At 49.5% G+C, this 63,466-nt stretch overlaps 8 non-coding genes across 8 annotated transcripts; 4 read left to right on the top strand and 4 right to left on the bottom strand.

The window, feature by feature from the left end:
- Positions 1-18,803: 18,803 nt before the first annotated feature.
- Trnaw-cca lies at positions 18,804-18,875 on the bottom strand. The gene has a single exon. It is a non-coding gene; the product is annotated as a tRNA-Trp (tRNA).
- A 118-nt stretch (positions 18,876-18,993) lies between these two features.
- On the top strand, positions 18,994-19,065 carry Trnaa-cgc. The gene has a single exon. It is a non-coding gene; the product is annotated as a tRNA-Ala (tRNA).
- Positions 19,066-25,271: 6,206 nt separating this feature from the next.
- Trnaw-cca lies at positions 25,272-25,343 on the bottom strand. Its single transcript has one exon. It is a non-coding gene; the product is annotated as a tRNA-Trp (tRNA).
- A 118-nt stretch (positions 25,344-25,461) lies between these two features.
- Positions 25,462-25,533, top strand: Trnaa-cgc. Its single transcript has one exon. It is a non-coding gene; the product is annotated as a tRNA-Ala (tRNA).
- A 12,145-nt stretch (positions 25,534-37,678) lies between these two features.
- On the bottom strand, positions 37,679-37,750 carry Trnaw-cca. The gene has a single exon. It is a non-coding gene; the product is annotated as a tRNA-Trp (tRNA).
- Positions 37,751-45,240: 7,490 nt separating this feature from the next.
- On the bottom strand, positions 45,241-45,312 carry Trnaw-cca. The gene has a single exon. It is a non-coding gene; the product is annotated as a tRNA-Trp (tRNA).
- Positions 45,313-45,430: 118 nt separating this feature from the next.
- Positions 45,431-45,502, top strand: Trnaa-cgc. The gene has a single exon. It is a non-coding gene; the product is annotated as a tRNA-Ala (tRNA).
- Positions 45,503-55,262: 9,760 nt separating this feature from the next.
- Positions 55,263-55,334, top strand: Trnaa-cgc. Its single transcript has one exon. It is a non-coding gene; the product is annotated as a tRNA-Ala (tRNA).
- The last annotated feature ends 8,132 nt before the right edge of the window (positions 55,335-63,466 follow it).

The raw sequence follows: 63,466 nt of genomic DNA, 5'->3' as shown, positions 1-63,466 counted from the left end.
CCCGGCCCCAATGCGCTGTTTCAAATGCCAGCGTTTTGGGCATACCACCTTAGGCTGTAAAGGCGAAGCGACTTGTGGAAACTGTGGTCAGGCTGCTCATGAAGGAGTTGGTTGCTCGTCTCCGGCTAAATGTATTAATTGCTCTGGGAACCACCCTGTTTGGGAAGGGACTGCCGCATATTTTTAGAGGAACGCAAGGTCCAGGAAATAAAAACAACCAAGCGTATCCCCTATGGTGAGGCCAAGAAGATTTATAAGTCGATGCAACCTCCCACATTTGCTACATCTTTTGCATCCCTGGTACAGAAGCCTACTCCAAAAGTCGATGCCTCAACGCAGACTGAGGTGGTGAGTGTTGGCACTAACACCTGTAGCTGTCCGTGCACTTGCAACGCAGCCAGTGTTCCAGAGCCAGTAGCCCCTACTCGAACGGCAGACAAAAGTACAGTGGCGGACTTGGTCCAGCCCCTCGCGCCTCCAACAGCTGAGGTTGTCCCCAAGCCCAGTGCGCCAATTACCACTCCAACATCCGCTCCCCCAAAGTCCACCAAGCTACAGAAAGCTACTGTGCAGCAGCAACAGCGGGTCAAATCCCGTGGTAAACCATCTGACCATGCGGATGTTGTTTTATGTGAGGCTTCATCTGACTCTTCCCCAGAGTTGATGGAGTACGATGTATGTGTGGGGCAATCATCTCGTCCCACGCCTGCCCCTCCACCTGCTGCGGTCTCCCCACCCCGTCGGAGAGACAGGATGAAGGTGCTCCCCCAACATAGATGGCTCCCATACTCCAGTGGAACTTGCAAGGGTTCAGGACGCATGTGGAAGAACTTCGTCTACTTTCTCAGGGTCGACCATTGTGTCTCTGTCTCCAGGAGACGTATTTCCATCCATCATACTCCCCTGAGATACGAGGCTATACACTCCACAAAAAGGACGACCTGCGTGGAGAGAGAGCTAGAGGAGGCGTAGGTATTTTCGTCAGGACGGACTACCATTCCTCGCCTCTCTCACTTACGACGACTCTACAGGCCGTCGCTGTGTCCGTGCACGTGCGTCATCCATTGACTGTATGTTCACTTTACTTGCCCCCACATGATGCTCTTGATGAAGCGGCCCTCACCGACCTTCTTACACAGCTCCCCCAGCCATTCATTATTTGTGGTGATTTTAATGCCCACAATGTGCTTTGGGGCTCTGCAATTACCTGTCCCAGGGGTAGAGCAATTGAGAGGCTTCTCCTGTCATCCTGTGCCTACTTGCTCAATGGAGGACAGAGTACTCATTTCTGCACGGCGACTGGGTCGTTCTCTGCCATTGATCTCTCGCTTTGCTCTCCAGCTCTTGCCGCTAGTGCTCACTGGGAAGTGGTCGCTGACTTGCACGGCAGTGATCATTTCCCAATCTGGATTCACCTGCCAGATGGCGTGGGCCCCGAAAGGAGACCACCACGATGGGTACTCAGTGGAGCTGACTGGACACTTTATAGCCAGTTGGCCCAATTCGAACACTGTGCGAATGTTGAGGTGTGGGTGGATCATATTACCAAAACGGTCCACCATGCCGCTGCGGCATCCATTCCACAGTCCACAGGCCACCGGAAAAGGCCACCTGTGCCTTGGTGGAGTGACGAATGCCGCTCTGCAATCAGGACCAGGCGTGCGGCTCTGCGGCGGTTCCAGTGTCGGCCGACTGCTGAGAATCTTGCAGCCTTTCGGGTGGCGAGGGCGAGATGTCGCCGCATTATTCGTGAGAGCAAGAAGAGGTCGTGGCAAAAGTTCCTGAACACCATTAATCGTTCCACCAAAAGTTCCATTGTGTGGGAGACCATTAGGAGAATTTCTGGCAGAGGAGGGAGGTGCCCCATAGCTGCTGTAATGAATAACGGCACTCTCCACACAGATCCGCGAGACATTGCCCAGACTATGGCAGCATATTTTGCGACAGTTACTGCCACAACCAGTCAGGATCCAGGTTTCCAGCGCCATAGAGCGGTTGCTGAGAGGTGTAGTCTGAACTTCCAGCCCACCTCTCATGAAGTTTACAACTGCCCATTTTCTATGTGGGAGCTGGATTCTGCATTGTCTGGAGCTCGTGATACTTCCCCTGGTCACGACAGGATCCATTACAGTATGCTATGGCACCTCACAATGCGCAACAAAGAAATCCTCCTCGCACTTTTTAATGCCATTTGGGCGTCGGGTCATTTTCCTGACGCGTGGCGTGAGGCAGTTTTAATCCCTTTTTTAAAACCTGGGAAAGACCGCTCGAGCCCAAGTAGCTACCGTAGTATTGCCCTCACTAGTTGCATAGGGAAGACCTTGGAGCGGATGGTCAACCGCCGCCTTGTCTGGATGTTAGAATCCCGGCAGCTACTTAGTCGCTATCAGTGTGGGTTCAGGAGGTTTCGTTCCACCTTCGATAACCTTGCCCTCCTGGAGGCGGCTATCCAACAAGCTTTCCTACGCCGTCATCACCTTATAGGTGTATTTTTCGACATCGAGAAGGCCTACGATACCACTTGGCGGCGTCTCATCGTGGAGCAGCTTCACGAATGGGGTTTTCGAGGTTGTCTTCCTCTTTTTATTCAGTCTTTCCTCTCGCCACGATATTTTAGATACCGAATTGGTGACGTCCTGTCTGATCGCTTTGAGCAGGAGAATGGTGTCCCTCAGGGTAGCGTTTTAAGTGTGACTCTGTTTGCCATCGCTATTAATCGCATTACGTCCATGGTGAAAAGTCCTGTCCAGTGTTCTTTGTTTGTGGATGATTTCTCTTTGTTCTGCTCTTCTTCAAGCCTTGCAACGACAACTCGTCAGTTGCAACTTACGATTAGGCGTTTGGATGACTGGGCGCTGAAGAGTGGATTTAAGTTTTCCACCGAGAAGTCTGTATGTGTTCTTTTTAACCGTTCTCGTTCGATTTTCACCTTTCCTGAGTTGCGCTTGAGGGACACTATTCTTTGTTTTAAAGACACGGTGAGATTTCTGGGGCTCATTTTTGACTCGAGGCTCACGTGGTTACCTCATCTTAAAGACCTGAAACGGCGGTCGCTTCAGGCTTTAAGCATTTTAAAATGTCTTAGCCACAGTACATGGGGAGCTGACAGGACTTGTCTGCTCCAGTTTTACAGGGCGTTTGTGCGATCTCGGCTCGATTATGGGTGCACGGTGTATGGGTCTGCGAGGCCTTCGTACTTAAAGATTTTGGACGTTGTCCACCATGAAGGGCTGCGGTTGGCCACTGGGGCATTCCGAACTAGCCCCATACCAAGCCTCTGTGCAGAGGCTGGTGAACCGCCACTTCATATGCGGCGACGGCTACTTACGGCACGCCAGGCGTATAAAACTTTGTCCACACCATACACACCTGCATACCATACCGTTGCTCAGCCTCCTTTGGCACGGTTATTTCATAACCGGCAACGTGCGATGCAGCCCTATGGGATTCGCGCACAGGATTGCCTCGCTGCAATGTCTATGGCTGGTCTTCGTGTTTTACGTCGCGGTTGGAGCAGATCTCCACCTTGGCTCCTCCGGAGACCCAAACTTATTTTAGATTTGACTCGTTTTAAGAAGGATGGCACTCCAGATTTTACATTCCAGTCACTTTTTTTTAACATTTTAGATGTGCATCACGGTTTCACTGTGGTTTACACTGATGGCTCCAAACAGGAGAATTTCCTTGGCTGTTCTGTGGTGTTCCCTGACCATGTTACCCGGATTCGCCTCCCTGCTGAATATACCGTTTTCGCAGCAGAGCTCCACGCGATCCTGACGGCACTGGAGCAGATGCATCGTGTTCGGGGCGATCGATTTCTTCTCTGCTCCGATTCTCTTAGTGCCTTACAATCGCTGCAGGACCTATACCCGACTGAAGAGATGGTCCAGCTGATACATAGCCAACTGTACTTGCTCCAACAGCGGGGTAAAGAGGTATCCTTCTGCTGGGTGCCTGGTCATGTCGGCATATGGGGCAATGAACAGGCTGATCGGGCTGCCAAGGAGTCCTGCAGAGAGCATGATGTGGTCCAGTGTCCTATCCCCTTGCAGTCAGTCATCGCTGCACTCCACAGGAAGTGCATGGAGTTGTGGGAGGACGAATGGCTGGCGGTGTCGGCCAATAAACTGCGGTCGGTAAAGTCAACCACTCGGCCGTGGCGTTCCTCCTGCCGGTTGCTCAGGCGAGAAGAGGTGGCCCTCACACGTCTGCGGATTGGGCACTGTCCTGTGACGCATAGCTATTTATTACGGCGGGAGGATCCTCCGTTTTGTGACGCTTGTGGTGTGCACATCTCTGTCCGGCACATTTTAACAGACTGCATTTTATACCGTGCTGCAAGGGCAGAAGCACAAGTTGATGGGGATCTGCCTTGTGTTTTAGCTGACGATGAGACGTGTGTGTCTAGGGTTTTTAAGTTCTGTGATGTGTCTGGACTCTGGCCTAAACTTTTAGGCTGGAGGTTTTAGTGTGTTGCAGAGTGGCTGACTCCTCCCCTTTTTTCCTTGCGGTCAGCCAGCCACTTCCATCTGCTACATTGTTTTAGCTCCCTCTAACATTTTCTTCCTGTGTTGTCCATGTTTTACTGCTGACGCCCTGCTTCATCCCACGCTTCGGTGTGGGTGAGCACATTTTTTCAATGATTCTTCCCCGTGTTTTATGTTCCATTTTATGTCAATGTTCTGAGGGTTTTTTTTTCTTGACACCCGTCTCACTATGATACTGCACGGGCGCTGAAGACCTTGCTGTCGTGCGCCCCCAAAACCCCTCTACTCCTACTACTACTACGACTACGGGAGTCGCCGAACGCAGGCTGCAAGTCGCCGTTCGCAAGGCAGCATCATGGGCACTGACTCATGGCTTTCAGTTCTCTGCTGCCAAGACTCGAGTAATGCACTTCTGCAGGCGTCGGACGGTCCACCCTCATCCTGCACTTTACCTCGACGGCCACCTGCTTGAAGTGGTGGACACTTGCCGCTTCCTGGGACTCGTGTTTGATGCCCGGCTCACATGGGTTCCTCATGTTACTCAGCTGAAGCAAAAATGCTGGCGGCACCTCAACGCCCTCCGCTGCCTTAGCCACACGTCTTGGGGTGCAGATCGCTGCACGCTGCTGCGGTTGTACAGAGCCCTTGTGCAGTCCCGGCTTGATTATGGGAGCCTGGCCTATGGGTCTGCGTCCCCCTCAGTGTTAAAGTTGTTAGACCCCATACACCACTGTGGGGTTAGGCTTGCCACTGGCGCTTTTCGCACCAGCCCCGTGGATAGTCTACTGGTGGAGGCCGGGGTTCCCCCACTGCGGATTCGCCGCCATCGTCTGCTTGTCGACTATGCTGTCCACGTTCATTGCTCGCCAGATCATCCCAATCGTCGCCTGCTTTTCCCTGCTATGGTCCTCCATCTGCCCGAACGGCGCCCTCGGTCTGGGCTTTCCATAGCTGTCCGTGTCCAGTCCCTGCTGTCAGAACTGGGGTCATTCCCTCTTCTGCCTCCCTTCCGGGTCCGTACACCTACGCCTCCCTGGTGTTTGTCCCGGCCGTCCGTCCGTCTGGACTTGGCACAGGGACCCAAGGACTCGGTTCCGCCTGTGGCCCTCCGTCGCCGTTTTCTTGCTCTCCTCGCCTCATTTTCGGACTGTGAGACTGTCTACACTGATGGTTCCCTGGTTGATGGTCGCACTGCCTACTCTTTTGCTCATGCTGCTCATGTTGAGCAGCGCTCCTTGCCGGCTGGCTGCAGTATTTTTACTGCAGAGCTGGTGGCCATATTGCGCGCTCTTGACCATATGCGTTTCTGCTCAGGTAGGTCCGTCGTGATCTGCAGTGACTCCCTGAGCAGCCTTCAGGCCATCGACCGCTGCTATCCCTCCTCTCCTCTGGTGTCCTCCATTCAGGAGACTGTTTCCTCCATTGCCCGTTCTGGTCGTTCGGTGGTCCTGGTTTGGACGCCCGGTCATGTTGGCATCCCAGGGAACGAACGTGTAGACAGGCTGGCCAAAGGGGCGATCGACGCCCCGGCTTTGGAGATCGGCCTTACGGCTCGCGACCAGCAGATGGTGTTGCGCCGTAAGCTGATTGGGATGTGGGCTGCTGAGTGGCGTGGCATGACAGCCCCAAATAAACTGCGGGCTGTCAAGGAGACGACCGCCCTGTGGCGTTCCTCCCTGCGGGCTTCTCGCAGGGACTCGGTAGTCCTGTGTCGGCTGCGCATCGGCCATACCTACCTGACGCACGGCCATCTCTTGCGTCAGGAGGATCCCCCCCTGTGTCAGTGTGGGTCCCGGCTGACGGTCGACCACATTTTGCTGGAGTGTCCTCGACTGCGCACACTCCGGCAATCTTTTAATCTCCCGGGCACTTTGGCTTTGGTTTTATCTGACGATGCCTCCAGGGCTAATGACGTTTTAAATTTTATCCGTGGTAGTCCGTTTTATGGTTCGATTTAGGGAGGTCCTGCACCTTTCCCTTTCTGTGTCTTTTGTCCTTGTGTCTGTTGCTGTTCTGGTGTGCCGTGAGATGGTTGACTCTTTCCCATTTTTGTTCTCGTGGTCAGTCAACCAGTCTCCGGCCATCGTCCTTTCTTCTGTTTCTTTCTGTCTGGTGTGCCTCTGTCCTGTTCTTGTTTGTAGTGTTTGTTGCTGCATTTGTGTTCTTTTAGCGCCTGGGGGGACGTCTCCTCCCCCTTTGGTTTTTACCTGGTCCGTTGTTTTTCGGCTCGCCTGATTTTGGACTGGGGGACTGATGACCTTCGCTGTTTAGTCCCCCTTAAACATCCCAACAACCACCACCACCACCATGCTTTTTCGGGGTTCTGTTGAGGCCTTCACGGCTACCGTATCGGTCCCAGGGCACACGAAGTCCCCACCGTACTTCACCCTCAACAGCAATCCCCTACTTTCGCAGTCTGTCTTGTTCGGTCGATTTCATATTATTTAGGTATTAACCGATGCCTTGTTTCTGAAACAAAATTTGCATCATATTTCCGAACTTCTTTTTATAGTCTTTGTTCCGGTATATTTTGAAGTATTCGTATTTCATATATTCTCGATATTCTCGTAGATTATCATTGCCTTTGTTGTTAACAACATAATTGACAAAATTTCCGAATAGCCACAAGATGACATTGTTTTTTTGTGGTGGAAAGGAAATTTCTTCTGGGAAGAGTATATCGTTTAATGTGATTTCTCTTCCATCGGTCCGTTTGAGAAAAGCGACTTGCAATACAATGTCATTCCAAATATTCTTGTATCCATTACAGATGAAGCGATGCTTTAAGGAGTCCAAATTGTGACATTTTGGGCACACATTGGTTGCTTGTAGTCCTATTGAATACAGTTTTTCATTGGTACTAATAATGTCGTTGACAACTTTGTACCATGACGCTTGCACATCCGTAGTCAGTGTTTTGTTATTTATATTTGCCCATATTTTTTCCCAGTTTTTGTTTGGATACTTCAGCTCCATTTTATTTTGGTTTTCGTGTGATCGTAACTTCTCTACTATATATTTACTTGTCCTCTTATTTTTGTCTGTTAAAATGCATGTCAAGTAGGTTAATTCTACATAAAAATCCTTAATATGCTTCAGGTTGTAATTTATGTTGTGAACATCTACTGGCGGCTGCATGCTTCCGGGTTTGAGAAGGTCAAATAGAGCGGCAGTTATGCTGTTCGGCTGTGTTTCTATAAGTTTCAGCGTTCTTTTAATGAAGAGGGCAGTGTTTTTCCTCCGAAGGTCTGTCAGCCCTAGGCCTCCGTTTTCGGGTCTCGATGTAGTCGTTCCCACTGCTACTCTAAAAATATGGCCCTTCCATACGTATCGACAGATTGTGCTCATTATAGATTTCACTATGTCTGGAGGTGTGGGTAAGATCTGAGCGACATATGCAGCTTTCGAAAGAACTGCACAGTTGATTAGTTTAATTCTTTGCTTGATATTTAAGTCTCTCGTTTCATGCAGTATTAAGCTGCCTCTGATTTTTCCTAACACCTGTTTCCAATTAGCTGCCGTCGTTCTTAATGGGCAACTGTAAAAAGTTATGCCCAAAGCAGTGTGACGGTCCACCCTGCTTGCCCACGGTAGCTGCACATTGTCAAGACCATGTAAATTTAAAAAGGAACTTTTCGTTTCATTTATCCTCGCACCAGTTGCCGTGCAATAAAGCAATAACTTGTCTGTTAGCTGGGCACAGTCATCATCGCTCCTTACTAGAACCCCCACATCGTCAGCGTATGCATTTGTAACCGTCTTCAGCCCAGCTATTGTTATGCCTTCTAAGGTTGTGTTCAAAAGCCGTAAAAGGGGTTCCAGAGAAACCACATAAAACAACATGGACAAAGGACTTCCCTGAGGAACTCCACTAGATATCAATACTTCATTAGTATATTGTCCATTGATCGAGATTTTGGTTCGTATGCCTCTGACGATGTTCATTAAAACCGCTAAGTTGCCATCATTGAAACCTATGTGTTTCAAGATGCTGAACAGATATCCGTAGTTGACTCTGTCAAACGCTTTAGCAAAATCAATGAAGGCAATGCCTCCATCCGCTGACGATGATGAGAAAATAGAAATAATGTCTCGATATTCACATACAGACTTAAAAATGGTACGTCGAGGGAGACACGTCTGGTGGCATCCAATGACTTTTCCTAAAATAGGTACCATTCGTTCTTTAATTACACGCGCAACTACCTTGTAATCTGAGTTCATCAGACTGATCGGCCTCATTTTAGTAATATCTTTCGTGTCCGTACTCCTTCCCTTTGGAAGTAGTACAGTTACACTTTCCTTGAAAGCAGCAGGAATTGCCTCTCCCCTCAAGACGTCATTAACTACTTCCGTGAATTGGGAACCTATTAGGTGCCAAAAGGTCCTATAAAACTCCACAGGCAGGCCGTCTGGGCCTGGAGACTTACGTGAAGGTGAAGATTTGAGTATATCAAAAACCTCGTCATTCGTAATGTCTATCGTTAAACCTCTGTTCTCCTCCTCTGTAATGACTGCCTCTATTCCGGAGTTCTGTAAAAACTCTTGTACTGAGTTGTCGTCAGTAGCATTTCCAGAATATAATTGCTGAAAATATCTATGTGCTTCAGTTAAGATATCCCTTTGTTCTGTCAGGACTCTGTTATCTTCCGTTCTGAGGCTGGCAATAAAATTTCTTCTTCTGTTTTTTGTGTGTTGTATCAAGTGGTAGATGGAGGTATTTTCTGCCTCCACCGTCGTCCTAGTGTGTAATTTGACTTGTAATCCCTCCAAATGTACCCTCTTGATACTTATCATTTTGGCTTTAACGTTTTTAATATTGATAAAGACGTCTTGAGACATTGGTTGGTCGTAAAGGTCTCTTAAGCAAGAGTAGTAAAACTCCATTGTGTGTCTTGACCACATTGCCCTTTCCTTGGCGTAAGATATCAGCGCTGCCCTTACCTTTTTCTTAGCGGCCATAGTCCACCATTCAATAGTTGTTCTATATTTAGTACGCATCCTTAGCACAGACTGCCAAGTTTCTTGCACCTTGAAAGCTAGAGCGTTTTCAGAGAGGGTATTGATATTTAATTTCCATAGTGGGCGACCCCAATATGTCTTTTGCCTGGTTAATTTGATGCTGCACCTCACTCCGAGGTGGTCAGAGAAGGCAGCTGGTATCACCTCGATACTACTAACTTTAGTGCCTAAAGTGGGGGTGACATATATTCTGTCGATTCTGCTCTGTGTAGCACCAGTGATATATGTGAAGCGAACCAGCGTCGGATATTTTATTTCCCATGCGTCAAACCACTTCATGTTGGTGACCAAAGCCTGCAGTTCTTGCGAGAAGTTAAAAGTTGGTCGCTGATCCTTTTTATTTAAAACGCAATTAAAATCTCCACCAATGACAATTTCTGCAGGGTTTTCTTGGAGTAGAAATAAAATGTCACTTTTAAAAAAGGCTGCCCTCTCACGTCTCGCATTGTTGCCTGAAGGTGCGTATAGGTTTATAAAAGTGGTGTTAAAAATTTTGCAGCTAATTCCCCTCCCCGACTCTAAAAGGCACACGTTTGTCATCTCGATCCCTTCTTTAGCAAGGATGGCTGTTCCACACGCGTTTTCTGGTGCCACATTCAACACCTCTTTGTACCCTGAAACATACAATTATTTGACATTAACTTCCTGCAGGAAGGCGACATCTGTATCTGACTGATACAGAAAGTCCTTCAGTGCAGCTACCTTTGCTTGACTCTGAATTTTATTTATGTTTAAGGTGGTCACGTTATATGTATGTTCCACTGTGAGACGCTACGAGACAGTAGACAGAGGACACGGTATTGGAACCGCGCACAATAACTTCAGGTTAGATATATATAGTGTTATTTTATTTTACTTTTATTCCATTGACGGTTTTCCTTCTTTTTTGTTTCTTTCTTCTTAGAGTTCGGTGTGACAATTTTTAATAAAAAAATTCTTCCTCAAAATCCCCTTCCGCCCCCATTTCATCGGTCTGATCCTCCTTTTCGTCCGCCCAGTTAAATCGTGGCTCGGTGATGTCGTGTCCATGTCCTTGTCCAAGTCTGGTTTCATTGTCCATATCTGATGCCGTATTGTCATGCAAGGGTTCATATGTTCCGGGTGGCGTGTCAGCCCGTTCTGGTCCCTTGTTCCGATCCGAAGACTCGCCGACCACTTCCTTTTGTGTATCTTCGTCCTTCCTTTCGGTCTCCTGTATCTTCCTCAGCCGCTCTCTTAAAGGAGGGGCCAAATTCTCTGCAGCTTGATGTGCTCTGCGTCTCTTTTTATTTTTTGATGATTTCGGTGAAATCGTCGGTGAAACCGTCGGTGAAACCTTTGGTGAACTTCCCGGCGACTCCATGGAAGGTCGAGGAGAAGTCACCTGTCCCGCCTTCGTGGTGGAAGATTTTTGAGCTCCGTTAATTTCGGAGTCGGCAGTTGCTGCTGTTTCTACGACGCGTGAGACGGGTGGTGTCATTGGTTCGTCTTCTTGCGCCCCTCCTTTTCTTTTGACGTTTCCTGAACCTGTCCGTGGTGTCCTATCATCTGTGGGGTTGTCAGTTTTCTGTTGTATCACTGCCTCTTTATGTCCATCTACTGTAGTTACCTCTGGGATGTTGGCCTTTTCGTGTGTAACTACCGCTTCGCACTCTGCCATGTCTAAATCAGGTATGATCGATGAAGTTGGTCGCTCGTTGGAAGAGTTGTCAGACTCAGAGGGCAAGCGCGGTGCGTCCTCAGTGACGTCATTACTGGCCAGATTCTGATTGTCATCGGTAGTCAACTCCGCGGTGCTTCCCGTTGCCGTGCGCGCGTCGGAGGTTCCCGACTGCTCGGTCATATTCTGTTGATAGGGGGCCCGGCTAGCTGCCGCGGCAGCGTACGTCACTTGCATGCTAACAACTTGTCCTGGGACAGCCGCCTCGTTAGTCGGTAACTAAGGAACACGCCTTCTACTGCACTCACTTCTGACGTGCCCTGGGGCGTTACATAACGCACAAGTCCGTGGCTGCCCATCATAAATTATGAGAGCGCGATGGCCACAAATATTCAAGTAAGATGGGATATGTCGTAAGAGCTCAATCTTAATCTGTCTAACTCCATTCAAAACCGGAAACATGTATTGCTCCGACCATTTTTCTGCAATATTAGATATAACCCTACCATAGGTCCCCCTGCGGGTTCGGGGGTAAGAATAGGCCCGCGGTATTCCTGCCTGTCGTAAGAGGCGACTAAAAGGAGTCTCAAACGTTTTGGCCTTAATGTGATGGTCCCCATTAGGGTTTGACCTCCATTTTTCCAAATTCCACAGAAGTACGAGCCTTTTGGGGAAGGACACCTTACGTGGTGCACCATCAGTCCTCTGTGCCCTACGACCTTGGCACTCTTGATCGTCTTTGCGTCGTACCTGCACCCTCCATCCCTCATTTTGGGCATAGACACCTGATGTATTGTGTAAGTACCGCCCTTAGTGCGTCACCACCAGCACCTACGATCACTATGGACTACCCATGGCACCCAAAATCCAGCACGGTAGCCAGCCCGTTGTGGTGGGGTCGTCATGTACCCTCTAGGTTGTAGCCCCCTGACAACACAGGGATCGTACTGCCGATGCCTGAGCTGACACCTCCCCACGTAAGCCAAGGAGTAGATGCTCGTCTCTCTGGGGCATCGGGACTCCCGGCAACGGCCATCCTGCCAGGTGGCCTTTGCTGTGGCTGGGTGGCGCCCGTGGGGAGAGCCCCTGGTCGGAGTGGGTGGCATCGGGGCGGATGCCCCGCAATGAAGCGGGTGAAATCTCAATCTGGTGGTCGTCCGACCGCCAATGTCTCTAAGCGTGGTAAGGTGGAATTTAACGCTGTGACATATAACCCGAAGTCGTTCCCTTCCCTAGCCACACCATGGGAGGAACGTAGGGCTGCAGACAGACAGGAGCCGTATTCGCCACGATACCTTGTATGCAGCAGAACTGATGGGGATTCGTTTTTGGGGACTAAGCCTCTTTTCTTCGTGCACAATCTCGAAGATAAGTTTGGGGAAGTGGCATCTCTTTCCAAAATGAGGAGCGGGGCCATTTTGATACAAGCAGCTTCATCTGCGCAGTCCCAGGCATTACTCGCCTGTGAGAAGCTCGGTGACATCCCCGTCACTGTCACTCCCCATAAGTCCTTAAATTTGGTCCAGGGGATTATTTTTCATAAAGATCTTCTGCTACAGTCTGATGACGAGCTACGTGAGAACCTGGCACGACGAGGTGTACACTTTGTCCGTCGTGTCTTTCGGGGGCCGAAGGATAATAGGGTCGCTACCGGTGCTTTCATCCTGGCCTTTGAGGGCGACTGCTTGCCTGAGAAAGTCAAGGTCATGATATACCGGTGCGATGTCAAGCCCTATGTCCCGCCCCCTATGCGATGCTTCCAGTGCTGGAAATTCGGACACATGTCCTCCAGGTGCACTTCCAGCCCCACGTGTCGTGATTGTGGACGACCTCCACATCCTAATGCTCCATGTGCTCCGCCTCCCACCTGCGTTAACTGTGGGGAGCATCATTCTCCCTGCTCACCAGACTGTGCAGTCTATCAACGAGAGCGGAAGATACAAGAAATTAAGACCTTGGACCGTTTAAGTTACCAAGAGGCAAAGAAGAAATTAGAACGGCTCAACCCCACACCTATGTTGAGGAGTTATGCTACTGTCACACTGCCGCCACCAGCTCCTGCACAGACTCCCTTCTCTGTTGGCCCACAGAGAAATCAGGTAACGTCTGCCCCACCGCTGGGACAGGCCGCTCTCTCTTCCACTGCTCCCAAAACACCGAGTTTGGGAGCGGTGCGCCCCAAGCAACCGGGGACGTTGGTCCCCACCTCTCAGCCGGAGCGGCGACAGCCCTCTCCGGCTCCTCAGCCGGGGAAGCGACAGCTCCCTCCGGCTGCTCAGCCGGGGACGCAACAGCCTCCTCCGGCCTCACTTGTTCGGAAGGGATCCCTTGGGGGCGTCCCTTCCAAGGACTTCCCCAGTGTCTCACAAGACACTAGCCAGTGGCTGAAGAAGCCACCAGCTGCTGGTCGAAGGGCTTCACGCTCTTCCTCTGTTCCTGATGATGCGTCAGGAAAGCCCTCCCAGCATGACAACCCTCCTCCCAAAGACAAGAGAGAGAAAAGGAAGCTCTCCAAGAAGAATAAGGACCCAGTGGTTCCCGCACCAACGCTCCCTGTCAGCTCAGCCTCTGAGGACGAGGTCGAGCTCTTTGCGTCCCCTGATGACCTGGATCTCGCCGTCTCCTCAGAAACGATGGCCGTAGTGACGTCCGTCGCTCAGTCGGTGGCAGCATGTGACCCTGCCAAGTAATTTGCCTTTTCAGTGCCTGCATGCCCCTACCGGACATGCTTTGTACAATCCTCCAGTGGAATTGTGGCGGTTATTTTAGCCATCTCCCTGAGCTACGACAGCTCCTAAGCCTGACACCTGCTTTCTGCATTGCCCTCCAAGAAACCTGGTTCCCGGCAATGCGGACCCCTGTTCTTCGTGGATACAGGGGCTATTACTGCAACCGTAGCACTTACAATTGTGTGTCAGGTGGAGCCTGCGTGTATGTCCTTACCTCTGTATATAGTGCTCCTGTGCCCCTTCAAACATCATTGGAAGCTGTGGCTGTCCGTGTAAGGACTACCCAGGACATAACCGTCTGCAGTGTTTATCTCCCTCCAGGTGGTACAGTCTCCCTGACCGAAATGGCTGCGCTTGTCGCCCAACTCCCCACGCCTTTCCTTCTCCTGGGGGATTTTAACGCCCACAATCCCCTGTGGGGTGGAACGAAGGTTACTGGCCGAGGCAGGGAGGTCGAGAATCTCATCTCCCAACTCGACCTCTGCCTCTTAAACTCTGGCGCCGCCACACATTTCAGTGTGGCGCATGACACGTTCTCGGCCATCGATCTGTCGTTGTGCAGCCCAGGGCTTGTACCATCGGTCCACTGGAGAGTCCATGAGGACTTGTGTGGTAGTGACCATTTTCCGATCTTCCTTTCACTACCACAGCGTCACTCCTTTGCGCGCTCGCCTAGATGGGCATTTAGCAAGGCGAACTGGGACACGTTCTGCTCTGCTGCCACTGTTGACTCTCTCCCCCATGGTACCATCGATGTGGCGGTTGAGACACTGACTGCAGCGATTGTTTCCGCTGCGGAACGTACCATTCCTCGTTCGTTCGGGTGCCCCCGGCGTAAGTCGGTGCCTTGGTGGTCTCCAGAGGTCGCTGCCGCCATTAAAGAACGTCGGCGGGCTCTTCAGCGACATAAGCGGCACCCGTCTTTGGAGAACCTCATTTTATTCAAACGTCTCCGTGCTCAGGTACGGAGGCTTATCAAACGGCGGAAACAGGAGTGTTGGGAGAGGTACGTTTCCAAGATTGGTTCCCGTACTTCCCCCTCCCAGGTGTGGCTGAAGATTCGGCGCATCTTTGGATTGCAGTACTCTACAGGTGTCCCAGGGCTTACCATCAACGGGGCAGTATCCACCGATGCCGATGCAATCGCAGAGCATTTCGCTCAGCACTATGTCCGGGCCTCTGCGTCGGGGAATTACCCGCCTGCGTTTCGCGCGCTCAAACGCCGGGAGGAAGGCAAACGGCTTTCTTTCGCTTCTCGCCACCCTGAGGCGTATAACGCCCCATTTAGTTTGTGGGAACTCCAGAGCGCTCTGGCACAGTGCCCCGATACAGCCTCTGGGCCAGATGGCGTCCACAATCAGATGCTAAAACACCTGTCCCCGGACTGTCAGCGATGTGTTCTTGCCATCTTCAACCGCCTATGGGGTGATGGTGTCTTTCCGTCGCAGTGGCGAGAAAGTACCATCATTCCAGTGCTGAAGCCTGGTAAGGACCCGCTTACTGTGGATAGTTATCGGCCCATTAGCTTAACCAATACTCTGTGCAAGCTGCTGGAACGCATGGTGAGTCGACGGCTGTGTTGGCTGCTCGAGTCTCGGGGTCTCCTGGCTCCATGCCAGAGCGGCTTCCGTCAGGGCCGTTCCACCGCCGATACTTTGGTCCTCCTTGAGTCTGCAATCCGCACTGCTTTTTCCAGGCGCCAACACCTCGTCTCCGTCTTTTTTGACCTCTCCAGAGCATATGACACGACGTGGCGCCACCATATTCTCGCCACGTTGCACGGGTGGGGTCTCCGGGGCTCTCTCCCCATTTTTATTCAGAATTTTTTATCTGTTCGGACATTCCGCGTTTTAATTGGCACATCCCATAGTTCCCTTCATATCCAGGAGAACGGCGTTCCACAGGGCTCTGTATTGAGCGTGCCCCTTTTCCTTGTGGCCATTAATGGCCTTGCAGCAGCAGTAGGGTCCTCTGTCTCGCCCACGTTATATGCTGACGATTTCTGCATCTTTTTCAGCTCCTCCACCATTGGCGTTGCAGAACGTCGGTTGCAGGGAGCCATACGCAAGGCACAGGCGTGGGCCCTAGCCCATGGGTTTCAGTTTTCTCCTGCGAAGACTTGTGTTATGCACTTTTGTCGGCGTCGCACTGTCCATCCCCACCCTGAGCTTTATCTTCAGGATGCTAAGCTCAGGGTTGTTGACACTTACCGTTTTCTGGGATTGCTGTTCGATGCCCGGCTTACTTGGCTTCCACATATTCGTGAGCTCAAGCGTCAGTGCTGGCAGCATCTGAATGCCCTCCGCTGCCTCAGCAACACAACTTGGGGTGCCGACCGTAACACGCTGCTGCAGCTCTACAAAGCCCTTGTGCTGTCCCGACTGGATTATGGGAGTGTGGCGTATGGCTCAGCGTCGCACTCAGCGTTGCAACTGCTGGACCCCATTCACCACTGTGGGGTTCGACAGGCGACAGGAGCATTCCGCACCAGTCCTGTTAATAGCCTACTTGCTGAGGCAGGGGTTCCTCCGCTCTACATTCGGCGTCAACAACTCTTAGCCAACTATGCTGCCCACGTCCGTTGTTCTCCCCGTCACCCTAACTACCGTCTCCTTTTCACCGATGCGGCAGTCCATCTTCCACGCCGGCGGCCGCGATCAGGCCATGCAATTGGGATCCGTGTTCAGTCCCTGCTTAGTGAACTCGAGTCTTTGCCTCTTCCATCTGCTTTTCAGGTCCGCCCACATACACCACCTTGGTGTATCCGTCGGCCGCAGCTTCAGCTGGACCTCTCCCAATGGCAAAAGGATTCAGTTCCTCCTGCAGTCTTGCGCCGCCAATTTCTTGCTCTCCTCGACGAATCCCGTGACTCGGAGGTTATCTATACCGATGGCTCGATGGTTGATGGCCGTGTGGGGTACGCTTATGTTCATGCGGACTATGTCGACCAACGCTCCTTGCCGGACGGCTGCAGTGTTTACACTGCAGAGCTAACAGCTATTTTTCGTGCCCTTGAGCGTGTTCGTACCAGCACTGGCGAGTCTTTTGTCATTTGCAGTGACTCTCTCAGTAGTCTCCAGGCTCTTGACCAGTGCTGCCCACGCCATCCCATTGTTGTTGCCATCCAGGAGTCCGTTCATGCTCTTGCACAACGTGGCCGTTCAGTGGTGTTCATATGGACCCCGGGACACGTTGGGATAGCGGGCAACGAACACGCCGACAAGTTAGCTAAAGAAGCCACCCGCAAACTGCCGTTGGAGATCGGCCTCCCGGCCACTGATCTCCGATCGGTGTTACGCCGTCGGGTCTTTGGGATGTGGGCCGACGAATGGCGCACCCTGTCTGTGCCCAACAAGCTGCGGCGTGTAAAGGAGACAACGACTGTGTGGGGTTCCTCCATGCGGGCCTCTCGGAGGGACTCTGTGGTTCTCTGTAGGCTCCGCATTGGTCACTCTTGGCTGACGCATGGTCATCTGCTGCGTCGAGAGGACCCCCCTCATTGTCGCTGTGGTGTGCTTATGACGGTGGCCCATATATTGTTGGACTGTCCTCTTTTAACCGCCCTCAGGCGAACTTTTAATCTCCAGGGTGCTTTATCATCTCTCTTAGGTGACAATGTCTCTATGGCAGATCAGGTTTTAAGTTTTATTCGCGCAAGCGGCTTTTATAGGTCCATTTAAATTTTTTTTTAACATCACCCTCTTTTGAGCTCTCTCTTTTACTTAGTTTTGTGTTGTGATTCGACTCCGCCCTAAACTTTTAGGCCGGAGGTTTTAACGTGTTGCAGAGTGGCTGGCTCATCCTATTATTTTCGTGATCAGCCAGCCACAGTTCTCTGCTGTGCAGTTTTACTTCCAATCTGCCTTTGTTCTCTATGTTGTTTTTGTTGCTGTGCTCTGTTTTCCATGTTGTCTTACAATGGCCCATGGGGCTTATCTTCCCCTGGAGTTTTTCTTTTAGTGCTTCGCTTGACTGGTGGATAGTTCCCCTGTGCTCTGTGTTTTTATGAAACAAGGGACCGATGACCTTTGTAGTTTGGTCCCTTTAATCTTTAACCCAACCAACCAACCAACCTACCATAGGGCTGAAGAGCAGCATTGATTGCTCCGGCAGGGACCTCGAACGGCAGTTCGAAACCTCTCACTGTTCGAATACCTAGCCCAGCACGGGAAACAAGAACGTCACTAACGGTTCCGTCTGCATGATTAAATTTCATTTTGCCGCCACACTTGTCAACTATCGAGGAGCACAAGTCAGAGGAAATCAATTTCAAAAAGACAGAATTGGAAACAAAAGAAAGATGAACGCCAATAATTTCGTCTCCCGTGATCTTAACTGTTTCTGAAAGCCACCTTTTGATCTCAAAGGCCTTTGGTCTTTTACAGGTCCAATCAAAAGCGAATCTAACCGTATCTCTTCTTTCACAGTTAATTTCGTTCATTTTGTCATTTTATATCACTGAAAGATGCAAAGTAAACAAGGAGCTCTACTGACCTTCGTAACAGCCACACAGCCGCTGTTTACGCCAGCCCTCCTAGCGCTGCCGCCACACGTCCGTCCGGCTCGGCGGCCGAGCAGCGAATGCCCCACGACTCAGCTATACCCCCTTTCACGATCTTTCCGTTCCCATAACTTAAGGAAAAATATTATACTCTGCCTGGCTAAAGACGTCTAATCGAGCAAAATATTGCGTAATCATTATCTCTCAGTTATATATTAGCGTTAAACGATATAAATATCAAAAATACTAGACACTTCGCGCCTGGAGAAAGTGCGAGTCGGCGCCTTCACCTTAATGTCAGAACGCGAAAATTGCACTAGTAGCTTTTTTTTTAGCAAGTTCTGTTCGTCCGTTCTCCGTAATCGTTTGGTATCTGATTAAACTGACATACTCGCCTATGGCTTTCGTAAACGAAAATTTCATTGTGACTCCGACGTGATTTGAACACGCAACCTTCTGATCTGGAGTCAGACGCGCTACCGTTGCGCCACGGAGTCGACGCTGCTTAGGTCTTGTCATGAATAGGTTCCTCGAACACTTACTGTACCGTTCAAACCTAAGAAATAATGACAGTAGGATCCACGAGACACTCGTCCCAGATGTACTTGCTCTGGCGGGGGTGTAACTCAGTGGTAGAGTGTCTGCTTCGCATGCAGAAAGTCCTGGGTGCAAATCCCAGCTCCTCCAATTTTTGTTTCTCCGTGCAGCAGTACATGAAAACTTTTGCCTATCACCATATTCTACAAAATTCAGTGTACAAGATTCTTCCCCCAAGCAAGTGGATTTCGTACAGTTCGACCTCATGGCGGGAGGACGATGACCTGCAAGACCTTGGGCTGCGATCCCCCCCCCCCCCCCCCATTGAAATGTTGCTCCAAAGCCTTCGGTATGGCGTGCAGGGTGCATCTCAAACATGTATTTGCAACTCACCGAGACAATCGTCATTTGTTTTTTCGAGATACTGAAAAATGAAGGGGGCACCTGGGATTGAACCGGGGACCTCTCGATCTGCAGTCGAATGCTCTACGACCTTTTTTTTCTGTTTTTTTTTTTTTTTTACTTTTTCGGGCCTCCATCCACCCCTTATAGCCCGTCCTTCTCCTCGCCATTAATTCGCCTTCGTCGACGCGGCATCAAAGGCCTTTGATTTAAGGAAAATGAAAACGTTGTGGATTAGATGTGTCGTTCAGATACAAACATCCATAGGAAGGAAATAGTAACTGAAATTTATCGTGGCTCCATTGCCTCGTGGTAACAGAAAACGTCAAAGAAGTTAAAAGAAAAGTGAAAATCCATTTCTTCGAAAATAAAAAGGCTTTGTTTTGAATTCTGCGAAATTGAAAGAGAACTAAAATATTTCTCGAAACAGAAAACTGAATTTTCTTCTTCTTACAAAATGAAGCTTGATGTCTTGCCAAATCGATTACTTTAGTGGTGTTTGTAACTTGTGGTTCGATCAACATGACGTATTATTCGCCGTATAGACGGTCCGTCTTATCTTGAGTGAATAGCTGCTGAATTTTCGTTAACATGAAATTCAATCAATTGATCTGGTAGTCACTTTGTTTTTACATTATAGTTTTGAGCAGGTAGTTGGCGAAGTTATCCTTATAGTTTTTCGTTTTCATTAGTATATGATGGTGAGTTGTAAGATAGACCCAGAAGTCTTCTTTACTCTTATCTTCTTTTGTAAATAAGTAATGTACAGTAGCGGCTTTTAACCAGTTTAGAGCGTTCCTTCTCGTCCGTGGGTACGGGGTATCGTCCGGCGTCAGAAAGGCAGCAGGTGTTATATATCTGGGCGATGTTCGACTGATGAGTGCTAACTTGTTCGTGATATATTCCCATATATCTTTTACTTTGTCGCACACAAACCTGTGTTCATCATTGTCTATTAAATTACACGTTGTGCACAAAGGTGAGTCTGCGAGGTGTATGTTATGTAGTTTGGAGTTAGTAGGCAATTTTCTGTTAACTGCGAAATACCAAGTGGCTTTCATTGTTGACGGCAAGTACGGACAATGGATGTTCTCCCAGATTACCTTCCAGTCGAAAAAGTGGTATTTTTCTTCGATGTTATTTTTCTTCTTATCTTTCAGGAGTTCCTCGTACACGTGTTTCACATCCTTCATTTCTTGTTCGGGGATCCTTGTTTGTACATAACTGTACTCCAGTAAAAACCATTTTAAGTGGTAAAGTCCGTTTGGGATATGTTGCATCGTGATAGGTGGACTAAGGTCGGCCGGAGCTATCTCAGTAAGCAGGTGAGCAGCGAGACTATCTGTTGGGTGCTTCCATTGGTGGAAAGTTTTTGATATGTATAAAGCTTGCGCCTTCTTTCCAACATCGACAAGATTTAAGCCACCATTTTTTGTGGCAAGCGTTAAGGTGTCAAACTGAACTTTAGAAATTTGGTGATGGCTGACAAACTGTCCTAATGCTGACATAATTCTTTTTGCAGTGAGTGCAGACATTGGTAAAACTTGAGCGATATAATTGAGTTTAGAGGTGAGGTATACATTTGCGACCGTTACTTTCTGAATTTCATTTAGTTTTCGTACACTGTGTTCCCGTATGCTGGCACGAATAGTCCGTAGAAGCATTCTATAGTTGGTTGCAATGGTGTGCCGAATGTTACTCTGAAAATCAATTCCAAGACACTTGAAGATCTGCAGCTGACGTAGTTGTCTGTGAGGGTGCGATCCTAGGCCGCGGCCAATATTGAATATTCCAGACTTCGTCCAGTTTAGTTGTGCACCTGACGCTTGCTCATATTGCCTGACTAGCTGTAGTGCGGTCTCCACTTCAGTTCTATTTAGTACAAGGAAACCGACATCGTCTGCATACGCCTTGCACACTACTCGGGAGCCATGTATGACGATGCCCTGTAAACTTTGCGTCAGGGAAGCTAACAAAGGCTCAATGGCAATCGCAAAAAGCGCCATGGACATTGGGCAGCCCTGCCTGACGGAACTGGCTATCCCTATTGCTCGGGTAGGTTGGCCATTGATGATGACTCTGGATAAATTAGTCTCTACCATCTGTTGTATAATTGCGACGAACCCAGGTGGAAAACCCATCGCATACATAGTACGAAAGAGATACTGGTGGTTGACCCTGTCAAAGGCTTTGTCGAAGTCCAAAGACATGATGGCACACTTCAGCTTACAGACGTCCGCAATGGAGATTAAATCACGGTAATCGCACAAAGTCTGTTGAATTTTCCGATCCTTGCCCACGCTGGTCAGGTAAGGGCCAATGATACTGGTCATTGTAGATTTGAGCCTGTGGGCCAAAAGTCTCGCAAAGATTTTATAGTCGCTGTTGAGCAGCGTTATCGGTCTTAGATTTTTTACGTTTGCTCTGCCTGAGTTTTTTTTAATTAGAACGATAATGCCTTCACAGAAGCTGGTGCGGATCACGTTGTTGTGGTCTAGAAGTTCGTTACAGATGCAAGTGATCTTCGCCTTTATGGTGTTCCAGAATTTTTGATAGAATTCGGCGGGAATTCCGTCAGGTCCGGCGGATTTATTCTTGGCACTTTCCCAGAGTACATATTCCACGTCTTCTTCGGTTGCCACGTCTAATAGCTTTTCCGCGCCCACGAGACTGACTCTGTTGCGCAAATTATTCAAAAGAGCATCCTGCGCGTGCACGTTAACTTCTTTATTGGACGTCAAGGTGGTGAAGTAGTTTAGCACCGCCGCTTTAATCTCGTTGTGCGTAGTCAGCGTTGCGCCATCCTCAGCAATTAACTCCGTCAGTATTTTACGGGACCCTTTCCTACTTTCTTGGATCATATGGTAGACGGAGGTGAGTTCTTGGTGTACAGTAGTCTGGACCCGTGACCTGACTTTGTAGCCTTCTAGCTGCGTCCTCCTTAGGGTCAGGATTTTGGCCTGGATTTTCTTAATTCGTTGACAATTCTTGACAGCCGAAGAGCCGAGCATATACAGTTCCCGCAGACAATGAAAATAGAAATTGATCGTCCTTTGAAGCCAAAAGCCCTTTTCCCGTGCGTAGTTCATGAAACACCACCTAATTTTAGGTTTGGCGCACCTGAGCCACCAATCAATGGCCGAATTATAAGAGGCAAATCGGTGCTCACATTCTCGCCAAGTATTGAGGAAGGCTTCTTGACACGCCGAGTCTTGTAGATGTGAAACATTTAATTTCCACGGGCCCCTGTATCGACACGTCCGTTGTCGGTCGAGAGTGATAGTACAGATGTATGCAGCATGATCTGAGAACGCCACCGGCCATACTTCTGACTGCAGAATGTTATTCCTCAAAGTGGGTGTGACATAAATGCGATCGAGACGGCTTGCCGAATGGGTCGTGATATGGGTAAACCCAGGTGCTGCACCATGCTTGAGCTCCCAAGAGTCAACTAAGCGCAAGGCCCGTACAATTCGTTCCAGTTCAAGTGATTTGTTAAAATTGGGAGTCTGGTCCTTTGCACTGATGACACAGTTAAAGTCGCCTCCGAAGATGACATTGTCGTGGCGGACGCCAAAGAGAGGAACTATTTCTTCTTTAAAGAATTCTGCTCTTTGACGTCTATTACTGGAACCGGATGGGGCATATACATTAATTAGTCTGTTGTTATAAAAAGTGCCAGCAATGCCCCTACTGTTCGGCAGTTTCGTGACGTCATTAATAATGATACCTTCCTTCACAATAAAAGCTGTACCTAATTCGCAACCGGCCCCAGGATTAGTGATGACATTATAACCTGGTATGCAATCAAGTCCGATCTCTGCTACTTCTTGTACAAATAAAATGTCTACATCAGCTGCATATAAAAAGTCTTTTAAATGTTGTAGTTTAAGAGCGCTGCGTATCTTATTAATATTGAGAGTAGCAAGTCGATAGGCCTGTGGCGGAATTGTGGTGGACTAAACAGGAACAATACCTAAAACCAGTCCGATATCAAACAGAAATAACGCTGGAAATACAAGTCACGTCGTAAAAGCACTTTGGAAGCAATTCCAGATAACAAAAACATGTATAGACAGTCACTTTAAAGGCAGAGTTAAAAATATTCTCCGTTTGAGAAGGGATCAGTCGTGCGTTCTTTTTGCGCGGTAGATTCTGTCGAGGCGTTAGCTTTCTCATTAACATCGTCGTCTTTGGAGACTAAAGTTACGGCTGTCACCGCTTCGGAAGTATCCATGCTGTCGACGTCGGCAGTGGATTCTGTATCGTCTGCCCAACTAGTTGGCGGTGGCTGTGTCGAGGGCGTTACCGACTCGTGAGCAGGATAGAGTTTGACCATGCGGACATCCCAGTCGGCTCGGAGTTGAGCTGACTGTTCGGGGTTCAGAGGTAGAGCATCTGAGACATTGTCAATGACTGATGGTAAACTGGCTGAGGGATGATCATGGTTTGCGCTATCAGATGCTTTGTCACTGAGTTGTTCACCTATCTGTTTAGCATTTTCGCGCAGAACCGGTGCCATCTGTTCTGCACCCTGGCGGGCAACTCTCCGTTTTTTAGTTTTTCTGGGAGACGTACGATTTTGTGGGCCTTGATCGGAACCTGCTGAAGATTCCCCCCGTGGAGTAGCAGCGGCCGATGGGGACGCAGACGTTTGCATGTCGGATGCCTGTTCTTCTGTGACTACGACGGACGGCGATATTTCTATGGGTTGAGGTGGGGTCTCTTCCGGCGTTGCAACAGTCTCCATTCGCGTCACTGTCGCAGGCACTACAGTATTTTCACTGACTTCGGTGACCGTGGATATAGCCGGAAGCCCACGCGCTGCGGCGACGTACGTCACAGGCAGTGATGTCATCGCGGGGGGCCTGGCAGCCTCGCCGGCAGGCAGCTGCGCCACTCGCCTCTGCATGCATTCGGCACGCACGTGACCCGTCGAGTTGCATGCGGCACACGTTCGAGGCTGATCATCGTACATGACTATCGCACGATACCCGCATACGTTAACATAAGACGGGATGTGCTTCTGCAGCTCGATTTTCAATTGCCGCACCCCATTAAGAACCGGGAACTTACGTGCACTAGACCAACGTTCCGCAATATTGGTTATGATTTTACCGTATGGACAGAGCACTGCGTTGATCTGTTCACTGGTTATTTCAAATGGAAGTTCAAAAATCCTAACAGTCCGTATTCCTAGGCCGGCATGCGAAACAGCAACTTCTCCCACATGTCCATCACTATGTTTAAACTTTAGGATACCACCACAAAATTCAACGATTTTCTCACACATCTCTGATCTAGCTAATTTAACGAAAACGGTGCTACTGACAATCGAAAGATGTATCCCGATTATGTCCTCAAGTCCTATCTTTACTTCATCTTCTAACCATTGCTCAACTTCAAAAGATTTAGGTCGGACAAAGTTTCTGTCAAAAGTAAACTTCAGTGTGTCTTTCCTACTCGGTTAAGACATCACGAAATCGAGTTCATTTTCAGATCACACCAAAACACTGGTAGACACTGAAGCAAGCGCAGCGACTCACCACACGTAAACAGCGACGGCGCGGCGCGCAGCACAGCACGTCCGACCTCGACCGCGTCCGCCGGCTGACTGCGACTGAGCTATACCCCCCTTCACGATCTTTCCGTTCCCATAACTTAAGGAAGAATATTATACTCTGCCTGGCTAAAGACGTCTAATCGAGCAAAATATTGCGTAATCATTATCTCTCAGTTATATATTAGCGTTAAACGATATAAATATCGAAAATACTAGACACTTCGCGCCTGGAGAAAGTGCGAGTCGGCGCCTTCACCTTAATGTCAGAATGCGAAAATTGCACTAGTAGCTTTTTTTCAAGCAAGTTCTGTTCGTCCGTTCTCCGTAATCGTTTGGTATCTGATTAAACTGACATACTCGCCTATGGCTTTCGTAAACGAAAATTTCATTGTGACCCCGACGTGATTTGAACACGCAACCTTCTGATCTGGAGTCAGACGCGCTACCGTTGCGCCACGGAGTCGACGCTGCTTAGGTCTTGTCATGAATAGGTTCCTCGAACACTTACTGTACCGTTCAAACCTAAGAAATAATGACAGTAGGATCCACGAGACACTCGTCCCAGATGTACTTGCTCTGGCGGGGGTGTAACTCAGTGGTAGAGTGTCTGCTTCGCATGCAGAAAGTCCTGGGTTCAAATCCCAGCTCCTCCAATTTTTGTTTCTCCGTGCAGCAGTACATGAAAACTTTTGCCTATCACCATATTCTACAAAATTCAGTGTACAAGATTCTTCCCCCAAGCAAGTGGATTTCGTACAGTTCGACCTCATGGCGGGAGGACGATGACCTGCAAGACCCTGGGCTGCGATCCCCTCCCATTGAAATGTTGCTCCAAAGCCTTCGGTATGGCGTGCAGGGTGCATCTCAAACATGTATTTGCAACTCTCCGCGACAATCGTCATTTGTTTTTTCGAGATACTGAAAAATGAAGGGGGCACCCGGGATTGAACCGGGGACCTCTCGATCTGCAGTCGAATGCTCTACGACCTTTTTTTTTTTCGCCTTAACCACTTTTTTTTTTACTTTGTTTGACAATTTTTTAACTTTCTTTTTGTTCCTTATCATTTTTTTTGTCTGGTTGGGCTAATGTTCCAAATGGTATTTTTTTTTTCCTTAATGTCGAATCTCTTTGTTCGTTGTATTGTGGTTATTCGTTTGTCTTCTGCCCTTCTTTGTTCGTTTTCTTTCTTCTGGTTTGCATTTTTGTTTATTCAAACACACTAAATTATGTATGTCGTCGAAAGAACTGCTACTGGGAAGGAAATATTCGTGAAATTCAGACGTTATCATATGCATCATCCCCAGGAGACAAATGAATGTCTTCGCAGAGAGTATATCCTTCGACTGTAGTACAGGGATGACGAATTGTTGTAACAGATGTCCCACTTATCCATGTTCTATGGCATCTCAAGGACGACGTGAAGAAAATGTTGAAATGTTGACTGATACCGGTGACCATATTGGCTGGTTGTGCGCCAGTGTTGGGTTGAGAGATAGACTTGAAAATCTAAGACATTAGGGGCACTGCCGGACAGAATATAGTTGATAAAATGTCCCACGAGCCATAGGTAACTGTTATGTTTGGCAGCTGGAAAAAGTCGGAAATCTGGGCGCAGAATGTCGTGGATCTGAATCGCATGAGGCGCAGTCCGGTTAAGCACAGCGAGTTTTTTGCGCGTCCAGTTCCGGATGTGCACTTGGTCCTTGCAGACAAACAGATGTGGAATAGTCGCCACCACGTGGCACAAGCCGCAGTAGGGACTCGGTTCAAGATTAATCCTGTGTCGCTTTTCTTGCGTCGGAACAGTTTCAGTGACCACGTCATAACATTTGGAGCGAACATCTGTCGGAAGCGTCGGATTGTGAATGTTAGTCCAAACGAGGGACCAATTGCAAGCCGGATACTTCTTTTCCAAGGGCCCAGGCAGTGACGGCCGAAGTAATTGGCGGTACAGTTGAACTGTCGGCTTCTTGAAAAGCTCATCGTCGAGATAGCTACTTTCAAGATAATGCAGTGCTATATGCTGAAAGTGCGAGCTGACGCGGCCAATGTCCACAGGCGGAGATAAGTTGCGAGGGCGGGACAGCTGATAGAGCCGCTTCGTGACGGTGTCCTCGCTGGCGGTGAGTATCCGCCATGAGCGTCTCAGATACAGAGCAAGGGCGTGAATGCCGGGGTTTTTCAAGCCAAGGCCTCCCATATCGCATGGCAAAGCAGTCGTGGTGAAGGAAACCTTAAAAATATTGAGCTTCCAGACGTACCAGGCGGCCGCTGCTAGAAGTGATCTTGCTACTGTGGTTGGCATGGGTAGGACGGCGGCAACAAACTGTAATTTGGAGAGGGCATAAGAATTGACGAAAAACGCTCGCTGCAAACGATCGAGGTGTCGCATGTTCTGGTCGCGCAGGAGTGCTTTTATCGCCTGAATTTTGGGTATCCAATTTTTGTGAGACATGTCCTGTGGCCGGGCCGTGACGTAGAGACCAAGGTGTTTTCTAGTCTGCACACAGGGCCGCCAAGCGTCGCCTGTGAGCGGTCGTTCCTAACCAAGCGTTAAGACGGCGGATTTATTGACGTTTAACATTGCACCACTATCGCTTTGGAATTCCTCAAGAATGCGCTTCGCTGCGGTGACATCGCGAACATCATTAAGGAGCACGCTGACATCGTCGGCGTATGCTTGGACCACAGACTTGACACCATAAAACTGGAATCCAGGTAGGCTATGATGTAGGCGGCGCAACAAGGGTTCCATGAGGATCGCATAAAGCGTCGTTGAGAGAGGGCGGCCTTGCTTGATACCCCGTGAGAGCTGGATGTACTCCGTCAATGTATTATTGATCAGGAACCGTGTACGTGTACCACTGATACAGTTGTTGATGAGGTGGATAAAATTAAGACTGAAGCCCATTGTTTCCATCCCGCTACTGAGATAACGATAGCCCGATCGTAAGCCTTGTCAAAATCGAGAAATGCTATGGCCATTGGAGTGCGGGTGTCCCAGGTGAGGGAGACTAGATCCCGATACAGCGCCAAAATGGTGGACAGTGAGCGACCACGTATCGCACTCATTTGGTATGGTCCCAGAAGATCGGGTAACAGCTGCCGTAATCGGGCATTGAGGGCTCGCGTCAGAAGTTTAAAGTCCGCATTGAGCAAAGTAATGGGCCGCAGATCGTTGGTGGTGGTCGGCGTCGGCGTCTTAGGTAGTAAAAAGTTAACCCCTCTGTGAAGGCTTGGGGCAGAGCAATCCCACGTAGTATTTCATTGTACACCTCCGTGAGTCCGTCCCCTAATATAGGCCAATATTTGACGCAAAACTCGACAGAGAGCCCGTCCGTGCCCGGAGATTTATTTCGTGGTGCGGCAAGCAGGGCATCCTTTAGTTCTTCGTTGGTAAAGGGAGCGAGCGAGTCCCGATTGTGGTCGTCGGTAATGCGGTACGGTGGGTGTCCAGAGTGATACCATTCTCGCACTTTCTCATGTGGTACACCCGCACGGGTGTAAAGTGCGGCAAAGTGGTTGGCAACATGGTTTTTGATGTCGCGGTGTTGGGTATAAAATGCACCGTCGGCATCTTGCAACTTATGAATAAGTTTCCTGCGCGCCGCATGTAACTGTTGGACGATATGGTGAACAGACGTCTGCTGTTGCGGCAAGTTGGTGAAGTCACGTGCACGAATCTGGTGGCCGATAGCGTTGCGTCCCATCAAGGATGTAATTTTCGCTTGGAGTCTGCGTACGTGCGTGATGTTATTAGGCACCTGATGATAATCCCGGTACAATTCTCGCAGGGCGCAGAAATAGAATTCAGTGATTTCCTTCTCACTGCGCGCGCGAATCCTGGCGTGGTGTTTGAGGCAAGTAATGAGTTTCCTCTTTGCATAAAGCGTCCACCAATCAATCCACGTGGGGTACGTGGGCCTGCGTGATGTTACGGAATGCCAAACCGACCGTATCTCACGCTCTAAAGTGGCGTCTTGTAAGAGGCGACCGTTGAGTTGCCATCGTCCGAAGCCTCTGTAAACCTTCTGCGGCGAGTGATTAAAGACGGTGTGGTAAGCGATATGGTCACTGAAATTAACGGGCCAATATTCGCAAGTTCCCACGTCGGCTAAAAGACCGCGGTGCACATATATGGGATCTAACCTGCTGGAAGACGTCTGCGTAAAGTGAGTAAAGGCAGCTTCATCTGGGTGTAAGGTCTCCCACGTGTCGACTAACTGCAATTCTGTGACCAGTGTCAGCAGTTCCTGGCTGAAGTTAAAATTCGGCGTTTGATCGGAGCGGCGCAAAACGCAGTTAAAGTCACCACCCATAATAATACGCAGGAGCAAGTCGGTGATTAAAGGCGCTATCTCTCCAGTATAAAACTCCCTCCTCGCCGCTCGCGCGCTGGAACCGGAAGGAGCGTACACATTAAGAAGGAGTACATCATGGAACTGGGCGGCAATGCCCCGTCCGGTAGGTAACATGGACAAACAAGAACATTCAATGCCTTCCCGATACAGAATGATGGTACCGGCCTCCGTTCCTATATTGACAATGGCGTCATAACCGGGGACGTCTGCTAGGAGTGGAGTCATTGCTTCCTGTACGAACAGAATATCTATATCAGCGGCCTGTAAATACTGTCGAAGGCTGTGGATTTTTGCTTGAGAGACAATGCGGTTTACATTCATAGTAGAAATCTTATAGGATTGTCGTGAACGGAGCGATATGGGACGACTGGTCATCTGCAGATGGAAACAGGTAAGATTTTTATCCCTTCAGCAGTCGTCCGCTTCGAAGGTCGAATAAGTCTAGACGTCGCCGTCCGTGGAAGCTGCATTGCGCCGAGGCGTAAGCAGCGTATCACCAGTTGCCATCGGTTCGTCACGGTCGGGAGTGCCGGACATATCTTCAGTGTCATCCGCCCAATTGACAACAGACACAGCCATTGTCGCGCCTGCTGTGGCGGTTCCGGAACCGCATTGCGGGCCGTCACCCTGCGCATCCGGCACTTGGTCCGTCCGCGGTGGTGCACAAGTCTCTGCCCTCCCCGTGTCAAGGTGGGAGACATCATCGGCAATAGTCATGGGTGAGGCCAACGACGGAAGACAATCGTCGGTCCCCGAAGTGTCATCGCAGATCATGCGGCCTGCTTGCTTGGCCTTTTCACGCAAGAGGGGCGCCGATTGGGCTGCCTCAGGACGAGCGATCCGACGTTTCTTGTGTTTTTTCGGGGAGGACCTACCGACGGACACTTCCGCATTCTCTAAAGGAAGAGGAAGAGTCCCTGTCTCTTGCCGTCTGTCAACATCGGTAGTAGCAGCCTCTACGCCGTCGACCCGAGCTGCCTCACGTGAGGCGTCACGGGGCGCCGCGTCTAGTAAGCCAGTGGCCGGCAAAGCGTCCTGAGTGGTAGATATTTCCATAGGTACATCTCCGTCCTTCGTAATATCGGCCACACGAAGGCCCACGTCCACAGCCGGCGCCGTGGGCGTATTTGCACGGACCGCCGCTACATAAGTAGTCGGTAATATTGTCGGTTGCGTGGGAGTGGCTAGTTCACCCGCAGGCAGCTGTGTTACACGTCGTTGGATGCACTGTGCTCGGACGTGTCCTGTGGAATTACAGCCGGAACATGTACGGGGCTGTCCCTCATACATGATTATCGCCCTGTATCCACAAATCGTTAGGTAGGATGGAATATGCCGTTGCAATTCGATCTTAATTTGCCGCACACCATTCAAGACAGGGTACTTATGGAACGAGGCCCACTTTTCGGCAATGTTACTGATAATTTTGCCGTAGGACTGCAGAGAAGCACTAATTTGTTCGGCCGTGATTTCAAAAGGCAACTCGAAAATCCTGACGGTGCGAATACCAAGACCAGCGTGGACAACAGTCACCTCACCAACATTCCCGTCACTGTGTCGAAATTTATAGGTACCACCACATGACTCGACGATTTTGTCGCACAATTCTGGGTCACGCAATTTGATATAAACTGTGCTACTAACAATAGACAAATGAATACCAATGATATCGGTGGGGGGTAATTTTACGTCTTCATCAAGAAATCGTTAGACTTCGTAATACTTCGGTCGAGAGAAACTGCCATCAAACATAAACTTCAAAGTATCTTTTCGCTTCCCCCTGCGGGTTCGGGGGTATGAATAGGCCCGCGGTAGTCCTGCCTGTCGTAAGAGGCGACTAAAAGGAGTCTCAAACGTTTCGGCCTTATGTGATGGTCCCCTCTCGGGTTTGACCTCCATCTATCTAAATTATTCCGAAGAGCGAGCCAATTGGGGAAGGGCACTTTACATGGTGCACTGTATCCTTCGTGCAATTAGACCTATAGCCGTCTTTCTCGTCGTTGCAATGGTGTCCCGCTCGTTTTCGATCTCTTGGGCGATTCCCACGCTGCACTCCGCAGTGTTTCTTTTAACTGTGACGACGACCTTGGCCATTTTTGCACCTAAGATCCAGCACGGTAGCCAGTCCGTTGTGGTGGGGTCGCCATGTACCCTCTTGGTTGTAGCCCCCTGACAACACAGGGATCGCTCTACTGATGCCTGCGCCGTTCACTCCCCACGTATGCCAAGGAGTAGATGCCCATCTCCCTGGGGCATCGGGACTCCCGGCAATGGCCATCCTGCCAGGTGGCCTTTGCTGTGGCTGGGTGGCGCCCGTGGGGAGGGCCCTTGGTCGGAGTAGGTGGCATCAGGGCGGATGACCCGCAATGAAGCGTGGTACATCATCTATCGCTGGTGGGCCTCCACCAGCAGTCTCCAAGCGATCGAGGTCTAACCTCAACGGGAAGAAATTGGATCAGAGATCGTTTCCCTCCCTAGCTACTCCATGGGAGGAACGTCTTGCTAAAGAAGGCAGTGGCGAATATTCACCCCGGTACCTTGTGTGTACGCGGGTTGATGGAGAATCGTTCGTGTCGACCAAGCCCCAATTTTTTGTGGAGCATTTAGAGGACAAGTTCGGGGAGGTGGAGGGCTTGTCCAAGATGCGCTCTGGCTCTGTGCTCATCAAAACGGCATCCTCTGCCCAGTCACGGAGGTTGCTCAATTGTGACAAGTTGGGGAATGTTTCAGTTACCATCACGCCGCATAAGAGTCTCAACATGGTCCAGGGTATTATATTCCATAGGGATCTTCTTCTGCAGTCCGACGATGAATTACGCGCCAACCTCGAACGACGAGGTGTTCACTTCGTCCGGCGCGTCCATCGGGGTCCGAGGGATAATCAGGTAGCCACCGGTGCCTTCATCTTGGCCTTTGAGGGTGATGTCTTACCCGAAAAGGTTAAGGTGATGGTTTACCGTTGTGATGTGAAACCATATATCCCTCCTCCGATGCGGTGTTTTAAATGCTGGAAGTTCGGGCACATGTCATCTCGCTGTACTTCCAGCATCACGTGTCGGGATTGCGGACGTCCTTCGCATCCTGATACTCCATGTGCTCCGCCTCCCGTCTGTGTTAACTGTGGAGAACACCACTCCCCCTGCTCACCGGACTGTCGGATCTTCCAGAAGGAAAGGAAGATAATGGAATATAAGACCCTGGACCGCCTGACCTACACAGAGGCACGGCGGAAATATGAGCGGCTACATCCTGTGCCCATGACATCCACCTATGCCGCTGCTGCAACAGCGGTCCGATCCTCTCCCGTGTCGTCACGTACTGTTGCCTCTCAGCTATGTCAAAAAGACCCGGCCCCCTTGGTTGTGGGGAGCACTTCGCCCTCTGTTGCTCCATCTACTCCAGGAGCGACACCACCCCAACCATCGGGGACATTCGTCCCCCCTTCCCAGCCGGAGAAGCGTAGGGCTTCTTCGGCTACTCTAGCCAGGAAGGGGTCCCTTGGGGCCCTCCCTTCCCAGGCTTTGCCCAGTGTCAAAGCGGATACCCGCAAAGTTTTGAAGCAACAACCGGTCGCTGGTCATAGGGCTTCACGGTCGTCGTCCGTCCCTGAGACTGACCCAGTGGGGCCCTCCCAGCCAGACCCTCCCAAGGCACAGCGTGCGAAGCCATTGAAGAAAAAGGCTCCCAAGCATCCTGACATTGCGGTGGCACCTGTCCCACCGCAACCTTCAACCTCTGCGTCTGAGGACGAGGTGGAGATCCTGGCGTCCGCTGAGGACCTCGATCTCGCCAGTCCCTCTGACGCCATGGAAAGCACTGGCACAGGTGCTCACTTGGAGGCAGCAGGTGACCCAGTGGCGTAATCTGCCTTCCCCGTCCCGTCACGCCTTTCCCAGCAATGGCCAGTACCATCCTCCAGTGGAACTGCAGCGGTTTCTTCCACCATTTAGCTGAGCTCCGCCAACTTATCAGCCGTCATCCTTTCCTTTGCATTGCTCTGCAGGAAACTTGGTTTCCAGCAATGCGAACCCCCGCCCTCCGTGGCTATCGGGGTTATTTTAAGAACCGGGCAACTTACGAAAGGGTGTCTGGTGGCGTCTGCATATATGTCCTGAACTCTCTTCACAGCGAGTTTGTACCTCTACAAACAGCTTTAGAGGCTGTCGCTGTTCGGGTGTGGACGCCACAGGCTATCACCGTCTGCAGTATTTACCTTCCACCTGATGGTACTGTCGTGCAGCATGTCCTGGCTGCTCTGATAGCACAACTGCCGCCGCCTTTTTTGCTGCTGGGCGATTTCAATGCCCACAACCCTCTATGGGGTGGGACTGTCTCCGATGATCGTGGTCGGGCCGTGGAGCATGTGTTGGCTCAGCTCGACCTTAGCCTCTTAAACACCGGTGCTCCCACGCATTTCAGTGTGGCCCATGGCTCGTTCTCGGCCATCGATCTCTCTATTTGCAGCCCTGGACTTGTCCCATCCCTCCACTGGAGGGTGCATCCTGACCTGTGTGGTAGTGACCATTTTCCCATCTATTTGTCACTGCCACAGTGTCATTCTTCTGGGCGCTTGCCCCGCTGGGCTTTCCACAGGGCTGACTGGCCAGCTTTTACTTCCGCTGTAACCATTGCGTCTCCCCCACAGGGTGACATTGACGAGGTGGTCCGTGTTTTAACCACGTCCATCATTTCAGCGGCCGAGGCTACCATCCCCCGTTCCTCTGGCCTCCCTCGGCGGAAGGCTGTGCCCTGGTGGTCGCCGGAGATTGCTGAGGCTATTCGCGACCGTAGGCGGGCTCTCCAGCGTCATAGGCGGCACCCGTCTCTGGAGACCCTCATCGCCTTTAAGAGGCTCCGTGCCTTCGCCCGTCGACTTATTGCACGGCGTAAGCAGGAGTGCTGGGAGAGGTACGTCTCTTCCCTGGGCTCCCGTGTCTCGTCCTCGCACGTGTGGTCCCGGATCCGGCGGATTTATGGCTCCCAGACCCCTGTGGGTGTCCCTGGGCTCTCCTTGGACGGCGCTGTCTGCACGGACGCTGCCGCCATTGCTGAACGGCTAGCCGCGCACTTTGCTCAGAGCTCTGCGACTGCATCCTATCCCCCCGCCTTTCGCTCTCTAAAGGAGCGAGCCGAGCGGACGCCGTTCTCATTCCACACGCGTCATTATGAAACATACAATGCTCCTTTCAGCGAGAGGGAACTCCTCGCTGCCCTCGCCGATTGCCCTGATACAGCACCGGGACCGGACTGCATCCACGCGCAGATGCTGAAGCATCTCTCCAGGGACTGCCAGAGACACATCCTCACCATCTTAAACCGCATTTGGAGCGAGGGCGTGTTCCCGTCGCAATGGCGAGAGGGTCTTATTGTCCCCATCGTGAAGCCCGGTGCGGACCCACTGGCGGTGGACAGCTATCGTCCCATTACCCTCACCAACGTTTTGTGCAAATTGCTCGAACGTATGGTGGGGCGGCGTTTGTGTTGGGTCCTTGAGTCGCGCGGTCTCCTCGCTCCATCCCAGGGCGGCTTCCGTCGGGGCCGGTCTGCAGTGGACAATTTGGTGCGGCTCGAATCTGCTGTCCGTACGGCTTTTGCCCGACGTCAGCATCTTGTTGCTGTATTTTTCGATCTGCGGAAGGCGTATGACACCACATGGCGGCATCACATCATCGCCACGTTGCATGGGTGGGGTCTTCGTGGTCGGCTCCCGGCTTTTCTTCAAAACTTTTTATTGCGCCGCTCTTTCCGGGTGCAAGTCGGTGCCACCTCTAGTTCCTCTTATATACAGGAAAATGGGGTCCCGCAGGGCTCGGTGTTGAGCGTCTCCTTATTTTTAGTGGCCATTAATGGTCTGGCAGCAGCAGTGGGGTCGTCGGTGTCTCCTTCTTTGTATGCCGACGACTTCTGCATCTCATTTAGCTCCACGACTACGGGAGTCGCCGAACGCAGGCTGCAAGTCGCCGTTCGCAAGGCAGCATCATGGGCACTGACTCATGGCTTTCAGTTCTCTGCTGCCAAGACTCGAGTAATGCACTTCTGCAGGCGTCGGACGGTCCACCCTCATCCTGCACTTTACCTCGACGGCCACCTGCTTGAAGTGGTGGACACTTGCCGCTTCTTGGGACTCGTGTTTGATGCCCGGCTCACATGGGTTCCTCATGTTACTCAGCTGAAGCAAAAATGCTGGCGGCACCTCAACGCCCTCCGCTGCCTTAGCCACACGTCTTGGGGTGCAGATCGCTGCACGCTGCTGCGGTTGTACAGAGCCCTTGTGCAGTCCCGGCTTGATTATGGGAGCCTGGCCTATGGGTCTGCGTCCCCCTCAGTGTTAAAGTTGTTAGACCCCATACACCACTGTGGGGTTAGGCTTGCCACTGGCGCTTTTCGCACCAGCCCCGTGGATAGTCTACTGGTGGAGGCCGGGGTTCCCCCACTGCGGATTCGCCGCCATCGTCTGCTTGTCGACTATGCTGTCCACGTTCATTGCTCGCCAGATCATCCCAATCGTCGCCTGCTTTTCCCTGCTATGGTCCTCCATCTGCCCGAACGGCGCCCTAGGTCTGGGCTTTCCATAGCTGTCCGTGTCCAGTCCCTGCTGTCAGAACTGGGGTCATTCCCTCTTCTGCCTCCCTTCCGGGTCCGTACACCTACGCCTCCCTGGTGTTTGTCCCGGCCGTCCGTCCGTCTGGACTTGGCACAGGGACCCAAGGACTCGGTTCCGCCTGTGGCCCTCCGTCGCCGTTTTCTTGCTCTCCTCGACTCATTTCCGGGCTGTGAGCCTGTCTACACTGATGGTTCCCTGGTTGATGGTCGCACTGCCTACGCTTTTGCTCATTCTGCCCATGTTGAGCAACGCTCCTTGCCGGCTGGCTGCAGTATTTTTACTGCGGAGCTGGTGGCCATCTTGCGAGCTCTTGAGCATATGCGTTCCTGCTCAGATGCGTCCGTCGTCATCTGCAGTGACTCCCTGAGCAGCCTCCAGGCCATCGACCGCTGCTATCCCTCTTCTCCTCTGGTGTCCTCTATTCGGGAGTCTGTCTCCACCATTACCCACTCTGGTCGTTCGGTGGATTTTGTTTGGACGCCAGGTCACGTTGGCATCCCGGGGAACGAACGTGTTGACAGGCTGGCCAAAGGGGCGATAGACGCCCCAGCTTTGGAGATCGGCCTTACGGCTCGCGACCAGCAGCTGGTGTTGCGCCGTAAGGTACTTGGGATGTGGGCTGCTGAGTGGCGTGGCATGACAGCCCCGAATAAACTACGGGCTGTCAAGGGGACGACCGATGTGTGGCGTTCCTCCCTGCGGGCTTCTCGCAGGGACTCGGTAGTCCTGTGTCGGCTGCGCATCGGCCATACATACCTGACGCACGGCCATCTGTTGCGTCAGGAGGATCCCCCCTTGTGTCGGTGTGGGTCCCGGCTGACGGTCGGCCACATTTTGCTGGAGTGTCCTCGACTGCGCACACTCCGGCAATCTTTTAATCTCCCGGGCACTTTGGCTTTGGTTTTATCCGACGATGCCTCCATGGCTGACTATGTTTTACATTTTATCCGTAGTAGTCGTTTTTATGGTTTGATTTAGGGAGGTCCTGCGCCGTTCCCTTTCTGTGTCTTTTGTCCTTGTGTCTGTGGCTTTTCTGGTGTGCCGTCAGATGGTTGACTCTTTCCCTTTTTTTCTCATGGTCAGTCAACCAGTCTCCGGCCATCCTCCTTTCTTCTGTTTCTTTCTGTATGGTGTTCCTCTGTCCTGTTCTTGTCTGTAGTGTTTGTTGCTGCATTTGTGTTCTTTTAGCGCCTGGGGGGACGTCTCCTCCCCCTTTGGTTTTTACATGCTCCGTCGATTTTGGGCTCGCCTGATTTTGGAATGGGGGACTGATGACCCTCGCTGTTTAGTCCCCCTTCAACATCCCAACAACAACAACAACAACAACATCTTTTCGCTCTGGGTGATCCATGTTAGGTTCTAGTCGTTAACAACAAGATGTAATGCGCGCCGCAACGGCCCTCGACTCACCACGCGCCGCACCGCAAGCCGCAGCTGAGCACGTAAACAACGCTCCAGGCACGTCCGACTGGCACGACGGCCGCGCCTCGACTGAAGACTGAGCTATACCCCCTTTCACGATCTTTGCGTTCCCATAACTTAAGGAAAAATATTATACTCTGCCTGGCTAAATACGTCTAATCGAGCAAAATATTGCGTAATCATTATCTCTCAGTTATATATTAGCGTTAAACGATATAAATATCAAAAATACTAGACACTTCGCGCCTGGAGAAAGTGCGAGTCGGCGCCTTCACCTTAATGTCAGAACGCGAAAATTGCACTAGTAGCTTTTTTTCAAGCAAGTTCTGTTCGTCCGTTCTCCGTAATCGTTTGGTATCTGATTAAACTGACATACTCGCCTATGGCTTCCGTAAACGAAAATTTCATTGTGACCCCGACGTGATTCGAACACGCAACCTTCTGATCTGGAGTCAGACGCGCTACCGTTGCGCCACGGAGTCGACGCTGCTTTGGTCTTGTCGTGAATAGGTTCCTCGAACACTTACTGTACCGTTCAAACCTAAGAAATAATGACAGTAGGATCCACGAGACACTCGTCCCAGATGTACTTGCTCTGGCGGGGGTGTAACTCAGTGGTAGAGTGTCTGCTTCAATGCAGAAAGTCCTGGGTTCAAATCCCAGCTCCTCCAATTTTTGTTTCTCCGTGCAGCAGTACATGAAAACTTTTGCCTATCACCATATTCTACAAAATTCAGTGTACAAGATTCTTCCCCCAAGCAAGTGGATTTCGTACAGTTCGACCTCATGGCGGGAGGACGATGACCTGCAAGACCCTGGGCTGCGATCCCCCCCATTGAAATGTTGCTCCAAAGCCTTCGGTATGGCGTGCAGGGTGCATCTCAAACATGTATTTGCAACTCACCGCGACAATCGTCATTTGTTTTTTCGAGATACTGAAAAATGAAGGGGGCACCCGGGATTGAACCGGGGACCTCTCGATCTGCAGTCGAATGCTCTACGACTTTTTTTTTCTTTTTTTTTCTTTTTTTTATTTTTTTGCAATGTCGTATGCTAGACGGATAGGGCGTCATTTTACTGTCAAATAATGTTGCTCTCTTATTGCACCGGTATTTGGTAACTGAGAACGCCCCTAGCTCCATTATGGCTGGCAAAATTTATAATCCGGTTCTTCTGGGCTACTTCAAGTGCGCTTGGTACTGGCTTTCCTGAGCTCACCCTACTCGCATTGTCACAGCTCTGTCAAAGTGTGATGCTAACTAATAATGAGAAACTCTTAGCCACGCTCAATCTTACATGCCACCCCTTGGTTGTTGCCGTCGCTAGTAAGATGAGGGTAGACTGTCGCACAATTAAGCTGAATCTCCACTCACGGTGCACATATTCCGCAAAGACAACCTTGTTTTCCGTTGCATGCAAAATTACCGTCTGCGTTTCTATCGAATTCCACCTACGTACTTTACTGGTGCCGCATTCTTGTTATATCCATGTGCTATAACAGGCGTCTACTCTTCATTGAGGAGCTGCAACCGGGGCTGAGTTCCACCTACTCTTCAGCACGGTCAAAATGGCAGGGCTCGTCCGGGATTTGAACCCGGGACCTCCTGCACCCAAACCAGGAATCATACCCCTTTTTTTTTTTTTTTTTTTTTTTTTTTTGTTTTTTTTTTTGGGGTCTCCTTCCTCCCCTTCAACCCATCCTTTACGCTCGCCAAGTGTTGCCTTCTCGGCCCGGCTTCTCCGCCTTTAAGAATGAAAGTAACTTGATGATGTGGAAACGCGCTTCTTCTGAACGACGAACGAAGTATGCCCCTTCTGTTGCCTTTGTTTGCAACATGGCTTGAATAAAAATAAATGTAAATTCCATTGAGAAGGCAGTCTCATAATTGTTGTGGAAATGTAACTGCATCTGTAGATTTCGTTCTCCGTGCGTGGAAAAACGGAAAGAAGCAAACTCATTATTGCTGATAAGTATAATTTCCTTTTTCAGAAGGTAATGAAGTAAAATAGGCTTCTTCTGCTTGATTTTACACTTAATTAACATAAATGTGTCTTCTTGTGAAAAGAAAAGGAAAGAAAAACAGAAACTAAATAAATGGCATATACCAGTTTCATCACTGTGTTTCTCCGAAACCAAAGTAATAGATACTGACTACTTTCTGTTGGAAATCCTCCTCCTGCTACGTGAAGCTTGAATGTGCAATGTAAATTACGCATTTCTAATGGTTACAGGATTGTTTTAGTTAAAAAGTTTGCGTAATTTTCTTTGTATTTTTTAGTACACATCAACTTGTGGTGCTCAGTTGTAAGGTATACCCAGAAGTCCTCCCTATTGCTTGATTCTTTTGTTAGGACGTAATGCATCGTTTGGCCTTTCAACCAGTTAATTGCATTTCGTTTTGTTTTAGGGTAAGGTATACCGTCAGGGTTTAAAAATTCAGCAGTCGTAACGGCATTGGGCGTAGTTCTGCTGATGCTCGCTATCTTTTGTCTTATGTAGAGCCATATTTCTTTTACCCTGTCACACAGCAATCTATGCTCTTCGGTATCTGGTATTTTACATAATGGACACAGCGGTGATTCGGCCAATCGAATAGAGTGAAGTTTAGAGTTCGTCGTAATTTTTCTGTTTACAGCATAGTACCAGGTCGATTTGACATACGTTGGCAAGTTCCGGCAGTGAATATTTTCCCATATTGTTTCCCAGTTATAACAAGGATACTTTTGTTCTACGTCGTTTCTGGGTTTGTCTTTCATCAAGTTATTATAAAGTTCTTTTACTTTCATGATGTCTTTTCCAAGAATCCTTGCCTGCATATAGCTGTATTCTACGAAAAAGTATTTCAAGTGGTATAGTCCGTTGGGTATGTGTTGGACATTTATAGGTGCAGTGACGTCAGCAGGAGCTATTTCGTTTAACAAATGTGCAGCAAGGGTACCACTTGGCTCTTTCCATTGTTTGTATGTGGTAGCAAGGTATAAGGCTTGCGCTTTTTTGCTGACATCGGTAAGATTTAACCCACCACATTTCGTAGGGAGCATCAGAATGTCATATTTGACTTTGAAAATACGTCCGCGGCTCACAAAGTGTCCTAGTGCAGATGCGATGCTTTTCAACAAAGTCGCAGGTGGTGGCAGAACTTGTGCTACATAATTAACTTTGGATGTAATGTATACATTTGCCACTGTTCCTTTTTGAAGTTCATCGAGTTTCCTAATACTATGTGCTTGTACAGAGGCGCGTATGCTGTTAAGTAATTTTCGATAATTCGCAGCAATAGTATGCTTGATATTTCTTTTAAAATCTATGCCGAGACATTTCATGGTTACAAGCTCGCGTAACAGATCCTGCGTTTGCGTCCCAATTCCACGGCCGATGTTGAAAATCCCCGACTTTGTTCTATTAAGTTTTGCACCAGATGCCTGTTCATATTTTGTTACTATTCGTAGTGCGCTCTGTACTTCAGCGCCATTCACGACTAGGAAGCCAACATCATCAGCGTATGCCTTGCACACGATCTTTTCTCCATGTATTTGTAGTCCTTGTAGATGTTTCATAAGGGAGGCAAGCAGGGGCTCGATGGCGATGGCGAAGAGTGCCATTGACATTGGACACCCTTGCCTAATGGAGCTGGTGACGGCAATCGGGCGGCTAATGTGTCCATTGATGACAAATCTGGCTGAGTTGTTTGTTACTGTATTTCTTACTACCGCAATGAATAGAGGTGGGAAGCCCATTGCGCCCATGGTGCGAAGGAGAAAACTATGATTAACTCTGTCGAAGGCTTTGTCAAAGTCGAGTGAGATGAGTGCACATTTTATTTTGCAGACGTCGGCCGTTGAGATTAGGTCCCTGTAATCACAGAGGGTCTGGAGAATTCTTCTGTTTTTGCCCACACTTGTTTGATAAGGGCCAGTGACGCTGGTCATTGTGGTTTTCAGCCTGCGAGCGAGGATGCGGCCAAAGATTTTGTAATCGCTGTTTAAAAGCGTAATTGGCCTCAGAGCGCTTACAGATTTCGTATTGGTAGTTTTTGGCACTAGCACTACGAGTCCCTCACGAAATTCCTTCGGGATGTCATTGTCAGGGTTTAGCAGTTCGTTGCAGATGAGAGTAAACTTGCCTTTTACGAGGCCACTGAATCTGCGATAAAATTCTGCCGGAACTCCATCTGCCCCTGGAGCCTTATTTTTCGTGCTTCCATACATAGCTTCTTCGACGTCTTCTTCAGTCACTTCCGAGATGAGAGTTTGTGCTTCCGCGTGGCATACTTTGCCCTGGAGGTTAATCATTAACTCGTCTTGAAGCTGTTCGTCAACCGGCTGACTAGACATTAAGGATTCAAAATGCTGTACGATTGCCTCTTTAATCTCTCTTTGCTTCGTCAGCTTCCTTCCATCATCAGTTGTTATTTCAGATAATATCTTGCGAGCCGCCCTTTTGCTTTCACGAATGACATGATAAATGGAAGTGACCTCGTGCTGGGCTAAGTTCTGGGCACGCGACCTTATTTGGTAGCCTTCCAGTTGTTTACGCCGTAGTGCTAAGATTTTTGCTTTAATTTTGTTAATTCTTTCGTAGTTGTCCACAACTGTTGCAACGCACTTGTACAAATCCCTTAGACACTGAAAGTAAAATTCTATAGTTGATTTGTACCAAAAGTTTTTATCTTTGGAGTAGTTTATGAAAATCCTCCGTATTTTAGGTTTGGCATGTTTCAGCCACCAGTCAGTGCCAGAGTTGTACGAGCTAAATTTGCTTTCACACTCTCTCCATACCTTGTGAAATGCCTCCTGACAAGCATGGTCTTCCAGATGTGACACATTGAGCTTCCATGTGCCTCGACCTCTGAATGTCCCTTGTTTTATCAGATTGATTGTGTGGTGTCACCGCCAGACACCACACTTGCTAGGTGGTAGCTTAAATCGGCCGCGGTCCATGTAGTACATGTCGGACCCGCGTGTCGCCACTGTGTAATCGCAGACCTAGCGCCACCACCAAGGCAGGTCTCGTGATACGAGAGAGCACTCGCCCCAGTTGTACGAGAACCTAGCTACCGACCAGATGTACGAAGCCTTTCTCTCTCATTAGCCGAGAGACAGAATAGCCATCAGCTAAGTTAATGGCTACGAACTAGCAAGGCGCATTAGCCATACAGTGATTAAACTTAAAGTCTCCTGTGTATCGTCAAGATCGATGTACCACAATGATATTAAAGATAAGTATTAATCCTGCTCCGTACTTTTCTTCCTAACATTAATTACGTATCCTGTTCCAGTACATCACGCCCGTCTGCGTTAGTCTAGCTTGCCTTTTCAGCCATCTCAACTTCACGGTGTCGGCCCAGCTACCGACACAACAGATTGTGCATATGTAAGCAGCATGATCTGAAAAAACGGTAGGCCATACTTCGGACTGCAAAATGAGGTGTTTCAAATTGTGCGTTACATATATCCTGTCGAGACGGCTCGCCGAGTGACTTGTGGCGTGGGTGAAGCCAGGGGCTGCACCGTGCATATGTTCCCATGAGTCTATTAGTCTTAAGTCATTAACTATACGTTCCAGTTCAGTACACTTGTTAAAATTGGGAGTTTGGTCTTTGGCATGCAAAACACAATTAAAATCTCCTCCTAGGATAAGGTGATCATATCGAGTTCCAAATAGTGGGACAATTTCTTTTTTAAAGAACTCCGTTCTGCGGTGCCTGTTACTGGATCCTGAAGGGGCATACACGTTAATGAGCCGTATGTTGTTTATTGTGGCCGCTATGCCTTTACTGTTTGGTAGTTTTACTACATCTTGGACTACTATGCCCTCCTTTGTGAGCAGAGCCGTGCCCATTTCCGCTCCATGCCCTGGGTTTGTAATGGCGTTGAAGTCAGGTACGTTACCAAGCTCAATGTCTGTCACTTCTTGTAAAAGTATAATGTCACTGTCAGAAGCATATATAAAATCTTTTAAGTTCTGTAGTTTAAAGGCACTGTGAATCTTATTAAGGTTTACTGTCGCGATTTTGTATGCTTGTATGTCAGTTATTCTTCATTCTACTTGATCTAACTTTAAAAAACATTCTTCTGTTTTGTCTCGCAAACGTCAGCTTTAAAACGCATCTTAATAATATTCTCCGGTAGCAAATGTTTCAGCGGTGTGTCCTTGTTCTTTAGAATGTTCGTTCGCGGAGACGTCGTCGTTGAAGAAATCAGCCACCTGTGGGGCTAGCTTACAGTCTGTCTGAGTTTCTGAAACTTCTGTCATTTCAGCGTCGGCATTGTTATGGTCGCTTTCGTCTGCCCAGCTGGTGGAGGTTGTCGTCGTGGGTGGGACGAGTGAAGCTTCATGAGAGTGACTCGTTTCTTGAGGGTCGTTGGATGCTTTCTTTGTTGGCTTTCCTTGGACGTCTCGTTTTTCCAGCGCAGAAGGGGAACGCTCCACAGAAACTGGTGTCGCTTTCGTGTTGCTACAGATCTGTTGGCGTAAGGTACTACCTATTTCCTTCGCTTTTTGTCGGAGTGTGGGAGCTGTCTCCTCTGCACCTTTGCGCGCCAGCCGGCGTTTCTTATTTTTCTTCGGAGAATTGCCTCTCGACGGACTTTCTTCAGTATCCACGTTAGTGTCGCTTTCCTGCAAGGTGTGTCGGTCTTCAGCTTCCGGCGGATCTGCTGCCTTTACAATTGCAGGTGCCTGTGTCGGTGGAACTTCAACTGTTTCCGTAGATTGGCGGGACTCTTGTAGGTCGTTAGCTATGACGGCACTGACGTCCATCGGAATTTCAGTGTTTGGAGAATTTGTATTTGCACACGATTCAGGGGCTGAGGAGACAGTCGGCCGTTCGCGTGCCACGGCGGCGTAGGTTCCTGGCAGTGTTGTCATCGCCGGTGGCCTGGCGGCCTCGCCGGCCGGCAGCTGTGCAACGCGCCGCTGTATACATTCTGCGCGAACGTGCCCAGGCTTGTTACAGGCGGCACAGGTTCGCGGTTGGTCGTCATAAATTACAATCCCTCTATATCCGCAGACATTGATGTACGACGGGATGTGCTTTTGTAACTCTACACGAAGCTGACGTACGCCATTTAATACTGGGAATTTATGCGCGCTTGACCATTTCTCGGCAAAGTTGCTGAGCACTTTCCCGAAGGATGAAATTACAGCATTAATTTGGTCTGTTGTAATCTCAAAAGGTAACTCGAAGATTCGAATTGTGCGAATGCCAAAACCAGCATGTGCAACGGTGACTTCACCAACGTTTCCATCTGAGTGCTTAAATTTCATGACACCTCCGGAAGATTCAACTATTTTCTCGCACAACTCGGAACTACGCATTTTAACAAACACGACACAAGTTACAATCGACAGGTGGATCCCAATTACATCATTAAAGGAGAGCTTCACATCTTCTTCTAACCAATTTTCTACGTCAAACGACTTGGGTCTAACATATCGAGGATCAAAGGTAAGTTTCAACGTATCTTTTCGACTTGGTTGAGCCATCACTGCATGCTACTCATTACTTCTCGAAGCGTTCTATAAAAAGAGTTTTAATCCGCAGCAAGCGCAAGACTTACCACGCGGAAGCACAGACGGCGCAGCGCACACCACACTACGTCCTACCTCCACGCCGTCCGCCGGCGAACTGACGACTGAGCTATACCCCCTTTCACGATCTTTCCGTTCCCATAACTTAAGGAAAAATATTATACTCTGCCTGGCTAAAGACGTCTAATCGAGCAAAATATTGCGTAATCATTATCTCTCAGTTATATATTAGCGTTAAACGATATAAATATCAAAAATACTAGACACTTCGCGCCTGGAGAAAGTGCGAGTCGGCGCCTTCACCTTAATGTCAGAACGCGAAAATTGCACTAGTAGCTTTTTTTCAAGCAAGTTCTGTTCGTCCGTTCTCCGTAATCGTTTGGTATCTGATTAAACTGACATACTCGCCTATGGCTTTCGTAAACGAAAATTTCATTGTGACCCCGACGTGATTTGAACACGCAACCTTCTGATCTGGAGTCAGACGCGCTACCGTTGCGCCACGGAGTCGACGCTGCTTTGGTCTTGTCGTGAATAGGTTCCTCGAACACTTACTGTACCGTTCAAACCTAAGAAATAATGACAGTAGGATCCACGAGACACTCGTCCCAGATGTACTTGCTCTGGCGGGGGTGTAACTCAGTGGTAGAGTGTCTGCTTCGCATGCAGAAAGTCCTGGGTTCAAATCCCAGCTCCTCCAATTTTTGTTTCTCCGTGCAGCAGTACATGAAAACTTTTGCCTATCACCATATTCTACAAAATTCAGTGTACAAGATTCTTCCCCCAAGCAAGTGGATTTCGTACAGTTCGACCTCATGGCGGGAGGACGATGACCTGCAAGACCCTGGGCTGCGATCCCCCCCCCCCCCCCCCCCATTGAAATGTTGCTCCAAAGCCTTCGGTATGGCGTGCAGGGTGCATCTCAAACATGTATTTGCAACTCACCGCGACAATCATCATTTGTTTTTTCGAGATACTGAAAAATGAAGGGGGCACCCGGGATTGAACCGGGGACCTCTCGATCTGCAGTCGAATGCTCTACGACTTTTTTTTTTTTTAAATATATTTTTTTCTGCACCCTAAGCAGGAATCATACCCCTAGTCCAACTTTTTTTTTTCTCTGCCACTTTTTTTTTTTTTTTTTTTTTGCCCGCCGTAATCTTCTCATGTTAGTAGTGTGCGCGGGACTATATTTTATTATATGTTATTTTTTTTATTTTATTTTATGTTTTTTTTATTTTTTTATATTATATTGTTTATTTTTTTACCTTTTTTTTCCTTTATTGTTCCTTACTTTTTTAATTAAAGCTTGGTTAGTTCGAGCGCCATTGGGTAGTTGGCAAAAAGTATTTTATATTGGGGTTACTGACAAGTTGTGTCGCTTTACTTACACTGTAGATTCTGAAATCATCATACGTATCGTCTTTTCTTTTAGTCATAATATAATCTATTGTATGGCCTGCCAACCAGGTCCACATATTCCGTTTCGACGGGGGGAAAAGGTCGTTATCAGGCTGCAGTATCATCTCGGGTGTTATTGCCGTGATCGTAGTTCTCCCGACCAGCGCCAGTTGCCGCCGACACCATTCCCATATCTTTTTATTTTCCCCACAGATACATCTGTGCTGCAGTGTATCTATGAGGTCGCAGTCGCTGCACTTCTCGGTGGTTGCCAACTTGATTCTGTGGAGCTTTTCCTTAGTAGAAATTGTTTCGTTCACTACCTTGTACCACGTGGATCTGATTCCCGTATCCAGGACCGTATTAGTTATGTTCTTCCAGACCTTGGACCACCGTATATGTGGGTGCTTGATTTCCATTCTGTTCTTTCGACCATTGTCGTTCAGATACTTATAAAGCTCTGCTGTTGTTTTGTCGCGTAAGACAGTGGTCTGCCGCCGAAGGTAACTCATGTCAAGCAAAAACCTCCTGATGTGATTGAATGTAGGCGGTATGGAGTCCAAGCGGACAGGGGCCTCTAAACTAATGGGCCTGTGTGACTCGATGACAGCTCTGAGTACACTGTGTGGGTATTCGTGATAAATTTGGAGAGTTCTACGTATCAGAAGTGCTCGACATTTAGCGTCAACATCGACCACACCAAGGCCCCCATGACTGGGGGGGAGTGTCGTCACATTGATTCCCACTTTGAAGATATCACCTCGCCAGAGGTACCAACCGACAGCTGCCATCACCCGACTGGCTATTTTATCAATTATAGGTAGTATTTGGCCTACATACCAAATTTTCGATAAGATTTTTGTGTTTACAAAATGTACCCTTTGTAGTAAATTTTGTACTCTACTATTATTCTGTTGCAGGCACGCTCTCGTCATGTTGAGAATGTCCCTCCAAGCCGCCGCTGTCGTTTTCAGAGGGCAACTGGACATTTTGAGACCGAGAAGTTTCAGATTGTCGGTTCGCTCATATTCGTCAGTCCCGTGGAAGGGGAACCCATTCCCCAAAGGCAGCAATTTTGTTTTACGTCTGTTGAGTTTCGAACCGGACGCTTGTTCATAGTCCTGAACGATAGACTGCACGTCACGAAGGTCATGTGCAGAAGTAAGCACTACCCCCACATCATCCGCATATGCAATGCAAGTAATGGTGCTGCCATATATATTTATTCCTGGGAGCTGTTGATTGATCCTCCTAATGAGTGGCTCAATCGCAATGACAAAAAGCGTCATTGACAAGGGACAGCCCTGGCGGATAGACTTCTCTATAGGAATTGAGTGCGTAAGATGTCCATTAACGTTGATCTTTGACGTGGCCCGGTTCAAAAGATTTTTAATCATCTGGACGAATTGTTCTCCAAATCCAAGATGGGTCATCAACGGAAAAAGGTAATGGTGTCGGATCCTGTCAAAGGCTTTATTAAGATCGAGTGCTAAAATTGCCGCTTCCAGACCTGTAGTTGCGCAGTAGCTGATGATCTCTCTGTAGTCAGTCAGACTCTTAATGATCGTGCGCCCAGGAACCGCCGCCGTCTGACTAGGGTGTATTATTTTAGGAAGGACTCGTTTGATCCTGGCTGCCATGACGCGGGCTACTATCTTGTAGTCCGTGTTAAGTAAACAAATGGGGCGGAATTTATTCATGTCGTTACAGGGGTATTCTTTAGGGATGAGAACGATGATGCCGTCGTTGAAGCCTTCAGGTATATTTTGCCCTTCTTTAATTTCATTACATATTTCAACAAAACACCTTTCTAGCAAATACCAAAACTGTTTATAAAATTCCACCGGTAGCCCATCCGCACCAGGAGATTTATTTCCCTGCGCCTTTTGGAGCGCTGATTTGAGTTCTTGTGGGGTTGTGTCCGCCAACAACAGGTCTACATCTGGTGGGTCCAGTCTTTCAGGTAGGCTAGTTTGCATACGTATCACAGACTCCTCGTCCGCGGGTTCCAAGGCATAAAGCTTAGTGTAGTATTCTGCTACACATGTCTTGATGCCGCCTTGATCATTCACCTGGTTACCGTCCTCTGTCCGGAGACTATAGATCATTTTACGCTGTGCGCGACGCTTCTCTGCCCCAAGATGATATACCGAGGGTATTTCCCCCGCCGTGCTATGATGGTCCCTGGATCGGATCATAATACCTTCCATTCGTTTCCTCTTCAATGCCGTTAATTTCGCCTTGACTTTTTTAATTCGTAAAAAGGTGTCTGCTGTTGGACAATTGCTTTCATATAATTCCCGAAGGCAGCGGAAGTAAAATTCGAACATACTCTGTTGGTCGCGGTTTCGTTCATAACAGTACGTTTTTAAGCAACGGATGAGTTGAGGTTTCGCACATTTGTACCACCAGCATATGGTGCTGATGAAGTTCCGTCGTCGCCTGCTGCAGGCGCCCCACACGACTTCCATTCGTGTTCGCAAATCATCTTCTTGAAGAACAGCGACGTTGAGTTTCCACATGTTTCTGCCACGAAAGATGTTCTGTCGAGGCATTTTCAGGAGACAGTGATAGGCGAGATGGTCAGAAAAGTACACTGGCCACGTTTCAGGCCCGCCGACATTGGCACGTAAACACTGTGTGACATAAATTCTATCAAGTCGACTGGACGACGTAGATGTGTGGAACGTGAAGCAGGGGCGGTCTCCATTAATGAGCTCCCACGTGTCAGTCAATCGCAACTCTCGTACGAGGCGGCCCAACTCCCTCTACGACTGAGCTATACCCCCTTTCACGATCTTTCCGTTCCCATAACTTAAGGAAAAATATTATACTCTGCCTGGCTAAAGACGTCTAATCGAGCAAAATATTGCGTAATCATTATCTCTCAGTTATATATTAGCGTTAAACGATATAAATATCAAAAATACTAGACACTTCGCGCCTGGAGAAAGTGCGAGTCGGCGCCTTCACCTTAATGTCAGAACGCGAAAATTGCACTAGTAGCTTTTTTTCAAGCAAGTTCTGTTCGTCCGTTCTCCGTAATCGTTTGGTATCTGATTAAACTGACATACTCGCCTATGGCTTTCGTAAACGAAAATTTCATTGTGACCCCGACGTGATTTGAACACGCAACCTTCTGATCTGGAGTCAGACGCGATTCCGAGCTGGGATGCCGCGGGCGAACGACGTGTGTTGCGATGCGACGGGTGTGGCGGATCGCCGTCCGGCGGAGCTTGCTCCGTCGGCGGCCCCATCCGGCCCCCCACCTACAACGACCCTGCACTCGACGACGGTAACGACTGGGCCTACGAAACGGACGAGGACAGCCGCAGCCGGCGGCGTTATTGCGCTGCCTACAACCACCGCCATCTGCATCTCCACCATCACCACCACAACCATTACCACCACAACCATCACATCTACAGTCATCTGCCCCTCCCCTGCCACTCCCGGTTGCAGTTTCATTGATGACTGCATCAATGAAACTGCAACCGGGAGTGGCAGGGGAGGGGCAGATGACTGTAGATGTGATGGTTGTGGTGGTAATGGTTGTGGTGGTGATGGTGGAGATGCAGACGACGGTAACGACTGGGCCTACGAAACGGACGAGGACAGCCGCAGCCGGCGGCGTTATTGCGCTGCCTACAACCACCGCCATCTGCATCTCCACCATCACCACCACAACCATTACCACCACAACCATCACATCTACAGTCATCTGCCCCTCCCCTGCCACTCCCGGTTGCAGTTTCATTGATGCAGTCATCAATGAAACTGCACCTAGGGCTACTAGGGAAAAATGCGCATCAGGGCCCCCTTCATGTGGGACAAGCCCGCGTGCGCCGAGATCTAGATCCCGCTCCCCCCTCCCCCCCCCCCCCTGCCGTACCACCACTCGACATGCCGGACTTAGAGGATGCTGTATGCGTTCCTAAACCGCATCCGGCACCCAACGACGTCACCACGTCGTCTGTAATGACAGAAGCTGACCTAATGGAGGGACTAGAAGAACATATGATCGCCCTCCGCGATGCTGCAGAGGAGGGGGACCTGCAGGTCGACCCTGTTCGGCGTCAGGCCCTCCTCTATCTGAACATGACTGCCGCGACCGACGACAGCGATGGCGGGAGCGTGATGGAGTTTGATGACGACCATCGGCGCCCGGTCGCTGAGCGTCGGAAGCGGCAGTTAGCCTCGTCATCAGACTCCGAGGCCACCCAGCCCGCCGAACGCGGCCTATCCAAAAAGAACAAGGCCATTGTTGACGCGGAGGGCTTCCAGGTGCCGCGCAAAACGGCACCTCGTCGCCAGTTCACCACGTCACTGTCCGACGTGCCGCAGACACTCCTCCCACTCCCCCGCCCCCCCAACCATCAGCCACCCCCCCCCCCCTCCCATCTACATACAACACAAGGGACCCTACAAAGAGCTTCAAGATATCCTAACTACTCACACTGAATACCCCTTCCGTATAAAATGGTCTGGAGCAGATAATTATCGCCTGCATCTCCAGTCCGCCGCAGACCTTGCTAAGACACTCCATATCCTCAGTAAGCGCAACATAAGTTTCTCCACCCCCCTTAAAAGGACCCGCCGCCTTCAGGTGGTTGTCAGAGGGCTCCCCATGGAGTACTCTGATGACGACCTGAGGAAGGCACTCACGGCATTGAACATAACCACCACAATCATATCCAGGATCATTTCCCCTCGTACCCGACTCCCCACCCCACTCTTCTTCGTCTCCGCCCCTGGCACGCCGGAGAACCGCCACCTCCTAACCCTCTCACTCATCGATCGCGTTTGCGTGACGATGGAGAAACCGCGCTCCAGGAGGATGACCCTGGTATGCTACCGTTGCCAGGGCCTGGCGCACTTTGCGGGTGATTGCACCCGTGAGGTGCGTTGCGTGAAGTGTGCCGGGGGACAGGCCTCCTCGGAGTGCACTAAACCCCGAGACGCCCCCCTACCTGTGCCCGCTGTGGAGGAAATCACACGGGCAGTTACATGGGCTGCCCAAAAATCAAATCGTTCAAGGCAACCCAGAAACGATTTGCTGGGCCGGCGACGGCGGTCCGCCCGGGCACCAGTTACTCTGGTGACCTGGCAGGTTCGGCGCCGTGGGCCCACCCCCCCCATGCGTCTCGCTCCCATCCCGCCCCTCCGGGCTCCTACCCACCCCCCCCTCCTCTCCATCCCTATCCAACCCCCCCCCAACAGCCTTCCCTCACCTCCCTCCCCAGCAGGTGTCAAGCACTGCTTCCCCCTCCCCACGGCGGGTGTCACGCTTCGCTGCTCCTTCCCCATCCCACCAGCAGGCGTTAAGCACTGCTACCCCCTCTCCCACCTCGGTACAGTCCCAGCAGCACCCTCTCCCCTCCCCATCCTCTGCTCCCACCCACCTCAACGACCTCATCACCCATGTTGTTGAAGCACTGACCTCAGCAATCTCCGGCACCTTCAACTCCCTCCTCCAAACCATCCCACACCAACTTGCCACCGCCCTCTCCCAATCCATGTTCCCCGCCACCACTACCACTCCCATTCCGACCAGTCATGGCTGTTAGACATCATGGATTGACAGCCATGATCTGGAATGCCAATGGTCTCCCCAACAACAGGGGGAGTTCCGACAGTTCCTCCTTGATGAGAGGGTTGATATTTGCCTTGTTACAGAGACACATCTCAAACCCGGTGTTTTCGTCCGTGTAGCAAACTACTCCTGCTACAGGACAGACAGGCCCACCGCCTATGGTGGCACGGCGGTGTACGTTCGTAACTCCCTCCGCCACCACCCTATTTCCCTCCCCCCACTCAACACTGTGGAAGCCACTGGCGTCGTCGTCCACACGGTGAGGAGTCCCATCACGTTTGTGGCTCTTTGTAGACCACCACGAGGCCTTCTAGAAACACCGGACTATGAAGCATTGCTGTCGCTCGGCAACGACGTCTTCGTTGGCGGTGACTTCAATGCTAAACACGCTGCCTGGAACAGTAGATTAACAAACACATCAGGTCGTCGACTCCTCCGGGTCACTGAGCGGCATCATGCCCGCACCATCGGCCCGCACGACCCCACCATTTACCCCTCTGGAGGACATCCCCCAGATGTTTTAGACATCGCAGTGGTGAAAGGGCTACCCAACCCCATCACTGCAGCCAACCGCATCGCTCTTGCCTCTGACCACTGCCCGGTCATCTGTTCCATCGATCTCGTTGGAACCCCGACCGCGCCGAGTGATGGCCTGAACATCCGCGGTATTGACTGGCAGTCCTACCAGAGAAGGGTCGAAGCAGCCCTACCCACAATCCCTGCTGCCGATCAAACGGACGCAGATCGTACCCTAATACACCTCACCACCGTTGTCCTAGATGCTGCAACAGCAGCGACCCCTCACCAAACCACACCGGCCCCCAGATCATCTGCGTCCTCTCCCCCACCATATCCTTGCCCTCATCACAGAGAAAAACCGGATCATCCGAGAATGGCAGCTCACTCGGAACCCGGCAACCAAGCGCCTCATCAATAGACTGCAGCGCCAAATCAAGGCTGCGGTGCAAGACCACCGCAATCAGGAATGGGAGAACAAAATCTCTGCCATTGACCTGAGTGACCCGTCCGCCTGGCGGCTCACAAAAAGCTTTCTGAGGCGAGGGCAACGGATTCCCCCACTCCAGGTCGGCAATGACTTTGTGTCCGAACCAGATGCCAAGGCTAACGCCTTGGCGGATGTCTTCGCGCACAACTTCACCCCGGTCAATGACCCCGTTGACCCCGACCATATCCGCCTGGTAACGGCACGCCTCCCTCAACTCCCTGAGGATGAAATCACCCCCATTAATGAAGAGGAGGTAGAACTGCAATTGCGGCACCTCCAATCCAAGAAAGCTGGCGGCCCTGAAAAGCTGACGAATGCCCTCCTCAAGCAGCTACCCCCAGCTACTATTCCCATCCTGACGGCCACCTTCAACAACATCCTCTCAACCAGGCAATATCCCACTGCCTGGAAACATGCTCAAGTGGTCGCCATACCCAAGGCTGGGAAGGATCTTCGTTCCCCTGCCAGCTATCGCCCCATCAGCCTCTTGCCCGCCATCTCCAAGGTGTTCGAGAGGCTGTACCTTAAACGACCACATTGCCCGAGAACGAGTCCTCCCTGATGAGCAGTTTGGCGTCAGGCAGGGACACGCAACCACTCACCAACTCCTGCGCCTTGTAGAAGAGGCACTGGACGCCATAGAACGTAGGGAGTACTTTGGGGCCATACTCCTCGACGTGTCCAGAGCGTTTGACTCGGTCTGGCACGAGGGGCTGCTCTACAAATTATTTTCCCTTGGCTTCCCAGTGTCCCATGTACGGCTTATAGCCACATACCTGGAAGGCCGCACCTTCCATGTCGGGATCCCAGATGGGAAATCCACACGACGACGAATCAGAGCAGGAGTACCACAAGGCAGCGTACTTGGACCGCTACTCTACTCCCTCTTTACAGCTGATCTGCCCTCTGCGCCGAGGGTACAATTAGCTCTCTACGCAGATGACACTGCACTCTTCTCTCGTTCTCGGAGTGCGGCAGTTCTTCAACAGCGGCTCCAGGGGACTACAGAGTCCCTAACCGTTTGGGCTAGGACCTGGCGTCTGGCATTTAATCCCTCCAAAACCCAAGCCCTTATCATCTGCCGACGCCGTATTCCCATTCGACTCCCTCAGGTGGCGGTCCTTGGTACCCCAGTCCCCTGGACTCGTACTGCAAAGTACTTGGGTGTTACCCTGGACCAACGCCTAACCTGGCGCCCCCACATCGACGAGGTGCGTCGTAAAGCAATGGGGCGGCTATGCCTGCTCTACCCTCTCATCAACGCCACCTCTTCCCTCCCCACGCACCTTGCTGTTAGACTGTACACCTCCCTTGTTCGCCCCATCCTTGAATACGCGGCGGTGGTGTGCGGCAATGCTGCCCCCACCCACCTCCGCCGACTCCAAACCATCCAGAACCGGGCTCTCCGGCGTGCCCTCCGCCTCCTCTTCGACTTCCCAACCCACGAGCTCCACCTCCTGGCTGAAGTGCCGCTCCTTCGTACCCGCATCCTCTCTGCAGCCCAGTCCTTTTACCAACAAACCCGTCTCTCTCCTAATCCCTTAATCCTCTCCCTGGGTACCCGTGTTCACTGTCTGGCCACCACCCGATGGCCAGACCTTTTATTTCGCCCCCCATGACTTCACATACAATAGCCATCCCACCTCGCGACAATCACTCTCTCACACCATAGACCCTCCCCCCAACATGTCATGTCATTCACCCCCCGCCAACCCACACCCCCAATCCCCACTGTCGGCCTAATTCACGACAGGCCTTTCCTCTTTCACTCCTTCATCTGTCACCCTCTGACTTCTTTCTCTCTCCCCGCCCCCCCAACCCACCACTCCAAGACTCACTGCCGTCACCATCAAGACGCCGCTATGGAGAAGAAGAAGAGGCCAGGAGAATGGCCTTTCGTTTTCACTGTCTCCCACTATTCCTCCTCCTCTCTTTAACTCTGTAATGTAGTCGTAAACCCCGGCTAGTCTATGGGCCGTTCGTTTTCCACCACCCTCCTACTGTCCCTCCTACTGTCCTGTCTTCTTTCAAAAAAAAAAAAAAGAAAAAAAACCGGGCCAGTCAATTGGGCCTTTCGTTTTCCCACTTCTTAAACTATCACTCTCACTATCCTTTCATCTTTAAAAAAAAAAAAAAAAAACAAAAAAACAAAAAAAAAAGAAAAAAACACAGCACAAAAGTCAAGAAACTACACCCGTCATGTCACACCCACATTCTCTCCACATCAATTAAGAAGGAGAAGCGCATCAAAAGCGCTAGAACTTCGCTCACAGCTGAGGGTTCACCCCTCCACCATGTGCGTCGTCGTCGAGTCAGACGCGCTACCGTTGCGCCACGGAGTCGACGCTGCTTAGGTCTTGTCATGAATAGGTTCCTCGAACACTTACTGTACCGTTCAAACCTAAGAAATAATGACAGTAGGATCCACGAGACACTCGTCCCAGATGTACTTGCTCTGGCGGGGGTGTGAATCAGTGGTAGAGTGTCTGCTTCGCATGCAGAAAGTCCTGGGTTCAAATCCCAGCTCCTCCAATTTTTGTTTCTCCGTGCAGCAGTACATGAAAACTTTTGCCTATCACCATATTCTACAAAATTCAGTGTACAAGATTCTTCCCCCAAGCAAGTGGATTTCGTACAGTTCGACCTCATGGCGGGAGGACGATGACCTGCAAGACCCTGGGCTGCGATCCCCCCCCCATTGAAATGTTGCTCCAAAGCCTTCGGTATGGCGTGCAGGGTGCATCTCAAACATGTATTTGCAACTCACCGCGACAATCGTCATTTGTTTTTTCGAGATACTGAAAAATGAAGGGGCACCCGGCATTGAACCGGGGACCTCTCGACCTGCAGTCGAATGCTCTACGATTTTTTTTTTTTTTTTTTTTACAGCTTATTTCCTGCTGCCACAAATGAGCTACAATCCTATTCAATGAAATAAATTTTCCGAAAGGCATCAAATCTACTTGAAATGATACGTGGCTATCAGCACCATTATTCAACACACATGCTCGACTGTGCGCAGACGCCTGTGGCGTAGCTCTTGGGTCCTGAGTCAGACGCAGTAGTTCCAAAAAACTCTCCTGATCGGCACTGTGCCGAAAATTTCGCTACACAACCCCTTTGTCTTGCTTGAGCTTCAGGTAGACGCCGGTTTGCAGCCAGGAAGCGGACAGCAGCAACTTTCAACTAGATTTGTAGTACTCAAACAACTCAGTAAAACAGCATGCGTCTTTTGCAGAACTGGAAAAACCCGACCGTGACAGGATTCGAACCTGCAATCTCCGGATCCGAAGTCTGACGCCTTATCCATTACGATACACGGTCACTGGCGCAATATTCTTCCCCACACACACCTCATTTTCGCCATTTGTACGCTTGCCGGAATGAATTTCCCATCTTTGACGCAATTCTCCATCTCCAATTTCAGTACTAAAAAGGCGACGCTACTTCTTGCTGTGTCCCATCGCAAGTTACATTCAAGCCCTTATGACGCTGATCAAACAAGAGGTTGCAAATCAGCTTCAATCGCTTACTGCCATCTCAGTCGGTTGCAGAAGGTACCTCACCCTATGTCATACAATGGCGAGTTGCCGCTATTACCAAAGCGGCGGCGGCGCCGACGACGACATCCGCGAGGGTCTCTACCAGGGGTAGAAAATACATCACAAGAACTAAGTATTCCACGTCGGCATTCTCCGGAGACTGCCAAAAGCAGCAGTTTCTGGTGCCTACTTTAATAGCACCATTCGCACTATTCATTTGCGGGAGCATTTCTTAAATACCGCACCCATTCATAATTTTTTTTATCCTTGACCGCTTTTTTCGTAAGATCTACGGTAGAAGGGGCTGTTACAAAATTCATTTGCCTCCTGTGAGGATCGAACTCACGACCTCTGGTTTACTAGACCAGCGCTCTGCAACTTTTTTGTTTTTTTTTTCTTATCCATTTTTTTTTCTAAGTCAGACGCCTTAACTACTTTTTTTTTTTTATTGCTTTCACTGTAATGACCCAGTGCAGCTCGGGGGAGGCGCGTTGGGCAGGGGTCGAAACCCGAGGCCTGGCCATGACGTCTCCTCCTCCCTGCACTGAAGCACAGTGGCACCAATACGTAGTAATTGTCCTTGGTTCGGAGTCTCATGATACTGATATGTGGACACGGGGCTTATTTATGCGTTGTCTATCTGAACAGGTAAAAGCTTAGCAGGAAGGCAAAATAACTAAGAGCTAGCGTGAATGTCTCCCCTATCATGAAGTGAGATCAGTATCCCCCTATACCGGTGCCATTAATGCAACTGGCGCAAGAGCGAGCAATAGAAGTGGAAACTTAACCAATCCCCTGCTTTTCGAAAACAATACTGAGCATATTCGCAAAGTCCCTCTTAAGATGTGGGAAAGATTGTTGCGTCCAGTACTCATGAAGCATGTAACCAGTAAACGAAATAAAATCGGAAATACCATCACCATCAACCACTGCAAAAATGTAACGGCCAAGAAGCCACATAATGGTGTTGTTCTTTGTCCGGGGATAAAAAACCGTGTCCGGCCAGCAGAGAATGTCAGTTGTAAAAGCTGATTCCGAGCTTCTGGTGAGTAACGCCAATTGTCGGCGCAGCCAGTACCACATGCGAAGACGGTCAGCGCAGGTAAATCGATGTGGGAGTGTATCAATACAACCACACGTTTGACAAAGCGGAGTGACACTTAAACCTATACGATAAAGTCGTTAGTTCGTAGGAATCAGCTGATTAACTACCTTATACCATAGGGAGGCAACAGTTGCGGAATGAACGGGTAAGCTGATATTCGTCCATATGTTACGCCAATGAAAAAGGGGATATTGTAAAACAATCGGGATGGAAGAAGAAGACCTGTGCCATTTGTCAAGCAGTGTTCGCGTAGTAAAAACAGGACTACGTTGTAAGTGGAGATCCAGATAACTAATCTCAATGTAGAAGTCCCGAACATGCCGTAGCTTCGCATTTAGAGGCCCTACTTTAATAGGCGGTGACAAGCTCGCAGGACGAACGACATGGAATAATCGCGAAGTAACAGTCGGGGACTCAGAAAATAAAAGATGGAGGGTGCGCTTAGCATAAAGGGCAGCAGCCTTGACACGGACATCGGTGAACGACAAGCCGCCCTCAAGTCGCGGCTTCATAAGAACATGACAACGTAATTTAAAAATGTGCCCCCGCCAAATATATCTGTTAATAAGCTGGACCATTTTTGCACCCTGCATTCTGGGAAGCGGAAACAACTGAGCAACGTAATATACTTTACATAAAACATAAGTGTCTAATACATGCTTTTTTTGCAGTATCGGCATCGAACGCCATGAGTGTTCGAATAAAACACCTTGAAGCTTGGAAATGGCCACTTGCCAATTTTTCGCAGCCATACGAAGAGGACACCGTTCAAGATAGATACCTAAATGTGTATGATGTTCAAAAGCCGTAACCCACGGAACAACCACATGTTCAAAGCCCCGCAAATTCAGGAGTTTGCTTTTACGGGGGTTGATACGAGAACCGGAGGCCGCAGAAAATTTATCTAGTTCCAATTTCAACGGCGGCACTTCTGCGGTGGAACGAAGCAAAACAACCAAATCATCAGCATAAGCTGTTGCTGTCTGGGTAACCCCAGAGATCGTAAGACCACGAAGCGTCGAGTTGAGACGTGTGAGGAGTGGTTGAAGGGAGAGAGCATAAAGGGTCATAGATAAAGGGCTACCTTGCGGGACGCCACGTTTAATATCAATGACCTTCGTTAGCTGTCCATTAATGTCAATCTTAGCAGAAATACCAGTCGTCATATTCTTAAGAACCAGCAGCGCCTTTTCATTAAAACCGAGTCGGCGCAGCAGAAGCTCTAAAAACGAATGGGACACGCGATCAAAAGCCTTACTAAAATCAACAAATAAAAGCGCACAGGAAATATTGGTGACAGCGACAATCGACACAATATCACGATACCCCGCCAGAGGCGTCAAGATGGAGCGCCCCGGAAAGCAGCTTTGACAAGGAGTTATCACAGGTGTAAGCAAGAGGGATAGACGTGCATTAACAGCCCTAGCAGCCGTCTTATAATCAAAGTTTAAAAGGGTTAAAGGACGAATGTCACTAGCTGTCTTCAAACCAGCAGATTTCGGTATCAGGACAACCGTACCTCTCTTGAAATCGGCTGGAATTGTGCCACCATTCAAAATTTCATTTACTATATCCGTAAAAACAGGCCCTATAATAGTCCAAAAGCGAACAAAAAACTCCTTAGGAAGGCCATCCGGACCAGGAGATTTGTGAGATGGTGAACAAGCAATGAAAGCTGAAATTTCGTCTGCAGTAAAAGGAGCTAAAAATTCCATATTATGGTCCTCTGTTAAAACTGATGGGATAGCAGTTAAAATCTCGTCAACATCATGCGGATCAGAATCAGCCACAGCATATAAGGTCTCATAGTAGCAGGTAAGTTCATGGGTTATTTGATTCTGTAAGGTAAGCCGGCGACCATCAGCTGCCATAAGGCCGTCAATCAATACACGTCGACGATTCTTGTGGTGACGAAACAGATGGTACATGGAAGTCATTTCATGTGCTAAGGTGGACGGCGGTTTAGATTTAATCTTCAATCCTTCCATCTGAAGCCGTTTAATACTAAGGAGCTTGGCTTTAATTTTCCGAACCTCAGAAAGGTGGGCACATGTCATTCGAGAAGTATCATAAAGTTCGCGAAGCACCGAATAATAATACTCAAAAGTCAGTTTCAGATCTCGCGCTCTATGATAACTGTAGGACATTAAAGTGCGACGTAGTTTTGGCTTCGCACAGTGGATCCACCAGTGAAGCTTGGACGGATAGAATCGCAGAGAACGTAAACACATGTCCCACGCCGTCTGTATTAGAGGTTCGATGTCAGGGTCATCGAGCAAGGAGACATTTAATTTCCACAGTGGCCGATAAAGTTTAAGAGGCTGACGCTCCAAATTAATGATAACCGCAAGGGCACAATGATCCGTAAAACTGGCTGGAATAACATCTACATTTAAAACAGAAACACTAAGGGGATCAGAAATATACAATCGGTCCAGTCGACTACTTGACGTGGCAGTAAAAAATGTAAATTTAACTAAAGTGGGGTGTTTAACCTCCCACGCATCGCGTAGTCGTAGTTGACGTACAAGAGAATGTAGCTCGAAACAATAATTAAAATGAGGGGATTGGTCCTTAGCTTGTAATACACAATTAAAATCACCCCCCAATATCAAAGTCGCAGGATTTTTGCGTAAAAGATAAATCAGATCCTCTTTATAAAAACGAGACCTTTCCTGCCATTTGCTGGAACCAGAGGGGCCGTAAATATTAACCAAGGTTGTGTCAAATAACCGACAACCAATACCCCTTCCCGAGTCTAAGAGCTCAATTTCGGTAACGGGGATACCGTCACGAATTAGTAATGCAGTACCTGTGGAAAACTCAGGCGCAAAATTTATAATAGTGCGAAAGCCAGGAACAAACAGGTGTGCAACGGAGACTTCCTGCAGGAAAACAACATCAGCTGCAGAGTCATAAATGAACTGCTGCAGAGACGCTAACTTCAGAGCAGATTGAATGCTATTTATTTTTAAGGTAATAAACGTGTACGCCTGCAACATCAACGAAAAAAGGGAAAATGAACCCTAGTTACACCACATTAGAAGCAACTACATCCAGATCATCAACATCAGACATGGCAGAGGGTGATTGCCCGGAATCAACGGAATCAGAGTCATCCTTTGCATGCTTGTGTTTTTTCCGCACCGCGTGAAGATTGGGGGGCACTTTCACCCGACGGCGTATCTGATGCACACCAGATTCAAGAGCAAGAGGAGTGGGGGGTTCGAGATCAGGCACGTCAACCAAGGCATCCGAAGGATTAGCAGGGCGAGAGGAATCAGAAGAAGGAGCAAGCAAGGGGAAAACTGTATCAGGAACATCGGCACCGGCATCAGAAGGTGTAGGTATTGGAAGTGTAGGAGGTGGAGAGATAGGTTTGGAATCCGCTGAAGCGGAGCGCGCAGTTCTAGAAGCGATTTGCCGACAAACAGCTGTCTGCACCGAAGTGTCGTCAACATGTTGTGATGCCTGTGTCGGGAGGGATGTCAACACCACCTCGACCGAACGTTGGGGCTCTTGCGCCGACAGCGTGGCAGCAGGTTTGACGTCATCAGGCAAAGCAGGAGACACAGTGGGAACAGAATCCAAAACAAGCATGGGAGATTCCGGAATTCTCTCGTCAGATCCGCAAACCGGCTGCGAAACAGCAGCTTCGTCATCAGTGCTACCGGTATCACTAGCACGACGGCGTTTGTTATTGGAAACAGACGGGATCGGTGTAGAAGCAGCCGATACATCTGGGCGAGTGGGTAACGGGGGAAAACCTGCATCAGAGGAAGGTGTCACCCGTTGTGAAGAATCTACTGCAGGAGGCTGACACGAGACAGTGGAGGAAGCTGCTGGCACAAGATCGGCAACCGTTAATTTGCGGCGTTGTGCTAGCCCATTTTTAAGCACAAACACCCGCTTAGGGCAATTAGCACGAACATGACCATTTTCATTACATAGAAAACACGTACCAACTTGCCCCTCATAAGTAAGATGAACACGATAACCACATACAACCAGATGGGACGGTATATTCGACTTAATATGCATTTCAACCGATCTGATACCATTATAACATTGCAGCTTATGTTGTGCAGACCAACGTTCATTTCGAATTGACCGAACGGTACCATAACCAAGCAAAGCTTCCTTGAGATAACTGTTTTCAACTTCAGGGGGTAAATTATAAACCCGAACTGTGGTATACGTAATTTCCGCATTTGAAACAGTAACACTGCTAACAGAACCATCTCTATGACGGAACGACACTTGCTCACCATGTTTAAGTAAAATCTTATCTAGCAAAACCGGGTTCAACAATTTCGCAAAAAAGCAGTAAAGTTCTGTGTCAAAATACGCCGTATGTACCTGGTCCGATGTAATGCCGATCGTATCCACAATCCATTCGTGAATTTCCAACGAAGTTGGTTGAACAATCCTGGTGGCCTTGTTAAACTGAAATCTGAGAGTACACTTCCGCGGAAACAACCGGGAAGCCATAACACTTAATTAATGCGGCAAAAGCCGCTATACAACACAAATCACAACACAAACACTAAGGCGACGAAACAACGAAGAAAAGAAGACAAAGAAACGTCACACACAGAAAGTAAATAGTCACAACCCGAGGGAAACGGCGGATCGAATACACAGCACGTCCGATCGCTGTCGCGTCTCAAGCGGAACTACGACTGAGCTATACCCCCTTTCACGATCTTTCCGTTCCCATAACTTAAGGAAAAATATTATACTCTGCCTGGCTAAAGACGTCTAATCGAGCAAAATATTGCGTAATCATTATCTCTCAGTTATATATTAGCGTTAAACGATATAAATATCAAAAATACTAGACACTTCGCGCCTGGAGAAAGTGCGAGTCGGCGCCTTCACCTTAATGTCAGAACGCGAAAATTGCACTAGTAGCTTTTTTTCAAGCAAGTGGTAGAGTGTCTGCTTCGCATGCAGAAAGTCCTGGGTTCAAATCCCAGCTCCTCCAATTTTTGTTTCTCCGTGCAGCAGTACATGAAAACTTTTGCCTATCACCATATTCTACAAAACTCAGTGTACAAGAATCTTCCCCCAAGCAAGTGGATTTCGTACAGTTCGACCTCATGGCGGGAGGACGATGACCTGCAAGACCCTGGGCTGCGATCCCACCACATTGAAATGTTGCTCCAAAGCCTTCGGTATGGCGTGCAGGGTGCATCTCAAACATGTATTTGCAACTCACCGCGACAATCGTCATTTGTTTTTTCGAGGTAGTTCCGCTTTAGACACCGTGCAGTGTGGACGTGCCTAGTCTTCCGCTCCGCCGTAGCGTTACGTATAGTGGACTATCGTTTTTGTTTACGTGTTGTGTTGCAACTTCTGTGAGTGTTTCTCCGTCGTTGTTTCGTACCTTGTGTTTTTTTCTGTCCTTATTTCAGTGTCTTTTGTGTAGCGGTTTCGACCGCATATTTTGAAAATGTCGTCCCAGGTTATTCCTCGTCAGGCTACAGTTAGTTTTGCTTTTGACAAGTCAACCCGCCATGTGCAACCTAGTTCTCTTGAGATTCATGATTGGTTGGTAGATACCTTTGGTGTTCATTCGGATCAGGTGCACACTGCTTATTTTGATACCGAACTGTATGTTTTCTTTGTTAAGTTTATGGACCCACTTCAGGTTGATAAAATTCTTTCTAAATACGGTCATCAAGTTCTCTTTCGGCATCGGGATGATTCTGTAAGTACCGTGCTGCTTTCCAATGCTTCCATTACGTACACCAGTGTTCGTGTTTACAATCTTCCACCGGAGGTGGATAATGTCTATCTTAAGGAGGTTCTACAGAAGTATGGCGATGTAAAGAGCATTCGCCTTGAACGCTGGTCAAGCCAACATCGCCTGCAATGTTACAGTGGTATTCGTTCAGTCGAAATGCACGTTAAGCAGAATATTCCATCTCACCTGCAGATCGGTGGATATCGTGTCCATGTAACATATAGTGGTCAGGTTGGCACCTGTTTTTTGTGCAATGAAAGTGGTCACG

The sequence above is a fragment of the Schistocerca piceifrons genome, chromosome 3 (assembly GCF_021461385.2).
Source record: "Schistocerca piceifrons isolate TAMUIC-IGC-003096 chromosome 3, iqSchPice1.1, whole genome shotgun sequence".
Lineage (NCBI taxonomy): Eukaryota > Metazoa > Arthropoda > Insecta > Orthoptera > Acrididae > Schistocerca > Schistocerca piceifrons.
Note: the sequence above shows the minus strand (reverse complement) of the source record. Positions and strands in the feature narration are given on the sequence as shown.